The 72,089-nt window shown below is 38.5% G+C and overlaps 1 protein-coding gene across 5 annotated transcripts; it reads right to left on the bottom strand.

Annotated features, from left to right (window-relative positions):
* Window positions 1-32,055: 32,055 nt before the first annotated feature.
* nek12 (NIMA-related kinase 12) lies at window positions 32,056-71,676 on the bottom strand. 5 transcript variants are annotated; one of them, XM_028816069.2, is made up of 5 exons: window positions 71,586-71,666; window positions 56,844-57,001; window positions 52,573-53,768; window positions 40,251-40,448; window positions 32,056-33,159 (listed from the first exon to the last, which is right to left on the bottom strand). In XM_028816069.2, the coding sequence occupies exons 3-5, from the start codon at window positions 53,735-53,737 to the stop codon at window positions 33,005-33,007; spliced, it is 1,518 nt and encodes a 505-aa protein (XP_028671902.1). In that variant the 5' UTR covers window positions 53,738-53,768; window positions 56,844-57,001; window positions 71,586-71,666; the 3' UTR covers window positions 32,056-33,004. The 5 variants fall into 5 exon arrangements, with proteins under 5 accessions (XP_028671902.1, XP_051791052.1, XP_028671901.1 ...); XM_051935092.1 differs by lacking the exon at window positions 71,586-71,666 and adding an exon at window positions 71,406-71,559; XM_028816068.2 differs by lacking the exon at window positions 71,586-71,666 and adding an exon at window positions 70,973-71,391.
* Window positions 71,677-72,089: the final 413 nt, after the last annotated feature.

Below are 72,089 nucleotides of genomic sequence, written 5' to 3'. Positions count from 1 at the left end.
TTCTAGAAGCATCACTTAGTCAGTTGCTGTTATTTAGAAGAGCATAACAAATGTTTGTTTTGTATTAATAAGACTTCCAAAGCACCAACTACATTTTAGAATAAAGAGCCACTTATGCTGCATCTATTAGTGCCTTGCTGCCGCATACTGTAACAGGTATTTGTTTGTATTATGTAGCAATAAATTACTAATGCATGCCCTACAGCAAGTCCTTGATTCTTGCTTTCTAAAATATTCTGAAAATGTTTCTGCCTTTTTAATCAGATAGCATTTCACGGTACCTTAACGTTACCAAAGACACAGATTGTTTCGGGAAAACTAAAGGTTTGCAATGCCTGCTCAGTTCCCTTTTTGCACTTGAACCTATGACCCTATGGTGATTAGCTCAGCTTGGAAGCCATCAACCCAACAATTTCATCTTCTGAATTAAAAAAGCCTTTCTGACACCTGGGAAACTGCAGTGACCATAGTGGACTGCAGAGGTAGAGATGTTATTGCACCACACAATGCAACAGATGAACTTGTCAGCTCACTTGCAATGCATCCCAGTAACCCTTCTGTATGAGTATGGGTCTGTGGTCACCATCAGATTATGAAATCAACAAACTACTTGTGCCATTGGGAACAGATTTTATGACTCTAAAGACAAAGTCAGATACTCAATTTTAAAGCAGATGTTTGGTGTAAGTGGTCAGTAGAGTTCTTTTAAACATTATTTTTAACTTTGTTATGAATTGTTCAGGATTTCTTTAGTAGTTCTGGAGTAGAAGCCCCTTGAAATTGAACCAGAGCCTAATTTCACTGCTAGCTGGCTCCTCGTCTTTTATTTATTATGCATGTCTCTTTCATGGTGAAAGATACCTACCACGAGGATCCTGCTGTTTAAGGTCCACATGCTGCACACAGCCATTTCTACAATGATCAAATGCAACAAATCATGTCAGTCTTTAGTAACAAGTGGCCTGCAGCAAAATGAAACAAAGAATACCCTTATTGTTTCTCAGTTAACTTTATATTGATGCGCAGAAGAGTATTTGATGTGAAAATAAGGATGGTTGGCTGAGCTAAGCTAGGATTTCAAACCCACCTGCCTATGTAAGTCAACAATAGAAAAGTGTATAATTACTTTTAAATATTTAAACTGCTTTAATGGTCTTTCATACTGATATTGCTTCTTCATCTGCCACATGTTGGCATTGAAAATTAAAAGCTACTTTTATTAGATACAAGTCCTTATTTGACTTTTACAAAGAAAATTAAAGTGTGATTAGAAAAATGACCAGTATATATCAGCAGCATGAAATTCAGTAGGTTGTTAAATCAATGAGTGTGACTATAATTTGTATCCATCGCCAGAAGGAGACGCATGTATCACATAAATATAAAATAATATGCATCCGCCATAATAATGGAGTTCCCCTGAAGGAATTGCCTACTTCAGCTGGTTATTCTCCAGCCATCTATCAAACAAACAGTTCAGCCTTCAGCTCTTCTTGTTCCTTTTTCCCCAAAACCGAACTTCAATTTTAGTCCAGGCCAAAAGGGCTTCCAGCATGGGGAGATTGTCACAGGAAATGGTAACATATCACGGTATATAAGCTTTGTGGCCTGTAGGGGGCACAACGGAGCCCCAAATCCTTGACACAATTACAATACACAAGCCTGGATGCAAACAAGTTCTTGTTTTATAGAAAATAGCAATTGCGGAAGCTTTCCCTTCCAACAAATCATCTTTATCACTTCTTTATCTTTACCTTTATCCTTTCCTTTTTCTTCTGTTTTCTTTTTTTTAAATTTTATTGAGTTTATTAAAATCAAATAACATACCATACACATAACTCGAGTTTTACAAAAAAAAAGAAAAAAAAAAAGAAAAAGGTTTGAAACAAATCAACCCCCACCCCTGAGAAAGAGAGCTAGGCCAGCAGTATAAAAATTTATGCTAGTAAAGACAAATGAATAGATAAAATAATAAATGAATAAAGATAAATGGAGTAAAAAAGGGGAGAGAACCTGCTTCCTCAATTTAAATGCTTATTCTAAAATGTTATTGATTAGATCCTGCCAGGTTTTGAAAAAATTTTGTACAGATCCTCTAAGTGCGAATTTGATTTTTTTCCAGTTTCAAATAGTATAAAATATCAGTAACCCACTGACTTAAAAGAGGTGAGTTAGGATTCTTCCAGTTGAGCAAAATAAGTCTGCGTGCCAATAGTGTAGTAAAGGCAATCACAGTTTGTTTGTCCTTCTCCACTTTAAGCCCATCTGGAAGTACAACAAACACAGCTGTTAGTGGATTAGGAGGGATTGTGACACCAAGGCTGTCTGAAAGGCATTTAAAGATTTTTGTCCGGAATGATGTTAATTTGGTGCAGGCCCAAAACATGTGACCCAGTGAGGCCGGAGCTTGATTGCAGCGTTCACAGGTTGGACCTTGCCCTGGAAAAATTTTGGACGATTTTAAATGAGAGAGATGCGCTCGATATATAATTTTGAGTTGAATAATTGTATGCTTTGCGCATATGGAGCTCGAGAGAATTCTATGTATTGCTACTTTCCACTCCTTTTCTGAAATATTGAGTAAGACATCGTTTTCCCACTGTTCTCTTTGATCTTTGAAAGGGAGGGACTGTAAAATAGTTTTATATATTATAGAAATGCTCTCTGAGTCCTCGAGACTGAGCAATATTTTTTCCGGCACAACGGTAGGTGGGAGGTGTGGAAAACTGGACAGGTTCAGTTTAACAAAGTATTGAATTTGAAGGTAGTGAAAGATATGTGTTGCTGGTAAGTTAAATTTGGAATGTAATTGTTCGTAGGATGTAAAAATATTGTCTTTGTACAGATCTTTAAGTGATTTAATCCTGGATATTTTCCAGGCATTAAAAACTGTACATTTGACAGGGTGTGAAAAGGTGGTTCTCATGCAGAGGTACCACAGATAAAAGCTTCTCTATCTTTAAATACTTCCTACATTGGTTCCATATTGTGAATTAGTGAAGCACAATTGGCTTGTTAGTATATTGATGATAACTTATACTTATTGGGGTACAAAGCAAGGAATATAAAGAAGTCAGCCAGTCATTTTCCAACCCGCTATATCCTAACACAGGGTCACAGGGGTCTGCTGGAGCCAATCCCAGCCAGCACAGGGTGCAAGGCAGAAACAAACCCTGGGCAGGGTGCCAGCCCATCGCAGGGCACACACACACACCAAGCACACACTAGGGACAATTTAGGATCGCCAATGCACCCAACCTGCATGTCTTTGGACTGTGGGAGGACCTGGGAAGCGAACCCCAGGTATCCTAACTGTGAGGCAGAAACGCTACCACTGCGCCACCGTGCCGCCCACATATATAGAAGTACTGCAGTATTTTATTTCTATTGCAGACCAAGCCTGTGTATGTTCGTCTATTTCTGTCCATGTCCAGGTTTTTATAGTTTGTATGTTTGCTGCCCAGTAATAAAATTGAAAGTTAGGTAGAGCCATGCCGCCTTCTGCCTTAGGTCTTTGTAGGGTTGTCCTTTGGATGCATGGATATTTTGAATTCTAAATAAATGAGGTTATGGTTGAGTCTAATTTCTTAAAAAAATGATCTATTGATGTATATTGGAATGTTTTGAAAAAAGAGAAAAGCTTAAGAAGGATATTCATTTTAACAATGTTAATTCTTCCAGATAAAATGAGATGAAGAGTTGACCATCTATGTAAGTCTTGCTTAATTTTTCCCATACAGATGGCAACATTTTGTTGATAAAGAGCTTTATATTTACTTGTGATGTTTACTCCTAGGTATTTAAACTGATCTGCAATGATAAAAGGGAAGGTGCCCAGTCTAATATTGTATGCTTGAGGATTCACTGGTTCAATGGCTATGTTCAATGCAAAAAGCAGTGGTGACAAGGGGCATCCTTGTCTGGTTCCACGCTGTAGTTTAAAGTAGTCTGAATTGATGTTGTTAATACAATCTGAAGCTTCTGGAGTGGTATATAGTAATTTGATCCATGCACAAATATTCAGGCCAAACCCAAATTTCTCCAATGTAGTGAAAAGGTAGTTCCATTCAACCATATCAAATGCTTTTTTTGCATCCAATGATAATAATATTTCTGGGTTGTTTGACTTTGTTGGTGAATATATTACATTAAACAGGCGTCGAAGATTGGAAGCTAAGTGTCGGCCTTTAATAAATCCAGTTTGGTCTTGTGATATTACCGAAGGCAGCACTTTCTCCATCCTTCTAGCTAGGACTTTGGAGAGTATCTTAACATCATTATTCGGAAGTGAGATTGGTCTGTACGATGCACATTTTAATAAGTTAATAATTTTAATAATGGCTAAGTCAGGGAATGCTATACAGTACATCTCTTTGTCACCATTGATTATATTGGCCTCTTGTCTAGGTAAGAGAATAGTGTTCATGCTGGTCAGGATGCCTGTCCATCCATGACAGCTTTTATTTCATACTCCACAGAATGTCTTATGCCCATCCAATTTGATAGTAGATCAGTTGTTTCTTTTCTATGAAATATTGGAGTTTAGTTTCCAGTAAAATATTATCTAGTCCTGGCACATAGTTACAACAGCAGTCAATCATGTACGCTGCCTTCTTTTGCTCTTTGGATTTCACGACCCCTTAAATAGTTTATTATTATTAAATGGCTAAAGTCCAATTAGTTGTCTCATTCAGGTCCACAAATTATGCAGATCCTTATTAAAGAAATAGTGAGGATGACTCCTAATCGATATTTATCTCTATGAGCGCACACATTTTTTCCAATTAGTTATTTAAATTCTAATTTTTCTGTTCTAAAAACTCATTAATCTTGTATTCATTTTTATAGAATAATGATTCTTAACTATATAAGGGCTTCCAGGATAAGATGATCTCTACAGGCACAACCACTGTGGTATTCCTGAATTATTTTCACACTACTTGCTTATGATTGCTAATTGTCTGTGGTCCATCTTTAACTTTGCATTGACCGTCTACAATAAAAAACATTTCTAATCCCTTTGGGTGATACACTCAATACTATTGTGTCACTCTCATGCATAAACACCTGATATGCTCATCCTAGAACATTCTTGTCTCCACAATGCAAACAAAGCTGCTAAATCTTTAGTCCTGGCCATACTGGCTCTTCACTTATCTTACCTACATTACGTTAAGCAGCATTGTATGCATATACAGTGTGATGCAGAAGGGATGGACAGACGTGTTTAATGAAGTAGTCTCTTGGTGGAAGCCAAGGTTTGATGCAGTACGCTCAGATGGTATAAGATGTAAAGCTTAGGTGATGCACTGAAAGAATATTTACTGCCTCAAGTAAATTTTTTTTCATGTTTTCTGACATAATTCTCTATCCACATTCATAAATCAATGTATACATAGTAATTTCCTTGAACTTTACTCTTGGTTGCAAAAAAAAAAAAGCTGTAGGAGGAGAACGGGCATCCCTGCCAGGGAGGAGCATGGATTATTCCCTGGACAGGAGGCCTGAGAGAAACGATGAACGGATTGGCCAGCTTGGCAGAAAGATAACTCTGTGCCCATCCAGTATAAAATAATGGATGGACCAACGGAGGCCAGAACTTGGGAGTCTTTTCATCTCCCATGCGCTAGATGGCAGTGGTCCTCATATTAGAACCCAGTCGGGACACCTGCAGGGATGCTAAGGAAATGGAGTCCGGAAGTGCTTCCTAGAGGAGACAAAATGGCACCGGAAACATTCCCAGGTCCAGCATAAAAGGAAGAAAGCTGCCACACATGGATGAGTCAGACTCAGTTGGAGGCAGAGGGGAAAATTGAGCAGAGGTGGAGAAGGAGGAAAAATTGTTGGTTTATTGTGCTTTATTGTATTATTGTGGCTTATTATTGGAGAAATGATTGTGGAACGTGCTTCGGTAGAATAAAAATCCTTTATTTTATTTGTATGGTGTGTGCTGTATTACTGTGTTTGTGGTTTGTTGCTCTCTGGCACCCTCTTGTGGTCACAAAGCCTAAACTCAATCTGTGAAAGAATGGTGACATTAGACATGTTGATTTGTAGTGGGTAAAATAGCTAGGAAATTTGGAAAGAACTGAATTAGGTCTGCATGCTCTGTCGTGTAATTTTGGAATGACCAGGATTCTGGAAAAAAATCCAGAATTATGGAAAATGTGTTTACTTTTGCTATAAATATTTTAAAAATCTGGCGCAGCATGGTGTTTAGACAAAACACTCCACCATGTCAGGCTCTCTGGAGAGCTAAGTGATAAGTCTTTCAATCTGTGCTCAGGTCAGTGTATGGTGAAGAGTGTGATTAATTGAATCTTGGATCATCAGTTACACACAAGGCTGCATGTGTTTTCCTTCAGGAGCTCTGGATTCTGGTCATTTAATTATTTTCCATTATTGTATTCCTGCACCAACCAAATGCTGTAGTTCAATGTTTACCAAGAAGAAAGACACTCACTTGGAAACTGATGCAGAAATATTTAATAAGTGTGCTAACCACTTCAATTCAATTCAATTCAATTCAATTTTATTGTCTCAGGAGAGGAATTTGGTTTGTCAGCTGGTTTTAAAGAGAGACCATAACATTACATTAAAAACACATCACACTGAGCAAAGCCATAAACTTATTACAAATAAATAAAATATAGCAATGAGTATAATACTTAGGTGGAAAAATTGGATCAAACATGATGACTGACGCAAAAGCAACTGCTTATGTTGTGATTTAAGCCTCTAGATTTTTATTAAAATTGAAATTTTATAGAAGATTAATAACATTTGGGAAATAAAATATTTGAACTGGCAGCTTTTTATCCTTGGAATCTTGAAACTGTGACCTCATGGCAACACCTGAAATTCAGAATGTCGAGGGTGAAGCCTGTCTGACAAAATACGCTCAGCTTTCCACAATACTTGCTTCGTTAAACAGCTCTGTGAGATTTCACTGTTGATACTTTGTAATTTTTTGCTCCTTTATACAATTTGATTTATTCTGTTATGTTGCTGACATTAAGATTTCCAAACCAGGCCAGCAGAACATAAATAATGGCAGGCTCAATACAACATTTCTAAAAGAGCCACATAATGGTAGGACCAATGTCACCTCCAAAGAGTGGTAAAAGATGGCCACGGCCACCACACAAAAAAATGCTAGCCATTACTTTGCACCTTTTAAAACTGATGGCGGCAGAACTTCTTTTGAGGCATTGCCCGGGGTATTATTGGTTATATTTGTGTATATTTCTTTTGTTCTACTCATTTCAGGATGCATTTGAGTTCTGCCCAGCCAATGCAGGTACCAGGGTCAAACTGACAAAGGATTCACACTCCAATATCTAATGAATGGGATTTACTCTGATGTTTAATGGGCACTATTAATGGTTAAATCACATCGGACCATCTTAATTTTCAGAGTTTTGTGACAAGACATATTCCTTTGTTAATTTAAATTTGAGTTTTCCCAAGTGTGCCAGTCAATTTGACATGTATGCTCCGTGTTTGGCAGGGCCAAACTCAGCTTTAATTTAATAAAGGAATTTTCCATGATACAAAATCTTGAAAATAAAGGTGGCTCAAAATGATGTAACTGTGAGGTCAGTTGTGCTAAAGTGATTTTGTTTGAATGGTGGTTACTTTAGGCTCTAACTACGTTGAATGCCCAAGACCTCCGAGCTGTGATTTGCCTTGCCACTTCAGGCCTGTGCATTCCTAGGAGAGGTTGCTGCCTGTGTCTTTAGAAGGGGGCGCCACTGAGTTGCTGCCTGTGACCCCAGGAGGAAGTACGGTGTTCCCTGTGTGTACTAAGCTAATTTTAGGAGGACCAGGCCCCTCATAGACCCCGTGATCATCAAAGGTGACTGTGTGCAGATGGTGCAGACCTATAAATATCTGGGAGTGCAGCTGGATGATAAATTAGACTGGACTGCCAATACTGATGTGCTGTGCAAGAAAGGACAGACTATACTTCCTTAGAAGGCTGGCGTCCTTCAACATCTGCAATAAGATGCTGCAGATGTTCTATCAGACAGTTGTGGCGAGCGCCCTCTTCTACGCTGTGGTGTGCTGGGGAGGCAGCATTAAGAGGAAAGACGCCTCACGCCTGGACAAACTGGTGAGGAAGGCAGGCTCTATTGTTGGCATGGAGCTGGACAGTTTAACACCTGTGGCAGAATGAAGGGCGCTCAGCAGGCTCCTATCGATTATGGAGAATCCACTGCATCCACTAAATAGTATCATCTCCAGACAGAAGAGCAGCTTCAGCGACAAACTGCTGTCACTGTCCTGCTCCACTGACAGACTGAGGAGATCGTTCCTCCCCCAAACTATACGACTCTTCAATTCCACCCGGGGGTCTATCTATCTATCTATCTATCTATCTATCTATCTATCTATCTATCTATCTATCTATCTATCTATCTATCTATCTATCTATCTATCTATCTATCTATCTAAGCTGATGCCTGCTCTGTCACCAGAGGGTTGTGAGGCGAGTATTCTCTTCAAAAACTCACCTCTTAAGTTTATGTTTTCCCAACATTTTATCCTCCATACGAAGCGATGATTCTGCTGCTGCTGCAGCAACCACTTTTCTGCAACTGGAAGGTGGACTACTTTCTTGTACCCAGCAGGAGATCATTTAGTCACCTCATTTGCCCTGCCAGGCCAAAGGGGTCAACTATTTTCTATTATGGACTTTTGAGAATGAGTTGAAGCCACCCTTTGAGTAGGGAGCTATTGTGACGATGCGGGTTCAGCTCCATGCTCCCCACTTCTGTTAGGGAGCCCTTGAACCCAACACCGTGGGTAATGTCACCGATGAGCTAGACAGTGAGGCAATAAACATTGAGCAAGGGGATGATGTATAAAAGTGCTAAGTGCTTTTATTCAAACAAGTCAACGAAAACAAAGTGCAACAATGTTCAAGGTAAAGTGCAGTAATGCAATGTTCAATAAATAAATAATCCATTAAATGAAATGTGGAGATTAAAATCAATAAATAGAACTTCCTTTTAAAACGAGGTTAAAACAATGCTGAAGGCAGTCTCTTTAAAACCAATCTAAAGCCTGATGTCTTTTACCTGGCAGCTCTCCTGCTTCTCCCATCTGGGCCACGCAACAGGAGAGTCACTCTTTCTGCAGCTGGCCTTCTCTCCACATGACTGATCTGGATGCTCCCTGATCCCTGGCTTCGGTTCCGCTCTCCCGATCGAGACTTGGCTTTATACCCAAGGGCCAAGATGCTCACATTGGGACTCCTACTTCCAAGCCTTCCGACTCCCGCTGCCTTCTTGGCCTTACGCGGCCAGTCGCCCTTCACTGGTCACCCCCACTACTCGTTCACTCAGCGGGAGCGACTACTGCTACGACTCCTGGGTGTCGGCCTAACACCCAGGCTTCCACACAGCTGCCTGCGAGCGCTCGCGCGCTCATCCTCACCGGCTTTCTAGCCTTCCTGCCGCCTTTCTTCCTGCTTCCTTCTGCCACCCCCGTTTCCTTCTCCTATCTCTTTTTGTTCTTTCTTTTACCTCCTCTTACTTCTTTCTCCCCTTTAACCTGCTCGTGCTTCTCTATATATGCGGAGAGGACATGGCAGCTGCAGCCCATTAGCCACAGGAACGATCACGGATGTGGGCAGTCCCTCACCTGTGCACTTAGGTGAGAAACGGCCACACCGCAGATCGCCCTGCGGCTTGCTACAGCTACCACGCCCCCTCGCTAAGCCGCGAGCGTGGCAATTATTTATTTAAAACAAAACGGCCTTTGCTGGAAGAGCTGTGGACCCATAACACCACAGCTATGTCATGAGTAAGCCACGGGTTTCTCCAGGTTGTGTTTAAATTCCTTTTTTAATTTGATTTTCATTGATTTTTAATTATTATTTCTTTTTATTCTTTAAATAATTATGTATTTTTGTCATGTTTGGTAATTGTTTGGTTTCAATGTGTGGATCAATGTTCTGTCTTGTCCCTTGTATTGGGAGGCACAGTGGCACAGTGGGTAGCGCTGCTCTCTCGTAGTTAGGAGACCTAAGTTAGAGTGTATAATGAATAATTCATCAATGGTGATAATGAGAGCCAAAACTGATTAAGGCAAGGATTGAATAATTCACAATGCTGGCCCTCTACAAACCTCGCAGTTAGGACACCTACGGTTTGCTTCCTGGGTCCTCCCTGCGTGGAGTTTGCATGTTCTCCCCGTGTCTGTGTGGGTTTCCTCCGGGTACTCCAGTTTTATCCCACAGTCTAAAGACATGCAGGTTAGGTGCATTGGTGATTCTAAATTGTTCCTAGTGTGTGGGTGTGTGTGTGTGCGTGCCCCCCGGAGTTTGTTTCCTGCCTTGCACCCTGTGTTGGCTGGGATTGGCTCCAGCATACCCCTGTGACCCTGTAGTTAGGATATAGCGGGTTCGATAATGGATGGATGGATGGATGGATGCCCCTTGTGTTTTGTGGATAGTTTTGTGGGCCACTTGTAAATCCCCACAGAGGGACTGCTCCCAGCCTTATAAGGAATGATGGGAATTGGAGTCCCTTTGTGGTACATTTGTATGTGCTTAGTGGTTGGTGAGTGTCTTCTTTTTGGTCTTGCTCATTCTTTTGATTTTTTTGGGTTTTGATATTTTACTGTTCTGTTTTTGGATTATGATTTCTTCATCTTGTATTGGGACTTTGTTTGCTTTGGATTGTATTAGACTTTTCATGGCATCTCCTTTTGGTTCTTGTTCTCCATGGAGCTTTAATTTGTTACAAAGCAATTTTGTAAAATAAATCTTTTATTTATGATGATTCTTTATTTGCCCTTTTCATCTGTTAACCAAGGATTTGCAGTCATCCTTTCTGTAAATGGGCATTTTTGATATATTGGAACATTCAAGAATATATTTTTTAAACTTTGATTTGAAATCACATTTTTGCACTGGTAGAGGCAGGGCCGGCATCACCATTAAGGTGCATTAGGACGCAGATCAAAAAGTGGGGGGATGGAATACCCAGGCGCACAGGTTAGCTACCAAACAGTTGGTTGGCGCACTAATATGCTTGGCCTAGGGCACAAAATAACCTAGCACTGGCACTTGGTGTAAGCTGAAGCCAAGCAGTCTTGGATGATCTCAAGCTGGCTTTGTGTGCTCTCCCTCTGGGCAGACCAAGGGAGATTCTGGCCTGCGTTCCTGACCATTTTGGAGGTCAACACTTTCTTGCAATTTCTGTGTGGGATACAACAACAATACTTCTCCTTTACTACCCATTGTCAATTCCAATTTTTGCCTAGCTTTTGAACAGTAGAATGGTTGAACAAGTATAGCTTCCTATGTGCCAGGTTGGCAATTTCAATTCAATTTCTTGCATGCTGGCTGTCAGTCGATTTCTTTCAGAAGGCACTTTGACATGTTCCAGTTCGACATGAGTGATGCTCAATGAGCCCTTAAATTTTTATTTGCTGAACATCTGTTTTAACTATTATTCTGAATAACTCTTTTATTACTACACCCTAACCAACCAGGGTCAATGCAATGGTTGTGGAAATGAATTATGAAATAAACTAGGTCTGCCATTAGTGTTACAGTTATCTCCTCTCGGGTGCACAGAGACTTTTATAAAGGCATGTCTGTTTAGTGTCAAGAAATCGGCTGCAAAAGTAATACAATAACAGATGATGAGTCTGACAACCTCTTCTCAAATCCATTAGATTGTTATTGTGGTCTAATCAGTTCTAAAATAAGATTCTCTTCAGGGCTGTAGACAAGATCTGATCTCTCACTAACAGAGACCACCTTGAGATGCCTCACACCAAATTGCTTCATTTTCACCACGAAAGTTCCCTGAGACACCCTGGTTTTCAAACTGCCTAGGATAAATAACAACTTACAAATAAAAAACAAGGTCAGTACTAGACTTCTTCTAGGTCTTGGAAAGCATAATGAAAAAAAAAAAAAGACAGAGGACATGTCAAAGAGATTTGGGGTAATGGAAGTAACCACGTTTTGTGATGGATCGGTATGGGTTTTATCCATGGCTCAAATCTGGTTTGTTTATTTAATCTTTGTGTTATCTTTTTCCCTTTGGTCAAACCCTGAGGGATGGCACCACCTAATGCAGTAGTTGCAGGATTACCTTGACTACTATTTAAGGGGAAGCAGCAGATGAAACGGCTGCTTCGGCTTTGAGGGTGGTTCTTAATGTGGCCTGAGGGGGCACTCCAGCCACCCAAACCTGACACAAACAGACACCAGGCACAAGTTTAGCAACACAGCACATGTTTGTTTAGTGAGGAAGCACTTTTCTTTCACTCCCCACAGCAGCACAGTACAGAGCACCAATACATCACAGCATAATGCACTTTTCTTTGTCTCCTTCTTGGCTGTTCTTCCTCTTTCTCTTTCTCTCACTCTCTCTCGTCTTCCACCACTCCTCCTCTGGCAAGCTTCATACACCTCCTCCTGACTGTGGCTCCCAGAGTAGTGGCTGCTGGCTCCTTTTAAGCCATACCATATTCCAGGAGTCTTGTTAGGGAGATCTGGAATCACTCCCAGGTGTGGTGGAAGACCAAAGTAGGGCTCTGTAGCTCCCCCGGTGGCTGCCACAGAAACCAGTAGGGCTACAGTGAGTTCCAACTCCCAGCATGCTATGCTGGAATCCGTGGTTCCACAGCGACCCAGGGGGGCTTCCCACTAGCATGTCAGGGGAGATGATGCCCTGTTGACGCTCTCTCTCATGGTCCTTCCCCAATATTAGTGTCCCATCAATGTAGGGACTACATGAAGATTCATTACTTTGGTCTAGCATTGGGTGTTGCTATGCATACTGCATTTCTGTTCATCAGTCATTTGTACAAAATATAAGTAAAACAGCATTTATAAAATGTTACTAATCCTCCGCTATTCTGTTTCTCTGTGCCGCCCACATATATAGAAGTACTGTAGGATTTTATTTCTATTGCAGACCAAGCCTGTGTATGTTTGTCTATTTCAAACAGTGCATGATGAACACACAGATGTAATTGGAAACAAGCTAAAGGAAGAACTGCTGGCTGCTTTGTCTTTTACATCTTATTACTAATAAGGAGCCATTAAAAACACTGAATGCACCTGCTTAAGATTGAAATAAGGGTGGAGAACCTTAACAAGTGAGAACTCTAAAATGAAGCATCAAAATGTCACTTGAGCAATAAGTGTTTCACCAAAAATAATTGACTTCTCATTAAGAAACTGGGTTGGAACAAAAACTTGCAGCCCCTGTGGCTCTCCAGGACCAACATCGCCCACCCTTGGTATAGTTAACTGTAGCTAGTGTTAATGTACGGCTATTTTATCTGAAATGTTGACTTTCCTGTTATTACACATTTAATGCAATGCCACTATGCCATCTGAGTACAAGCTTCTGAAGAGTATGGGTACTTACAGTACAGGCTTGGACATGCTGAGCATGGAAAGATTTTTCACTTACTTGCATGAAAGCTTAGATTTTCAGCTATGAGTGCTTGGTGTTTTTATCACTCTTTATATTATCTAACTACTCCATAAAACAGAAATCGATGCCTTTAAGTTTGTTTTTAGTTTTCACATTGTTTAGCTATGTGATAGTATGGTAAACATTCATAGACCATGGAACCTAGGAGGACCTTCCAAGCCTGGGCTGTTTTGATCTGTTATTAATTATGAACTAGTGATTCGAGGGAATTTTAATTAATTTAATTGTTGCTTGGCAAAAAGAACTGCGTAACTATAGCCATTTGGAACCAATGATATTCAGGCCATTGACCCAGAAAGAATGGTATTTAGTATATACAGCATAAAAACATTTTTTCAAGTATATTTATTAAATATGCAAATTTGTGGTAGAGCCATGATGAGGACTAAATTCCCATCAGGCATAAATAATGCATCAAGGCTTCAGGAAGTACGAGTTGATCATCATGCACAAAGTTTAAATAGGATTTCTGGCAAGAAAAGCGCTATATAAATGCAAAGAATTATTATTATTATTATAAAAGTTGGTTTTTGTCAGCAGAAGCTTTATTTCTCAAACACCTTGCATAACAATTTCATTGCCTCATTGGATTACAGTTTTTGTCTAAGAGTACAACTTTTTGTCTTATAGTGGGTTGTGCAGAGCCAAGTTTTGCTTGTGTTTTGCTAGTGTCCTTGTCACTACTGGTAGCATGAGGTGCTCCCTGCAGCTGGTTCAGGTTGCACAGGTAGTCCAGCTCCTCCAGTATGGCACATCCATACATGCCACCTCAAGAAGGTTTGCTGTGTCTCCCAGCACAGTCTCAACAGCATGGAGGAGATACCACTGAGGCAGGCCATTACACAAGGAGAGCTGGACAGGGCTGTAGAAGGGCATCAACCCAGCAGCAGGACTGGTATCTGCTCCTTTATGCAATTAGGAATGGGTGGAGCACTACTAAAGTCCTACAAAATGACCTCTGGCAGGCTCGCGGTGTGCATGTTTCTGACCAAACTGTCAGAAACAGACTCCATGAGGGTGGCATGAGGGCCCGACATCCTCTAGTGGGACCATTTGCCATAGAATACCACAATTGGCAGTCCTGTCATTGGTGCGCGGTTCCCTTCATACATGAGATGCAGATTCACACTAAGCACATGTCACAGACGAGAAAGAGTCTGGAGACACCGTGGTGACCGTTATGCAGCCTGGAACATCATCCAGCTTGACCGGTTTGGTGGTGGGTGAGTGATGGTCTGGGGTGGCATATCCTTGGAGGGTCGCACAGACCTTGACATGCTAGGCAATGATACACTGACTGCTGACTTCACTAAATTTTTTTGAGCAGTGTACATATATATATATATAAAATAATTCACTAAGTCCATGGCAAGCAAGACGCATGCAAGACCGAGCCCCGCCACCAACAATTCACTAAGCAGCCTACCATGGCACACGCACTACAGAGCCAACAATTCGCGTGAGAGCGAAAGCATTTTCCAAGAATGTTTTCATTAATCAAGAACGAAAGTCAGAGGTTCGAAGAAGATCACATACCGTCGTAGTTCTGACCATAAATGATGCCGACTGGCAATCCGGCAGCGTTATTCCCATGACCCACGGGGCAGCCATTACTCCCACTGGCATGCCTCCGCATAAAGTCAAACTTAAAATTGGTTCAGTCATCATGCTTCTCAGAAACCTCATGCCAGCAAGAAGTCTCTGTAAAGGCACTAGACTGACTGTTCTCAGCATTCACCGCAATGTACTGGGGTGTAAAACAATCGCAGCTCCTACCTCACAAACTGTCCTTATTCCCCAGATTTCCCTGACCCCATCAGATTCAAATTTGCCTTTTATGTTTACATGCAGACAATTTCCTGTTAGATTGGCCTTTGCAATGACAATTAATAAGGCAAAGGGACACACTTTCAAAACGATATGCCTATATCTGCCAAAACCAGTTTCCATCACGGACAATTGTATGTTGCTCTCTCCAGAGTTCCATCTTTTCATTCACTTACAGTGGTATCCTCAAACCCACCCCATTTGGACAACTGTGTCTTTCAGGAAGTGTTCACCCATCAATACATAATTATGCAGCGTATGCTACGCCGCGGGTTGGCTAGTATATATATATTTGTATTTGGAGATCCACAAAGGGAGAGAATGAATCACGTATCATAAAGTAGCTTAAAGCTACTTTATGATACGTGATTCATTCTCTCCCTTTGTGGATCTCCAACTACATATATGCAAACCATATCACAGACCTTCGCTTCCATATGTATGTATGTATATATATATATATATATATATATACATTATATTATAGCATTATATATTGCTCTATTCATTTTTACTCATTATAACTTCCTGACATTTTTTCATTCAAAGAACATTTGGAAATAACGGTCATTAGATATATTCAGCACAGACATATAATATAGTATAAATATTTTTGCCATAAACCATGGCAAATTGATTTATGATGCATCATAATTTCCTGTGTATCATATGTGACCTTACAGACAGTAACAGCCTTCAAAAATCCTCATCTAATGAAATGCGTCCTGTCAGCTTTGCACGCCCACACTACCACGAATTGTCTCCAGAGGTGCTGGCAGGAACTCTTTCCCAGATGAAGCAGCTTGTTTATTGGAAAAGCAGAAACCTGCTGGGAGTGAATGAAATAGAAAAACAAAAGAAAGCTTCCACATGCTTTTGTGGTAAAAAATAAGCGGTATTGAAATATAAGTTTCTAACCTTTACAAAGCAAGCAGAAAGTGTTCTGCAGGCAAGAAGATAATGACATACATTAAATCATTCTGAGATTTGAAAAGAGGTAAAATGTTTGAGCCAAGCAATTTGAGTCAGTGAGGCACTTATACAAACCTACAATAGTTGATATTAAAATATCCCAACTAGCAGACAAATTCCCAAGAACTGAGGGGATGCACCATCCTCCACATGATGCTTTTGCTTTGCTCATTTAAATCTATAAACTGCCACATTATATATCATGGGGAACAGATCAGGACCGCCTTAGGTTGCCCTTGTTATGACATGTTTACGTAATAAATGAGCTTTCCAATTATGATGATGATTTATTTCACGCCCGGTAAAATGGCTTATTTTGATTTTTCCATGACAAACTGGTGGCAGATTTGTAGCAGATATTTTACCCTTCTGACAGTTAAGGTGTTGCAAATTGCAGCTCATAAAACCCTAAGACTGGTTATCGAGCAAAGATAAATTAATCCTGAATGAAAATACTTAAGACATTTAACATTCTTTGTTTTAGATGAGGCTTCATGGGCAACCAACTGGATTGTTTCAATTAGCTTTCAATGGAGGTCATGTAGATACAGTAAATACAAATATGTATTTTGTGAACAAACACATATAGATTGGACTATAACAGATGAACACTTCCTTCTGTGGAGAAAAGGACTTCTTTCCTTCTTTACAAATCTCAAAGTTTTACTCGTCTTTTGGCCTTCCTCTCTTTCTCATGGATGAGGGTTGAATTGAATTTAGTTTTGTTAAGTTTGACTTGATTGTAAGCTTTTAATAAATTCAATAAAAGATAAAAAAAAAGGATACTGCCCTTTGTATTTTTCTATATGTCCTGTTTTACCATGAAATAAAACAACATTTTCAAACCCACTTAATCCAATTCAGGGCCACAGGGGGCTGAAGCCTTTTTGGGTAACACTGAGCACAATACACAAACCAGCCTGGATGTTACACCACCCCGTCATGGGGCCCACTTATGCATACACCCACATGGGCCCAATTCCTATAACACATATTTCTAAGGATCTGGAAGGAGAAAGCTAACCAAAGGGAAAACAGGGGGGCCACAGGGAGAACATGCAAACTTCACACAGACTAATAATCAGGAACAGGGTATTAGCCTGGCCACTGGATCCTTCAGGCAGCAGCCCTAAGCACCGTTCCAAATGGTTTCTCTAAATTTTGTGTTTTTTTATATTAACATAATCACAGGGAAGGATTGGGGATCAGATATTAGAAATGGGCTTTGGTCCAGAATGGCCCACCACAATCATCTGGACACAAGTCTATCCTTGTACCCACTTCAGCGCACATACACCTAACCTTCTTCACTGATTTGTGAATAAAGTAATTGTTCAGTATACTGACTAGCATAAAAGCACAGGGCATAAAGATGCTTTACTGTCCCTGTGACTCTCTCTGATACTCCTGTAGATGCTTTGTCCACCTGCCTCTCACCAACTATGTTCTGCTCTTCTGTAGATGTGACATTGCGCTCAGCTTTGACAAAAAAATTCGAAATGTGTGAGGATTTAACACGTGACCAAACTTCCATTTTAGTCCTAACTAAGCTTCTGTTCACTGCTTGCTAGCTAATGTTAGCTGGATCAAACATTTGGTTGAGTGTCGGCATCCTTGTCAAATAAAGAATGAAACAAACATAATTTTTTGATTACATTCAACTAAATGAAATAAACACAAAGAGAAGTCCTCAGTGATGTTGTTGTATTTAACACCAGACGCTAACATTCTGTTCTTAAAATTCCAACTTACCCTTCACTGCACTGTTTATATATAATTCTTCTTCTTCTTCCTCTTCATCTTTTCTACTTCTATATGGGGTTGATGTGCTGGATGAACCTTCTCCAAACAGCTCGGTCCTGAATTTCCTTGCCAGTTAAGCCCTTTCCTTCAGATCTTCTTTTACTTTATTCATCCAGCTCCTCTTTGGCCTCCCTCATTTTCTCTTGCTCTATACTTCCAATCCCAACACTCTTTTCCCCACTTCTTCATTGTCTCTAATCATCACATGTCCATACCATTTCAACTTTCTTTCCTATACTTAGATATCTCTCCAAATTTTGTTGTACCTCTGATTGTCTCATTTCCTATTCTGTACTTTGTTTGAAACTCCACACATTCATCTCAACGTTTTCATTTCTGTCACATCGTACTTCTTCTCCTGCACTTCCTTTACTGCTCATGTCTCAGCTTCATACTTCATTGTTGGTCTAACCACTGTCTTGAAAATCCAACCTTTATCCTTCGACCTTAATTCTTCTATCACAGAATACTCCTGATATGTTCTCACAATTGTACCATCCACACTGTACTCTATGGGTTATCTCTGCCCTTAGTTTTCCATCTTGGGCTATCACTGATCCTAGATATTTAAATGTATCCACTCATTTCAATAGCAGGCTAACATCTGAATCCTGATCATTATTAAACCTCATATATTCTGTCTCCTTCTGATTTATCTCCAATCTTCTCTTTCAAGGCCCTTTTCCATTCTTCCATCTTCCTCTGCCCTTCTCGTTTTTCTGGTGCTACACAACATCATTAGCAAAAGACATGCACTTGGGGGATTGGTCTTTTATCCCATGGATCAACACATCCATAACCGGAATATAGAGGTGAGGACCTAATAAAGATTCCTGGTGCAGACCTACTCTAACTATATATATCTAAAATGAAAATGATATCAAGATAATAAAATGTTTTTTAACTTAAAAAATGTATTTGAGGCATAGTTTATAAATAATAATAATAAAAATAATAATAATAATAATATATAATAATAATAACAATAACATTTCACGGTTTTAAAAAGGTAAATTAGAAGAAGATGTGTGCATATGAACATCTCTACATTAATGTATATATGAAACAATATTTATAATAAAAACTGATTGAAATATAGGACAAATTATTTTGAACATTTCAAAATCAAAATATGATGCATTTTTGTTATTCTGTAAAATATATTCAAATAGAGATGCAGCTTACATTTACAATGTGATGTTCAATACTAAAGTCATCTTTCAACCCACTTCTTACTTTACTTCTTACTTTAGTGCTTATTAACCTTACTTAGTGTTTATTAAACTCCTTAGCATTATCTTTACTCCTGGAAAAATGAGGCAAAAACGTCAAATTTATTTTCAACAAGAAGAAATGTTATTACGTACGTATAACAGAAACATGTAAACACCAAAACATCAACATAAATAGAGGTATGTCAGGTGTCCACTGCTGTACTGATTGTGTAAAATGTTTTGAAACAGTCACCAATGCACAGCTCGATGTGGCAATCGGGACAGTAGAAGCATGTGTCTTTGTGCACTTTTCTTATAATATTTTTTCTGTTACTTGTGAATGAGAGGGTAGACTGTCAGTGCCTGATCCACACAATTGATCACACCAATTTTTTGATTGTAGGCTACCGCAGCACAACGTTTAGTGGTTTCCAAATCTACATGTCCCCAGACAAGAACGCAGATGCGGCATTGAGAGCAGTGCGTAGTGGTTAACGTTTCTCTTGTCCTTCCACCTGATCTCAGTTATTTTGTCTTTTTGCCACACAGCTACTTGCACCACAGTGAAGCTCATGAAACAGAATTGAGCAGGTATATTACAGCCTTTCAGTTGTACAGTACTGTATACTCGAGTTTCCATGTCAACATCTGATCACCATTGTCATCACTATCGCTTGATTCAACTAATGGTTTAGTTTCAGTTTGTTCTAAAACTGGCTTTAAAGATTTTCATTTCCACACCATTGTGATTTTTGATTGAAGGCTTCACCCCACTCATGAATATTTATAAGTTCACATAGAGTGGCAGAACACATAGAAATATTCTGCTTTTCTTTGTAGCATGTTGCCATTTTATCCACTAGATGGCAGCAGAATACTGTCCTGAGTGTTATTCAGGCCTAACTTTGCATATCCAATCATCACAGCTCTCCCTGAATTGCACTCTGGGTTAACTGTTTTACACTGCATTCTGAGCCATAGAAAGACTCAATACCAATGGGATTAAAGGACTGTACAAATTTACATATAGAATTAAAAGAACAATTAAAAGTACATTATTTCTAATTTACCTCTAATAATACATTTAGCATACAGTTATGAACTGTACTTTGTTTATAACAAGTTGTTGTATATTGTAATGTGGTTGTGACTTCATTCAAAGTTATTTGAGCCAAAGTTACAATGTTTGAGGAGGTGATGTCCCACATCATTGTAAGGGTATAACAATGAGACTAAGAAGCTGTCCAGGGACCAGATGATGGTAACATTTAACTTTTTAACCTCAACAACAGTGATAGCTAGTAGTAAGTAAAACCCTAACCCTTAGTTATCATAAAGGACCTTTCAGTTCAATTAAATTTGGAGCTGAGGTGTAAAGGGTGTTGGCATTTCTCATTATTGATGCAAAAGAAAGTAGATAGTAGTATTCTAAAACCAGAAACAAATGGCAAAACTTTTAGAATTATACAGGAAGAAAGGTCTTTACAGAGAGGATTGGACAGCAGCACTTCACAGGATAGACAGTGTAAGATGAGTGTGTGGCAGCAGTAAACCAGCATGGACTGAGAGTGCATCCTTTAAATCAGAAAGTTTTGAGAAAAAGGACACAGGTGTTTTGTTTTTTTTAGGAAATTAGTTAATTGGAACCCCACAAAGGATTTAGTCTTTGACTTTATTGGATATCATCTAAGAAGTTGATAATACTGAGATGTCAACAGTGTTCAGGTTTGGAATTGGATAAGCCAGACCTTTCGTGTTCCCAGATCTTATCAGGCTAGGAGGTGTTTTCCTGTGACTCATAAAATTGGTAAAATGAAATCATTGGAGTTGATAGGCTCTTACAGTGCAGTGTTCCTATTGTCGTGGATTTCTTCAATAAATTACTCTTACTCTGCTTGAGTCACTCTGAATAGACATTCTGACATTTCAAAACTTATACAGACATAGATAAGAAATGACAGCTAGAAAGCAGTTAATCATCCCATAGACTGTGAAATGTATCTACAGATACAAGGAAGACTTGTTATGATCGTGTTACGTAAGAGTAAATGAGTAGAACCATTTTTGAGAGACCTTCAAATGATAGCTTCTTGTTAACCCACCTGACTGGGTTGTGATCAGAAATTAAATTATTAATTATGAACCTGCTAGTCTTCCAGTAGATCTATAAATAAACTGCTCAAAAAAATTAAGGGAACACTTAAATCACATATCGGATTTCGATGAATGACATATTCAAGTGGATATTCTTTACAGTGGAACCTCGGGTCACAAACGTCTCAGACCACGTACAAATTGGGTTACAACTAAAAAGTTCACCAAACTTTTGCATCTGTTCACGACCACACACTCGGGTGACGAACAAGCCAGTTTCACTACCGGTTTGTACGCGCCGATGATTTCCGCATGTGTTCAGTCTCTCCCTGTGCATTCCCTGTGCAGCGAGCGAGAGAGAGAGAGAGAGAGCGCAAGCGAGTGATATAGAGAGAGAGCACAAGAGAGCGAGCGAGATAGAGAGAGAGCACGAAAGAGCGAGAGAGAGAGAGAGAGAGAGCACGAGAGAGTGGGCGAACGAGTGCGAGAGAGTGAGCAAGATAGAGAGAGAGCACGAAAGAGCAAGCGATCGAGCGAGAGAGAGAGAGAGAGCATGAGAAAGTGAGTGAACGAGTGAGAGAGAGAGAGAGAGAGCACGAGAGAGTGAGCGAACGAGCGAGAGAGAGAGAGAGAGGGCTGGCTGCGTAAGGCCGTGAAAGCAGTTAAAGAACGCACCGGGCTTGTTTTTAAAGAGACTGATTCCAGCATTGTTTTAACCTCGTTGTATTTAATGAAGACTTTTTTCTATTGGATTTTAACCTACACTTCACTTCTGTTTACAGCGATCGGTTCATAGCATGCATTGTTGCAATGTTACTTTTCTTGGTTGTTTATTAAATTATGGATTTTTCAAATGTTCATGTTTTCCCTGTGCTTAAAACTCATTAAAAAAAAGTGTTTACAGCGAGCGGTTCGTAAAGCTATAGCCTGAATTCTTACAATGTTACTTTTCTCTGTTCAAAGTTTTCTCAGTGTTATTCAATGTTTTTACATTTAGTTTACTATTACGCTGTGCATTGTATGGAGTAATTAACTATTTTTGTGCTTAAAAATCTTTAAAAAAATATATTTACATACAGTTTATATGGTCTGGAATGGATTAATTGATTTACATACAATCCTATGGGGGAAATTACTTCGAGTCATGACCAAATCGAGTTACGACCAGAGTTTTGGAATGAATTACGGTCGTGACCCGAGGTTCCACTGGACTAAGTAATACTGTGTAATTTGTTGAGAACAAAACGATGTAACAACGGTCAATGGAAACCAAAAACACACAACCAATTGAGGGCTGGATTCAAAATCACACAGATAATCAATGTCAAAAACTGAAATCACAGGATGATCTAACTTGTGTGAAATTCATCACAGCAACTCATAATGTGACTCAGCAGTGAGTATGGCCCCCACATGCCTGTATGCACTCCAAACAAAGTTTGGGCATGCTGCTGATGAGACGAATGATGGTGACTTGGGGGCTCTCCTCCAAGATCTGGATCAGGGCATCAGTAAGCTCCTAGATAGTCTGTGCTGCTACTTAGTTGCATGCACCGATATATAACATCTCAGGGGTTCCCAGTTGGATTCAGGTCTGGGGAACATGCAGGCCAGTCAGTGACATCAATGCCTTCATCATCTAGGAACTGCCTACACACTCTGGTCGCAGGAGGTCAGGCATTGTCCTACACCAGGAGAAACCTAGGACCCAATCCACCAGATTAAGGTCTAACAGTGGCTGTGAGGATTTCATCCCAGTACCTAGCAGCAGTCAGTATACCGTTGCCTAGCATGTGGAGGTCTGTGAAACCCTTCAAGGATATGCCTCCCCAGACAATCACTGACCCACTGCCAAATCGGTCATGCTGGATGATGTTGCAGGCTGCATAACATTCACCACAACATCTCCAGACTCTTAAATTCTGTCAAATGTGCTCAGTGTGAACCAATGGCAGAGCTGCCAATTGTGATATTCTGTAGCGAATGCCAATCGAGCTGCATGATGATGGGCTGTGAGCACAGGTCCCACTAGAGGACATTGTGCCCTCATGACACACTCATGGAGTTTCTGACAGTTTGGTTAAAAACATGCACACCAGTAGCCAGCTAGAGGTAATTTTGTAGGACTCTGACAGTGCTCCGTCTGTTCCTCCTCACACAAAGAAGCAGACACTGGCTCTGCTAGTGGGTTGATTCCCATTCTATGGCTCTGACTAGCTGCTCCTTGTGTAACGGCCCGTCTCCTGTAATCTCCTACATGATCTTGAGATTATGTTGGGAGACACAGCAGACCTTCTTGCGATGATATGTATGGATGTGCCATCCTGGAGGAATTGGACTACCTGTGCAACCTGCAGGTACCGCCTCATGCTACCAGTAGTGACAACGTGGACACTAGCAAAATGCAAAACTATAGAAGAATCAATGAGGAAGGATAAGGAGAGAGCAATTGTCTGTGGCCATCACCTGTAAATCCATTCCCTTTTGGCGGGGTTGTCTTGCTGTTGCCCCTCCAGTGTGCCTGTCATCACTTTCATTTGCACCAAAGCAGATGAAGTTGATTCACAATCGCTTATGCTTCCTAACTGAACAGACTGATATCCCTGAAGCTTAATTGACTTGGTGTTAGACGGTGATGATTAAGTGTTGACTTAATTTTTTGAGCAGTGCATATCCTGATAACAAACAAAGGGGCTTAAATAAATCATTTTGAAAAGAAAGTCTGAGGAGAGCAAAGTGAGAGCAGTAGGGAATACGTTAAAGCCTGTGCTGTAATTTTCCAAGACATTTTTCTTTGAGATGGCTGTCTTTGCATTATGGGCATGATGTAGAACACATTTGAATTGAAAAATCATTTTGTTATTCCCAAAATGTTATTATCATTAACTTTATTATCTTGAGAACACAGGAAAAAGGTGGATTTTACTGAAATCGTTTTGTCCATGTTGGTACATATTAAAAATTGATTAATTGAGTAGTACGCCCCTGAAAGTCATAAACTCTCCTTGAAAGTTTTATTTCTTAAATCTTCCATGTTTTTTGGCTGTAATGAAAAATATTGAAATGGAAAAGATTTTCTTCATGTAGTAAAAGGAGAAGATTTCCCTCAAACATTGGCTTAATGCATAAAAAATTAAAGAGGCCTCAAGGACATGGGATTACAGGGCAATGAAATTACAGTTACCATCCATGGCTCATAAGATGAAGCCATTTGCTTTCAAAGTCACTTTATTCCCTTTCAATGAAATATTTATTGGCATTAAAAAGGAGCAAAAAGAAAGCATGCTCGCTGAATCTCTTGCTTCAACTGTTGCACAGCAATCTGGAGGGGTGCTTTGAAATAAAAAATGGAAGTAGTAGAAAAAAGTGTCTGGGGAGTGGAGGATCAAAGCCTTTAAAGAGAGCACAGTTTCCAAATGACATAGCAGTATCCCTGGCATGCTCCCCGAGGAAAAGGGACCAGATAGACAAGTAGAAAATGCATTTTGCAGAAATCATATTAAAAGTTGTATGAAATGTGAAGTTATCCTCTATGGGGGTGACCTCTTTCATTCTGAGTTCAATTGGAGTGTAAAACCCAGCATTTCTCAGAGGGACTGTGTTTTTGAATTCTGAATCTGTGTATTTTTGTTTTTATTGCCTGTTACATGCAATAAAATTCAAGTGACATAACCACAATGATTAAGGAAGGGCATGGCACATGTAAGTGAATTATATAGTTTGCAAAGTGTTTTTTTAAGCTATATGATACCATAGTGGTTAAAATCGGTGCCTCATAGCTCCTGGAGTCTGTATGTAAATCCTAGCCTGGTTACCATCTGGATCAAATTTGCACATTTGCTTTATATCCAGGTGGGTTATTTATTGCTCCAGTTTCTCCAGTTTCCTCTCTCATCCCAAAGACACACAAGTTTATTAATGCTAATTGTTGTGCCCTTTCATCATTTGACATTCTGTCTAGTGTCAGTTCCTACACTGTGTCTGAAGCTGTAGCCATATACTTAAGAGTTGTGAAAATTAATTTTCATGGAGGCTCAATATGCATTCTAATAACATGAGGTGATTGAACATATTACTATACAAGTGAGGTCAATCAAAAGGTGTCGTGGAAAAAACATTTCCTCCATCTTCAAAGAAGGCAGTCACAAAGCGCCCAGATGAGAATGCAGAATATTTCTTTATTTGCACTGATTTATGCACAAATGTCTCAGTCCAAAGAATGAGCAATCAGTTAAACAATTTATCTACTTTTATACTTTTTCTAATTACCATTACTTCATCTAATACATCACGTCATCTGACTCTTAATATGACGAACTGTAATATGACAGTACTATCTGACTAATGTCAATTCTCACATTATTCAGAGCACGGCTACGTCAAGAGGGATGTTTTGTGGATTGTCCTATTGATCTTAACATAATTTCATAGGAAAAGTGTATGGGCTTTCCCATCAGTTTATCTCCGCTTTCTAGAGGGGTGTTTGTTACTCGTTTACCACATTCTAACTTTGGAAAATTACATTGGTAGCTTCTCTAAGATGAGGCAGATACTTTGTGTGCTTAAACTTTAAGTTAAATTTAATTAACCCTTGAGCTAACTATTGTCATGCATGAGCGCATGGGGAGCGGTTTAAGGATCTGATGGGCGCCACGATAAGTTGTGCCAGGGGACAATGGTGAGGTACTAACCTCTCTTTTCTTGTTTCTTCAGAAAAAAACGAAGCACCACCGCCATAAACATTCCTGGAAGACTTTTGATTCCACCCACTTCCGGGTTCCTTTCTCACCTCTGGTCCCTCAATGATGACATCACGTACCCATCAACCATCACGGCTTTCCCCATCGTTTCATCACTTCCTGTCCTTCATTATAAATTGTCCGACCTGCCTTTGTTTTTCTGTCTGTTGTATTATTTTCTTATTTGCATTACAGTATACGGGGCCTAAAACCCCCAAACCTTTATGCTTGTGTCTGCTTTTTATTACACTAATATATATATATATATATATATATATATATATATATATATATATATATATATATATATGGTTTAAATAGTTTTACTGTCAAATAATGCAAAGAGTACGCGACACGTGTTTCGCCCTAATTCTGGGCTCATCGGGCGTACATACTCATTGCACCTATTCTCGGGAATCGAACCTCGGATGTCAGCGTCAGAGGCACCATGGTGCAGTATTATTTGCATTATTTGACAGTAAAACTATTTCAACCATTCTATGATCTGCTTCTCGCAACTGAAAGAGGGCACCGTGATGGATGTTAGCTGACTTGCTGACCAACCACAAGTGTTACCTGGTAGGTAAACACTGTGACAGATTCAGATCTCCGTGACCCCTTGAACCCTCAGACTACACGTCAGACACCAGGTAAAAGTCCAAAGCTGATTATTTATTATAATAATGAAGTGCACAAAGCACCACCTCTCCGCAAATCTCATAAATCAAAAATCCAATAATCACAATCCTCCACTCCCAGACGCTTAGCCACCCTGCCTCCCAACTCAGCGCAACGTCTGGGATTTCCCATCGTCCTTTTATATTCCCTGACCCGGAAGTGGTTCCAACCCTACAGTCCATGTGATTCCTTATCACTTCCGGGTCAGATAAAAAAGTCCTTTTCTTCATCCCGGAAGCACGTCATTTCCTTTGTGGCCTTGCTTACGACGTACTTCCGGGTTATAGGGCACAAACAACTCTCTGGGCCTCCCTGCAGCATCATCTGTTGGCCCCTGTGGTATCCAGCAGGGCTGTAAAGGAAAACTCCATCGTCCATGATTCCCTGCTAGTATTCGGGGCACTTCCATGCCGCAGGGACAGCTCCATCTGGCAGCCTGGGGGTATTGGCGGGGTGACAGGCCGGCCATCCCTCACACCACCCATACAATCAGATTGTGATTCAGACTACGAATGCCATGAATGTAATTACCCCGATCTACATACTGTCAAATAAACGAACCACATGCCGTGGCACAATATATGAGAGCAGGAGATGTCCACTTGCTGGGAGAATGGGACATAAAATCATCTGGAGGAACAGAAGAATGTTATAATGTTATCACTGAGGGAAAGAACAGAATGTCACTAAGTTGTAGAAATTTCATTCATTATAATCTTCCTCTTCTTCTTTCGGTTGTTCCCGTTAGGGGTTGCCACAGCAGATCATCTTTTTCCATATCTTCTTGTCCTCTGCATCTTGTTCTGTTACACTCATCACCTGCACCCCTCTAACCACATTCATAAACCTTCTCTTAAGCCATCCTCTTTTCCACTTGCCTGGAAGCTGTATCCTTAGCATCCTTTTCCCAATATATCTAGCATCTCTTCTCTGCAAACGTGGAATAAAAAACTTGCAGGTGTGTTACAGTGTGTCAGGAATTCATGAAGGATCAAAGAGGGGCAAGAGTTTTTACTTTAAACAGTGTAGATCAGATTCTGTGGGTGTAGGTTTACGCAGGAGAGATATGCAGCTACAGAATGCTTAATGGGGGATCTAGCTGATTTACCATTCATATAGGCAAGTGTGTTTGGCACAGCCATCCGTCATTAGTGCTCCATTGATCGGTAAGGAAGCACATACTCTCACGGGGATATAAAAGGTCTGACTGGGTCAAGAACAACAGAAAAAAGGAGGAAGAGTAAAACAAGAAAGTAAACAGAAAGTACAGAATCCGATGGTTGTGCCAATATGGGGGAAGTAGGGGAAGCGTTTGGAGATGACCCATGGTGGAGTGAAGGCAATGATGTTCCAGGGGTGGACTGACCCTTCTGAACTGTTAAGAGCATGGGTGATTGTGGCTCGCAAGGTGCTGGAATGACCGACAATGGTGGCAGTAGGAGGAAGCTGGACTCAATGTGTCTCGGAGGGCACCAATGGAGGTGGCTAGTACAATAGTTGGATTGATATGTCTCAGCCATGAGGGTGAGTGGGAGAAGCACTGGGGATGAGACAGGAAGGGCTGATTCTGACTTTGATTTTATAATGGATTATATCTGTTTATTGATGTGAATTTATTTATTGGTTTTATCTTTCTCACATCCCTTTTTTATGGACAATTTTTTATTGAAGATTTATTGCACTGCACTTTCTGACACTGTTTTGATTGTGAATAAACACACTTTGCACCTTTAAACTTGTTGGCGCGTCCTTGCTTGCCCTAGCCCTAGTCCATTGTCGGTTACAAACTACTGATGCTCTGGTAAATGGGTGATGCACATGGCTTCAGGCATAGAATATCATAGCCAGCTGAGATCCTAAACTAATTCAAAAGTCAGCTAGTAACATTGCATGTTGTATGTATGTGATACAGACAATTGTTGTTTGTGGAAAAATGGAAACTACAGATACTGAAGCATTGATCCTATGGGAAAAGCGGGGTTATGTTCCAGTGGTCCCTATTCACTATACACTTTTGCTATAGTTACACAAGTTGTTCGTGCTTAGGAACACTTCACAAGATACACTGCCATTGTTGAAATTTAATAAATGTATATTTAAAATAGAGTAAAATACTGAGAATACATGGAATATTATCAGAACATGAGAATGAAGTCATTAAACTATGGAAATGTTGCCAAAGCTGACAGGTAGATTCCTGGATATCTGCGGCTGAAAGTGAAGGCGTGGAAGGAATTGTTTCAGCTTATATGGGATTCGTGTGCTCAGGCAAGTGTAGCGTTGAACAGGACACCAGCAACAACTTGTATTTTATCTATAGTCAAAGTCTTCTTGGTACTCTGCTAGAGGCTGTAAGCATCTGTGGCAGGGTTGATCCAAGGATCTCACTAAACCATCCAATCAGTAGTAGTGACTGGAGATGTTTACAAAGAGCAGGGACTTAATCAGTCCATGCTTATGACCCACACCTTACTGGCAATTCCTGATTCATGTGGAACAGTTGCAAGCCCCCGGTCCCCATCACAAATGATGATGTGAACAAGAGCTGTAAAATATAAATGGTTATAATGGTTAGCTGTGGATTATTTCCATTACAAGGCAATATAAAAATATAGGTATATACTACATTAGTGAGCAATATTCTTCATGTTTTACTTGAAAAACCCTCTTAATAACATGTTTCATGACTGTGAATTCCCAGGCAAAATGAATGTGAACATCAATTTCACAAAGCTGTATGCAAAGTTAAGATTTGTCTGCTTCTCTCTTCGCTACCTATGCATACTGGGATTGTTAAAACAGTGATGACAGCTTAGTAGACCGAGAAGGAACACACTTAAGAATTTGAGGTAAGAAGAGCAGCAAGTAAGAATGATTCAAATTTGACTCCCAAGATCAAATAAAGATAGACACAAGAGCATCTCCTGCACCTGGCTTAATAGCTCTTGTTCCTAATGCTAGGCCAGGGTGCGAGTATCACCAGGTGACTGAGACAGCCTGGTTAAGTTCAGCATGGAACGGCTATGTGGAGCCACCCTGAAGACCTGAAGTGTGGTGCAGTGTCACCTGGGCTTGAGGCATGTGTGCTTAATTTTAGAGGAGAGGAACATTTCACTAGCAGGAAAAGAAGACAGAACTTTTGTGGAAATTAAAAAAAATATATATTTTCATGCATAGTATCAGCAAGAGCGAAAGGGAAGGTCTACAGGATGGTAGTGAGACCAGCTATGTTATATGGGTTTGGAGACGGTGGCCGACCAGAAAGCAGGAGACAGAGCTGGAGGTGGCATGACGAGGATGGACAGGATTAGAAATGAGTACCTTAGAGGGTCAGCTCAAGTTGGACGGTTGGGAGACAAAGTCAGAGATGCGAGATTGCGTTGGTTTGGACATGTGCAGAGGAGAGATGCTGAGTATATTGGGAGAAGGATGCTAAGGTTAGAGCTGCCAGGGAAGAGGAAAAGAGGAAGGCCTAAGCGAAGGTTTATGGATGTGGTGAGAGAGGACATGCAGGTGATGGGTGTAACAGAACAAGATGCAGAGGACAGAAAGATATGGAAGAAACCCTAATGGGAGCAGCCAAAAGAAGATATCCTCATGCACGGCACACCAAAGCAGAAAGAGTGTGCTTGTGTGCAATCCATAAAGTTATCAGTTTAGTTTTAATTCAGCTATTTGCTATAGATACTATTTTGAAATGGTGTGATGTGGCAGCGCAACGGCTATTGTTCATACCTGAAATCTTCAGGGGGGTGGATGGTAAAGCAGATGGATGTTATGTACTTCCAGGCACATGAAGTACTAAACATTTTTGGAAATTATGAAGTATTAGTGACACATTCCTATTAATTTAGTGTTAAAATTGGTAATCATCTGAAGTTAACCACACATGCTGATACCAATCAACCCACGAATGCATGGAGAGAATTTGCAAACTCTTTGCAGACTGGTATTGTGGTGCAGGTACGCTAGCTCTATGCTACTGCTTTGCCTACATGCTAAAAATCTGTACTAAATTTTAAAACTAGACGTATACCTATAACTTTTGTTCAGTTCTTGTCACTTGATTGCACACTATGCATGTGCTTCATCTCTCTCCCTCATTATCAATCACTAGACAATCGAAGCATGGGTGTGCATGATGATACCAAAGATAGCAATAGTTTTGTGAAATAAGCCAAATGTTTTTTTTTTTGAGCGACAGGAATAAGCTTCCATATTATGTGTCCCATAAAAGTTTAGCCTGTTTTGAAAACATTTCTATTCATATATATATGGTATAAAGACTGGTGCAGTGCTACTGGATGGATCCAGTACCCTGGGTTTAAATCCCCACGCAAGATAGTTTTCCTTGTTGGGTTTGCATTTTCTTCCCTTGTCTCCTAGGGTTTGTCTGCTGACACTCCAGCTTCCTTCTCACATACCCAATTATGTGTTAGGTGAATTGGAGATTCTGTATTTGCCCCAGTGTGTGTGTCAATATAGGAGTGTGCCCAAGTAAGTCCTGTGATGGACTGACGACTGGTCCATGGCCATTCTTGACTTGCACCAAAGGCTCTGGGCCCTGTGACCTTCAGTTAGATTAAGAAAGTCTGAGAATGTTATGTTATGGTAAGCACCAATCCACATTCACTCATACTGGGCCACTTTAGTTTTCTGCCACATTTGAATGTCAGTATTTAGAGAAACCGAGATGACTAAATGTTGACAGTGATCCGTTCAGGTCAGATTTGACAGCTGTGAAGTAACAGGGCTAAACGCTAAAATTCCAATTATTACATAATAGGCTCACAAAACAAAACTGTAAAAAATGTCCCACTTTCATAGTGTTGATTTACACTTTTTCAAAACAAGACAAACTTCAGTATCCACTGTTAGCAATATAAAATGAACCATTCACATTGTTATGACATATTACTATTTATTATACGAGTAATTGCTACATCTTTCTCCCAGTCATAATCTAGTTTTACAAAAGCAACAGTCAATGTTATACTGAGCTGAAGGCATCAGTTCATTTGTGAAACCAGTGTCTTAGAGCATTGCGATTGTTTTCCATTTCTCTTTTTGCAATACATAACAATTCCTATCAAGTTAATAAAAAAAAAACTTCATAGAAACATTGCTACAATGGCAATCATATACATTTCTCTCAAAAATGTAAGAACTTTAAGAAATACTAAATAATAATAACTGCATTTCTAAACCCATAACATATTAGTAAACATTTATTTAAATCTATTTTAAAGACCTAAATATAAAAACACAAGTACAAAGATTTGTTGTTCAGAGACTCTGAATAGCATGTCTCCCTTACAGACAATAAAATACACTATGAAAAGATTTCAAATTTTAAAAAACGCAAAATGTATTCTGGTATACTTTCTTTGCATCGCAAACTATTACACAAATTTCAGTGCTACAACGAAAGACTTTTTCCAAGGACAATTCAGTGTATGACCCTTGGAAAATATGTAACAGTCCTTTTAAATCATGTTTTTTTCATGATTATAAACAGTATTTAAGCATAATGTATATTCTGGCAAAAATGTAATTTTCAGCATGGTATTTATTGATGTACATTTAAGGACAAAAAGGAAAACTGGAACCACTGCATTCTTATCCACTCTAACCCAATGCAGGGTCTATTCTGACACCAACTGATGCCCACAATACAAGGCCAGCCGGTCACACGGCACACTAAAATGGCCGTGCGTGCACACAATCACATTGGGGCAATTTAATGTCATCAGTAATCCTGGCAGCATGTCCGTCAACTGTGGTGAACGACCAAAGACCCCAGAAGGAACACACATCAACATAAGGACAGCCTGTGAACCCACCAAAGAAGGTAGATAAGCCCAACATTAAATTGCAGCCCAAGTGCACCTCTACCAGCTGCACCACAGGGTCACTTACTTGTATGAATCAATCATTGTTTCATTTTCCAAACGTAATTATTACAATACAGGGTCATAGCAGTATGCTTGTGTAAATATGACACAAAAAAGAACTGAAGACATTAATAAGTTTTGTATATCAGAAATGATTTTAGAAATTCTAATTTATGAACACTTTTCTCAAAAACTCATTTAATGCTCTATAACCCAAAGACTGATATTCCAGAATTATCGGAGCCTGTTCCCACGATTATTTAATGTCCATCCTGTTGATCAGTGTGTTTAGATTTATGAAATGTCTCATTCTATGCTTGTTCTTTTTCAATGCTGAATATAAGATAACAAGTCTCCAGGTGATCCAAACCCATCTTATGTTCAAACTGAGGCTGCAAGTCTTGTGGAGTCAATCCCATCAGGAAATGCAAATTAATTTCTTCATAAAGTGTTTCCCCAACATCATCTGCAAAAAAAAGAAAAGAAAAAGAAAATCATGTTCGTTAACTTTTAATGCCACTTTACAGGCCAATATACAATCATGTAACATACTTTAGCGATCTAAATTAATCTAACTACACTAATAAGCTAAAACAAGTACTTTATCTGAGTGGACAGACTGTTCCACTGTTAATAGTAATGTATACTAAACCTGAAATAATGTGGTTTGTTATTTATTAGACTGAGAAACTGGATTGGGAAGTGCAAAGAACAATCCCAAATATTCAAATCAAAAGCAAAGTCTAATAAAAATAATCCATTTACGGTTAAACACTAGCTCATGTTTAGGTGAAGGAGTAGAAAAAGAAAAGATACCTTATCAATATTAACTTGAATTAATTTGAACAGCCAATTAAAACACAATAGCCATTTTTACACAAAGAAATCAATAAATTCATTGGTTAATCATTTCAGCAACATGCTGGGATTTGCTCCTTCATCCATGTCAAGTTAACCCGGTAGTTATTAGCATTCACATGTTACAGCAAGAGGCTGGGAATTCTGAAAACTTCACAATAGGCCACAATGACCAACATCAAAGGTTCCGTTTGCATATAAGGAAATAGGTTGGCGAGCACTAACAAAGTGCCACATTTGTTCTGTTTCAGTTCACACTGCACAGGTGCCACATGCCCTCCATTTTCATGCTGTTTCACTGACATTCAAGTAAGCCACTGGGTGTGAGTATCATGGGAGAACACCTGGCCAGGAGACCGAGACAGCCTGGTTAAGTTCAGCATGGAACGGTTATGTGGAGTCACCCTGAAGACCTGAAGAGTAGTGCAGTGTCACCTGGGCTCGAGGCATGTGTGCTTAATTATAGAGGAGAGGGACATTTCACTGTCAGGAAAAGTGGCTGTGAAGTTTGTCTCATTGGAATGTTGTGTGACAGATGGTGTGTGCACTGAACAATGTTAACATGTTAATATTTTTGTTCATTGTGATGTGTGCCTTCATAACAAACCGCTCATAAGAAACATGACTTACAGACCCAAAACGACTTCCATAAACAATGAAATGTAAATACTGAAAGCACCCTGTGTTGTAAAGTGCAGTACTGTATCCAGATGCAATTAGATTTGTTCATTACGTCTCTTTAAAATTCCCAAAAAAACTAAGACGTCTTTATACAGGTCAGATAACTGAATCTTCACCTTGATTGTTGGTGATTGTTAAGAGATTACAAACTGTACATGCTTTCTGCAGCCTTGTCATATCTTTTTGATGGTTGCACATAATTACTGTATACTATGTTCCCACCACACAAACACACATTGCATTATTTCACAAAAGTATTACAATAATTATTGTAAAATAATGAGTTATTTTGCAAAAGAATTGTGTTATTTCCTAACAACTATTACATTAATTGGCAAAGATATTGCCTGCTGCTATTGGTGTCTTCCTATACGCGCATAGTGCGTAATCAACTGACAGGAACTGAAGAGACAATATAGGCAGATATTGTACATTAATCCTAATGTGCTAAATGATTAATGTAATCCTCCCAGTTTCGTGTCACACAGGGACAGTGATTATCCCAGCAGCACTAGGTGTAAGGCAAAAATTAACCGGGCTGGTTGGTATCATGGTTTACTGCAGGTCTCCATGGCACACCCAAGCAGAAAAGAGTGAATTTGGAAATAAGTGGGCGAGCACTAATGAGGGGTCGCATTTGTTCTGTTTCAGTTCACACTGCACAAGTGCCACAGGCTCCCCATTTCCATGCTGTTTTGACTGACATTCAAGTACATCACCTCCACAAACAAGTGAAGCTAACTGTAACGTTGTGAACATTTTGCTGAGGTCTCCTACGTTTAGTTCACTCACAACAACATCAGTGTGTCTTACATGTTTGTGCTGTGATATTTTGCTTGTTTAATCCACTAGTCGCTATTCTTACATATACAGACCAGCAAATTCCCAGGGATTACACTAGGCCTTGTCCTGGGAAACTGCCATCCTCAATTACTTGACTTTGTTCATACATGCGGTGGAAAAGGTTATTTTTAAAAGTAGCTTAGTGATATTACTCAATACATATAATAAAAATGTTATATAGTTACTTATTATAACATGTAATATGTCACAGTGTGTTACTTTTACTTCTTTTGTATGAAAAACCACTTATTTCACTGGGCCAGCATTTGTTATTAAATCCTAAACTCATATGTGAACCTTCCTGAAACAGACTAGAATTGTATAAGTATCTTTAATTTTATAAATACATAGATCTTCATGTGCTGTTAAGTAAATAGCGTGAACTCCTGAAGATTTGCAATCTGAACACCGATCAGTGTGCCACCTTGATCACACTCTTTCAGCATGTCTATAGCAAACAGCTGGATGAAAACTAAAGGAGCACTTTATTTATTGGTTTCCATTATTGGATTGTATGCAGCACACACTGTTTTCTGCTTGGCAGTATGACTGAGCCCTGCAAAGAATTGGTGTACTATTCATCATGATTACTTCTTGCCTTACATGACATGCTGTTGTGATCCTAAACTGGGCAGATTAAGTTTACCCCAACAGGATTACCTATAACTTTTGTTCAGTTCTTTTCACATGATTGCTTAACTTCATCCTCACTAGCTGTTACAGGATGGCCAGATCAAGCACGTGCATGATGTTACTTACCAACCTCAGCAGCCAATACATCTGACAAAAAAAAGTGTCTTGTCTTGACTAGGATTGTTGGGAATACGTTTTTTTTTGGTTTTGCTTTTAAAGTAACGCAGGTATTTTTGCTTCTATAAAATAAGTATTGCATTAGGTTACATATAAATTTTAAAAATTACCTGACTACATAAGGCATATTAAACACAACACTGCCTTGACCCAAGAATTTGATAAATTCCTGCCATATCCTGCATTTGTTTAAATGGTTTAAATGAAGAATGCTTTCTCTTGGTTCCTAAGGAAAATAGTGGGAACTGAAGAACTTTGAAAACAAATTCAAATTAACATTTCAATAGTTTCAATAGTTTAAAGAAGCCTTGTATTTAGCACCTAAAGAGCTATTCTTAATTTTGCAACAATTTTATTTTTACCAAGCTGCATAATGTCTTTGCTTTACACCGCTAAAAAAACAATTTGAGTAAGCACATTTATGCTATGCTATGTCATTTTAAAAGTAAATATGGCAAGAACGTGAAAATCAACTTTTTGAAATGATGCAATAATTACCTTGCATAGAGTTTATTTTATTTTCCTTCAGGCAAAATTGTTGACAAATATTGTGCTTAACTTATGTCAAGTTACACTGCTTTTTTTGATAAAATTGCTACATCACAATTCAAAGGAAAAGAGCTAAGAAAAAACAACACTATTGTCAAAGAAAAATGGATGCTCTGGTGTATAGTATAGCTTTACTATATACACTGCATATATATACAGTGCATCCGGAAAGTATTCACAGCGCATCACTTTTTCCACATTTTGTTATGTTACAGCCTTATTCCAAAATGGATAAAATTAAGTTTTTTCCTCAGAATTCTACACGCAACACCCCATAATGACAACGTGAAAAAAGTTTACTTGAGATTTTTGCAAATTTATTAAAAATAAAAAAATTGAGAAAGCACATGTACATAAGTATTCACAGCCTTTGCCATGAAGCTCAAAATTGAGCTCAGGTGCATCCTGTTTCCCCTGATCATCCTTGAGATGTTTCTGCAGCTTCATTGGAGTCCACCTGTGGTAAATTCAGTTGATTGGACATGATTTGGAAAGGCACACACCTGTCTATATAAGGTCCCACAGTTGACAGTTCATGTCAGAGCATAAACCAAGCATGAAGTCAAAGGAATTGTCTGTAGACCTCCGAGACAGGATTGTCTCGAGGCACAAATCTAGGGAAGGTTACAGAAAAATATCTGCTGCTTTGAAGGTCCCAATAAGCACAGTGGCCTCCATCATCCGTAAGTGGAAGAAGTTCGAAACCACCAGGACTCTTCCTAGAACTGGCCGGCCATCTAAACTGAGCGATCGGGGGAGAAGGGCCTTAGTCAGGGAGGTGACCAAGAACCCGATGGTCATTCTGTCAGAGCTCCAGAGGTCCTCTGTGGAGAGAGGAGAACCTTCCAGAAGGACAACCATCTCTGCAGCAATCCACCAATCAGGCCTGTATGGTAGAGTGGCCAGACGGAAGCCACTCCTTAGTAAAAGGCACATGGCAGCCCGCCTGGAGTTTGCCAAAACGCACCTGAAGAAAATTCTCAGGTCTGATGAGACAAAGATTGAACTCTTTAGTGTGAATGCCAGGCGTCACGTTTGGAGGAAACCAGGCACTGCTCATCACCAGGACAATACCATCCCTACAGTGAAACATGGTGGTGGCAGCATCATGCTGTGGGGATGTTTTTCAGCGGCAGGGACTGGGAGACTAGTCAGGATAAAGGGAAAAATGACTGCAGCAATTTACAGAGACATCCTGGATGAAAACCTGCTCCAGAGTGCTCTTGTCCTCAGACTGGGGCGACGGTTCATCTTTCAGCAGGACAATGAGCCTAAGCACACAGCCAAGATATCAAAGGAGTGGCTTCAAGACAACTCTGTGAATGTCCTTGAGTGGCCCAGCCAGAGCCCAGACTTGAATCCGATTGAACATCTCTGGAGAGATCTTAAAATGGCTGTGCACCGACGCTTCCCATCCAACCTGATGGAGCTTGAGAGGTGCTGCAAAGAGGAATGGGCGAAACTGGCCAAGGATAGGTGTGCCAAGCTTGTGGCATCATATTCAAAAAGATTTGAGGCTGTAATTGCTGCCAAAGGTGCATCGACAAAGTATTGAACAAAGGCTGTGAATACTTATGTACATGTCTCAGTTTTTTTATTTTTAATAAATTTGCAAAAACCTCAAGTAAATTTTTTTCACGTTGTCATTATGGGGTGTTGTGTGTAGAATTCTGAGGAAAAAAAAAAATTTAATCCATTTTGGAAAAAGGCTGTAACATAAAAAAATGTGGAAAAAGTGATGCGCTGTGAATACTTTCCGGATGCACTGTATATATATATATATCTTTATTATAAAAGAAAATCCTGTGGGATGGAATGACTAGGAGATGATACGTGAACATCATGGAAAAAAAATAAAAGACCCGCGAGACGAAAGATAATGGCCACGGAGTGTCCTGCGGGGGATATAGAACATGAGATTCTTGCAAGACACGACACGACAGCAGCTGCCCCTCCCCTTCACAACGGGAGCAGCGTTATACGTACTGCAAGAAAGAGATTTAACCACGCCCGAGGCCGGAAATAAACGACAAGTATTGTTTTTACAAAAGTTTTTAACATAAAAGTGAAAATAATGCATATGCATCAATTCCCATGAAAATAGCAATCTCTTTAAATTGTAAATCCGTAGCACGCACAGATCATGTGCTCTCAGCACATATAAAGCGTATAAGGACAATACATTCTAGATGAAACAAGACAAAGAAGAAACAGCAGCGCGGAGAAAAGAGAACCAAAAGCGTTGGGAGAGAAAAAAGGCAGATAAGAGATTATGAAAGCAGTGGAATTCGAAAGGCTCAAACAAACAATGGTGCAATACACATGCAGACAAAGGTACAGAATATGAAAGCAGTACAATTCGAAAGTTTTGTAGCATCCCAACCAGGTTGAAGCCTTTTTTGTGTGAAGTGACTGACTGGTCAGGTTGAGGGGGGTGGAGTACAGCATGGAAGACTGATAGCGGTAGCGGGGTACTGATTGATGCGGTAAGGGGAAGGCGAGACCCGGAGGAGGAGGAGTTGGAGAGGGTGCTAGACAGTTGTGTTTGGGGTTACGAAGTCGGCAATACATACACACACTATACTATACTATACTATACTATACTATACTATACTATACTATACTATACTATACTATACATACACACACACATATATATATATGGGCACATTATTAAAGTCAAGTGCATTTTAATAATACCTACATATCCATAGCACTGTCCTGGTGTACTCAGACAACAATTGGCCACAGTGATCTGGAAACTGTTAGATATTAGCCACACACTTGCTAATGGTAAACAGATCATTTGGTAACAGCACGTAAAATTATATACAGTAACAAATACATACAATATCACCACAGAGATATTCATCAGATTATGAAGTGCTTTTACAGCAAACAAATTTAAAAAGTATGCTCATTTGAATGGCCAATACCACATTAGCCTACTAATATGATTTAAGTTGTTTCTAATACAGTATGTGTTATTAAATCTACTTGCTGCACAGTGTGAGCTCCATGCCACCGAGTGGAAAACCACTAATTAATCAGCTTTTAACCATATGCTATTGTACACAACAAAGCATTAAAAACAGACTTGCAAAGGGGGTCTAAAAAGTCTCAATAATCTAGCATATTTAATTTAGGGGTCCAGCAATAGACTGCTCTGTCGGAACTGATCCTTTCCTTATGTTAAAAGCTGCTGGAGCAGACTTGAGCCACGCAGAAATATAAATTGGCGGAGGTTGGTGGCAGGATTGGCACTCCAGCCACTGTAAAAAACCTCCTGCTGTTCCATTCCATTCTGACTAGTGTGGTGCTGAGGTGTCACCATTGCACGGCTACGCTAACGTGCTGATCTGGAATCCTAAGGTGGTTTATTGTGTGCCGAGTGCGGCAATGCACTGTATCAGTGTACGCTCTAAGAAGGTTGGAGAATGTTATGTTATGTTATGCTAGTAATCTCTTGAACTTTTTGATGTACATGTATGATTGATGTAACATACTTGCTTTTTTGCATAAAACATTTTCCTCATTGTTTTTGACATTACAAATATTGAAAGACTGTGCTTTTATGGAATATGTAATCCCACCTTTCACTTCAATCCTGAAATAAAATTGTAGTTTATTGAAATATTGTTATGCTAAATATAACACATCTGGATTAGTGTTTTCTTTTAAATATATTTAAAAGCTACTTTTATTTTATATAGAGAATACCACTGACTTGAGGATTCTTTAAGTGACATGCTCCTCATCCAAGCTTCCTTCAAGGTTTCCAGTTTAACAAGAAAATACCAGATAAGTTTTCCTTACCTATACATTTATTCCGTATAGTTTTTAAAGTAGCAGACAATGCACCCTCTTGTCCTCTCTCCCTCTCTTCATGGAAGGTATCATTCTCAGCCGCAACCTCCATTGCATTCCGGGCATTGACGACAACCTCTGTAAGGCTGTTTTCCTCAGGCTCTTCAAAATCATCAGGATAATTAAAATCCACTTCATCATTTGCAACTGAAAAATAAATATGATGGCAATACAATATTGGTTTAGATAGAGTAGAAGGTGACCTTTTTCTTACAATTTTGAAATAAAAACATATAACAACTAAATAGAGGAAATCCTTCTTAAAGTTTTAATGATCAGCATATATGTTAAATAATGCAATAACTGTTCCATAATACATTCAGCATTGCTGTAGTGCTTGAAGTAGGCCAGTTCTTCCACGCTTTGCCATTAGAGACGTATCAGCAGTTAATGTTTGCCTACTAGCATTTCTCACAATGTGAGAAGTATTTAGATTTAAAAAAAAGGTTGTTTCAAAGAGCTTTTGAACTTCTAAGAGGGTCCTTCCCCTCCATTCTCCAAACTACTTTCTGTACATCTACATGCTTTGCAATTTCAGACCTCCAAAGGAGAACAGCACCTGCCCCACTATGATCTGAACTTATTTCTGTGTATCGGCACGTTCTCTGACCTCCAAGGGGGGACCCCCTTCCCTCTGAAAGAAACTGTAACATCAACATTGCACCTAAAACATTATCTAGGAGGGTGAAGATGCAGAAGCAAAATAGATTACTAACAGTTCTTTTTTCAACTTAAATCACTGGATATGACTATTAGTGCACTAGGAGAATAAAATGAATGCTCATAATCTAGCAGCTTTCCAGTTCATTAATATTGACGAAGATTATTATCATCATGCCAGAAAGCAGATCTAGTATCCCAAGACACAGAATGGGGTGTGGAGTCACCACCCTGGACAGAGTAGCATATGAGATGTGCCACTTAGTTGCTCCACTGCCTCGTCAGGCACATTAGCACCATATTTCTTTCAGAAGATATGAAAGTTTAAATTGAACAGGAAAATTCAGTTTAGAAAAGACTGTAGGGCTATTATGAATAGATGTCTTGTGTTAAGTTCTGTCAAGGCACATAGTATCATTTTTGTGTTGGTCGTTGTAGTACAATTTTTAAAATGTGCTGGTATACAATTGGTTTAAATGCGGGCTTATGGTGCACAACAATTAATAATGAGGAAAACCCGATGACGAAAAACAGAGTTAACTGAACCTTACCTGAAACACAAAACATCTAGACAGTGCAAGTTGCAGAACCAGTTTTTCAACATGTCTTTGGCTGATTATTGGCCTCTTTACACAAACAAGCTCATTTCTAGCCCACTTGCCTCTCTGAAAATTTAATTTACCACCTCTTCATTCAGCAGCCAAGAAAGGACACTCAAATATGCAGACGAGACTTCCATAAGTACAGTTCTGTGCAGGCAGTTTTGGCATTAACCCCAGAGAAGGAAATAACAAGACTGTAGCGAGCCAAGGATGTGAGAGCTAAGACTTGCACAATACACAACAGGGGCTAAAATAGTGCTGAGAGTCCGGCAGCGTTTATATTGCTGGCAAGAGCGTCTTTCAAAAAATAACCCAATTTAAACACATTACTTAACCTCTACTTTCAAAAAAGATCCAAATTTGCTTATTCAGTTCTGATAAAGGTAGAGTTTCATGCTGTTATGCAAAATCTCTGAAACTTTTCTATAAACCATCAAGTCTTTCTTTATTCAGTAATAGCCAAAAGAGTTAGGAAACAATTAAAAATATGAATATGTGTTAACTATAATGAATAAATATTTTGGAATGGTGTTTTTACCAATAAAATACCATTTCACAGTGCTTGTAATTGAACAACCTTTCAAGGACTTGCATTTACATTCACATAAAACAAGACTCATCATCAGTTTACAGATCCTTAATTACATGCACAACATTAATCAAAATTTTCAAAAGCAATACTGCAAAAACAAATATCTGTTTCAAATTATGGTTCTAAATTTTTAATAAAAATATAGCTTGATAATACAGTGGTTATTACGAGAAACGGTAAATAAATACCAAAAGTACCGTAACTAAAAGATGAGGATATTAAAATTTGTAATTGAGAAAATGAAACAAAATCTCAAACTGGAAAGTGGTTTTTATTACTAAAATTGATTTTTTGAAGATACCAAATTAATCTCTGTGCAAGCATGAACTGAATAGATGAATCAATTGAATTAATTCAGTCAGCCAATCCTTATTGCAAACATACTATACTGTATATTGCTGATGAGTTGCACACTAAATTTTTAAATTAAATATAAATCTTAATTAGCACTGTTTTGTCATTTAGATAAATCGGTTATACTTGTTGACTATTGTCCAGTAATCTATTTATAGCTTTTGTATGTTACTTAGTAAATGATTATTGCTTTCTACTTGAGATTTATTTCAGTGTGGCAAATGCTCATAGGTATTAAAAAAACATTACCATATATACTCGTGTTTAAGTTCTCCCACGGATAAGTTGGGACTTGATTTTACCGTATAATTTCTGGTATTTTATAATGTTAGTCGTATAAGTCAAATGCAGAAAACTCACGCTATTGGTCCAAGTGATTATGATATGCTAATGCCCACCTGAGAGAGTAACCACGGAGCACACTGCCTTTTTTTTTCTGTGTATAGTGCCTACATGACCACACGGTAATACCCAAACTATTCCAAAGCTACGTTTGCACTGTTTTGTGTTTTTTATATCTCACACCCTCATATACCTTTATCGTAACAGCATCCCTTATCTACGATGGAGTGTTTGATCAGAAGAAAATATGAAGCTGGTTTAAATTAAACGTCATTGAAGTAGCGAAAGAAATTGGTAACTGCGCTGCTGCAACAAAATTTGATGCGTCTGAGAAACTAGTGCGAGAGTGGAGTAAGCAAGAAGATGTTAAAAAAAAAAAATTGAGTATTGCATTTTTGAAAGGGCGTATAAGTCAGGGTCTGATTTTATCAGCGATTTTCGGGTTTCAAGACCCCACTTATGCGTGAGTATATACGGTAATTAAAAAAAAAAAAATACTATGACATATAAGATATGGCATGATCAAGAAATCAGTGCAGGTCTGTAGAACCATGAGTTAGGCCTTTTCCTTTGATTGGATGTGTGAGGATTTGTAGATGCCTGCTCACATGACAGCATGGCCGGTTTAAGGGACTGCTGCATGCTAATAAGTGTGTAGGCAACACATACTCTGCATTAAGATTAACTTGGGGATTAACTGCCAAGTGCACATTATGTCTTTACATCATCACATTTTTGAGGTCAGGATATGAAGGCATAAGAAATACCAACAAGTCTTTTAAACCGGCAGCCTAATGATGGCATTTCTGTGGTTTGGAAATTGAATGCAGTAAAATTTGAAACTACTGGAATAGAATTAAAATTCAAGGCCTTGTTATTGAGTTAGAGTAGCACAGGTTGCACAAGTTATTAAAAAAGACTATTCTACCATTGGCACTTCTCAAGTAGATTGCCGGAAAAAAGCAACAGGAATACTATGTATGTTTTAAGTGCGCTTGGGAGGCAGTCAAAGGGCTTAACTGGGCGTGAGTCAGGGGTTGACACTGTGCATTAATGCCTCTTTTCCTTCCTCTGCAGATCACCAGATGACAAGAAGACCTAAGCCTTAACCAGCTTCCTCATTCCCCTCTAGACCACACCCTGCTCCTCATCTCACTTCCGCCGCTTCCTCTCCACCACCTATAAAAACCTGACCTCTATCCTACACACATATATCAGCCCCATTCTCAGCAGCTATTCTTTGTGTCCTAATGGCCAACTTCCCTAGCATATCCATAACTTGTCATTTTACATGCCAGATGATTATTAGAAGCAGGCTGGATAATGGATGGATGGGTGATTATTAGAGAAATGCAGCAATTTCATCAGAACCACTGAAACCTGTTATTCTGTTTACTTCTGCTGATAAAGTTTAAAAATTGCCAAAATGAAAAACCTTTCTCAAAAAACATGTCAGTCTATTATTATTTTTTTTTTTTTTGCAGAAAGAAGTTTATTTGATGTGAAATACTGCCAAGAAACTGCAGATTTCATACAAAGGCATCTCATACTGTCTTGAAAGAAGGACAAACTGGACCTAACCAGAATAAAAAAGAAAGGGAAGACACAGATAGATTGCTGCATTTGGGCATAACTACATCAGAGTCTAAAGTTTGAAAAACAAACATTTTAGAGGTCCTCAGTTGGCTTCTTCCTTAAATACATGCCAAACATATATTGTCATCTTCAACAGAGAAAGGAAGATTCTAGGTAGCTCACCATAATATGCTTTACCAGTCATCTTTTATCCAATACCTGTGTTATTTTGCCCATTAAAATCTTTTCTATTTATTTACTAGTTTCAGACCAGCATTTCGGGGCCATTTTTTCAATGACCTTGTTCATTGAATTTTCCTGAAAATTCGCTGTTCCTGGCTTACAAAAATCTTTTTTTTTCCCAGGCACGCCATGATGCTTTGCAAGGCCAGAGTGACATTAGAGCTGTAGCAGCTAGCATCTCAGGGAGGAGCTGCTGACTTACAGCTCAGGCAATATTTTTGACCACAATAATTGGTCTAGGATAGTTTCAGAAGTTTCACTAGACCTCAGACACACTTAAAAGACAATTCATGTTTATTATATACTCAAAACTAGTTAATTGAATTCAGTTCATTTCACCAAGTTTGGCAAAGCGATTTCAGCAGGAAACGCTCATCAGTGCTGCTCAATTTCTCAGCCATCAGTAGAAACCACATGGGGTGAGCAACATAAAAAAATTATGGGTGGAGTACTCCTTTAATATCCTTGGTCTGTGGGATGCACATTCAAATACTTCATTATTCGTCTTTGATATGGCAGTAATTGATGTCTATACTAAAATAATGGTTCTAAAATGGCTCTTAACTTTCCCAAGGGGAAATTCACATACTCCAGCAGCAGCATACTGATAAAAAACATTATTACATTAAAGAGTGATAAAAATGCAGGTATAACAGATAATAACTTTGTATAATGTTAACGTTTACCCCCTGGGTGGAACTGAAGAGTCGCATAGTGTGGGGGAGGAACGATCTCCTCAGTCTGTCAATGGAGCAGGACATTGACAGCAGTCTGTCGCTGAAGGTGCTCCTCTGTCTGGAGAGGATACTGTTTAGTGGATGCAGTGGATTCTCCATGATTGACAGGAGCCTGCTCAGTGCCCGTCGCTCTGCCACAGATGTCAAACTGTCCAGCTCTGTGCCTACAATAGAGCCTGCCTTCCTCACCAGTTTGTCCAGGCGTGAGGCACACTCTTCTTTATGTTGCCTCCCCAGCCCATCACCGCGTAGAAGAGGGCGCTCGCTACAACCGTCTGATAGAACATCTGCAGCATCTTATTGCAGTTGAAGGACGCCAGCCTTGTAAGGAAGTATAGTCAGCTCTGTCCTCTCTTGCACAGAGCATCAGTATTGGCAGTCCAGTCCAATTTATCATCCAACTGCACTCCCAGGTATTTATAGGTCTGTACCCTCTGTACACAGTCACCTCTGATGATCACGGGGTCCATGAAGGGCCTGGTCCTCCTCAAATCCACCACCAGCTCCTTGGCTTTGCTGATGTTCAGTTGTAGGTGGTTTGAGTCGCACCATTTAACAAAGTCCTTGATTAGGTTTCTATACTCCTCCTCCTGCCCACTCCAGATGCAGCCCACAATAGCAGTGTTGTCAGCGAACTTTTGCACGTGGCAGGACTCCGAGTTGTATTGGAAGTCTGATGTATATTGACTGAACAGGACCAGAGAAAGCACAGTCCCCTGCGACGCTCCTGTGTTGCTGACCACAATGTCAGACCTGCACTTCCTGAGACGCACATACTGAGGTCTGTCTGTAAGATAGTCCATGATCCATGCCACCAGGTATGAATCTACTCTCATCTCTGTCAGCTTGTCCCTAAGGAGCAGAGGTTGGATGGTGTTGAAGGCACTAGAGAAGTCCAGAAACATAATTCTTACTGCACCACTGCCTCTGTCCAAGTGGGAGAGGGATCAGTGTGTATCATGTAGATGATGGCATCCTCCGCTCCCACCTTCTCCTGGTATGCAAATTGCAGAGGGTCGAGGGCGTGGCGGACCTGTGGCCTCAGGTGGTGAAGCAGCAGCCGCACCATGGTCTTCATAACATGCGACGTCAGAGCGACAGGCCTGAAGTCATTCAGCTCACTAGGACGTGATACCTTTGGGATTGGGGTAATGCAAGATGTTTTCCAAAGCCTCGGGACTTTCCCCTGTTCCAGGCTCAGGTTGAAGATACGCTGTAGAGGACTCCCCAGCTCCAATGCACAGGCGTTCAGCAGTCGTGGCAATACTCCACCTGAACCCACTGCTTTGCTGGCACGAAGTCTCCTCAGCTCTCTGCTTACCTGGGCTGCTGTAATTGTGGGTGGGGGGAAACTCTCTCCTATGCTGGTATCAATTAAACGTCACCATTGGATGGGTGGAGGGTTTAGTACTCCGAGGTGAGAGTGGGTTAGGGTGGTCAAACCTGTTAAAGAAGTTGTTCATCAGGTTTGCTCTCTCCACGTCTCTCTCGATGGTGACACCCCAATTTGAGCTGCAGCCAGTGATGATCTTCATCCCATCCCACACTTTCTTCATGCTGTTATTCTGCAACTTCTGCTCCAGCTTTCTCCTGTACTGCTCCTTCGCCGCCCTGAGCTGGACTCAGAGTTCCTTCTGAACACGCTTGAGCTCATGCTGATCACCACCTTTAAAAGCCCTTTTCTTCTGGTTCAAAAGGCCCTTGATGTCACTTGTAATCCATGGCTTGTTGTTAGCATAGCAGCATACTGTTCTTACTGGAACTACAATGTCCATACAGAAGTTGATGTAGTCAGTAGTGCAGTCAACAACCTCCTCAATGTTCTCACTACAGTAATCCCTCCTCCATCGCGGGGGTTGCGTTCCAGAGCCACCCGCGAAATAGGAAACTCCGCGAAGTAGAAACCATATGTTTATATGGTTATTTTTAGAATGTCATGCTTGGGTCACAGATTTGCGTAGAAACACAGGAGGTTGTAGAGAGACAGGAACGTTATTCAAACACTGCAAACAAACATTTGTCTCTTTTTCAAAAGTTTAAACTGTGCTCCATGACAAGACAGAGATGACAGTTCAGTCTCACAATTAAAAGAATGCAAACATATCTTCCTTTTCAAAGGAGTGCAAAGCAAGCAGTCAAAAAAAAAAAATCAATAGGGCTTTTTGGCTTTTAAGTATGCGAAGCACCGCCGGTACAAAGCTGTTGAAGGCGGCAGCTCACACCCCCTCTGTCAGGAGCAGGAAGAGAGAGAGAGAGAGCCACAGAAAAACAAAGTCAAAAATCAATACGTGCCCTTTGAGCTTTTAAGTATGCGAAGCACCGTGCAGCATGTCCTTCAGGAAGCAGCTGCACACAGCCCCCCTGCTCACACCCCCCTACGTCAGCGCAAGAGAGAGAGAGAGAGACAAAGTAAGTTGGGTAGCTTCTCAGCCATCTGCCAATAGCGTCCCTTGTATGAAATCAACTGGGCAAACCAACTGAGGAAGCATGTACCAGAAATTAAAAGACCCATTGTCCGCAGAAACCCGCGAAGCAGCGAAAAATCCGCGATATATATTTAAATATGCTTACATATAAAATCCGCGATGGAGTGAAGCCGCGAAAGGCGAAGCGCGATATAGCGAGGGATCACTGTATATTATCCCTGCAGGATATCCCAGTCCGTCGTTTCAAAGCAGTCTCTTAGAGCCTGCACTGCCTCAGGGGACCACTTCCTGAATGAGCGTGTGGTTGTAGGTAGCTCCCTCACTCTTGGTTTGTAGTGAGGCTGAAGCAGAACCAGGTTATGATCTGCTTTCCCAAGCGCAGGTAGCGGGGTTGTATGCGTCTTTAACGTTTGTATACAGTAGGTCAATAGTCCTATTTCCCCGGGTGTTACAATCCACATACTGGGAGAAGGCAGGTAATGTTTTGTCCAGAGTCACATGGTTAAAGTTTCCAGAGATTAGCACAAGTGCCTCGGGGTGCTTTGTTTGTAGTTTAGCAACAGCGGCGTGGATGATGTCACCCGCTATCTCCACATCCGCGTGAGGAGGGATGTAAACAATAACAACAATGACGTGTCCAACCTCTCTGGGCAAGTAATAGGGACGCAGACTTACAGCCAACTGTTCGATGTCCCTGCAGCAAGTGGAGATTTTGACATTTACATGTCCAGAGTTGCACCACCTTGTATTCACATAGAAAGCGAGTCCTCCTCCTTTCCGCTTCCAGCAGGTATTTGTGTCTCTGTCTGCTCTAACTGTGCTAAACCCAGGTAGCTCCACGTTAGCATCTGGGATGTTAGTTGTTAGCTATGTTTCACAAAAACACAACAAACTGTGTTCTCTGTAGGTCCTGATATTTTTCATCAGCGCAGCCAGTTTGTCAATCTTATTTGGTAGTTAATTAATTTTAATATTTGGTAGTCATTAATGTTAGCATGCATTCATGGTTGTTTATCCTTCATATGGATGGTTCTTTTCAGACCCAAAAATGCTTTCCCTATGGCATCACTTTGAAGAACTACTTTGACAACTTTATTTTTAAAAGTGTGGCACAGCACTTTTTATAGCTTCACCATCCAGATTGGTGGCTCTCCTGTTTTGTAAAGAATGTATAGGATTCTGTACATCAGAACCCCTCAACGGCTTACTGTTCCTTCATGAATAGTGTATGCAGCTGTGGCATTTCTATTTTATCAAGGAATTAATTAGCACTCACCCTTGTTACACTCCAGTGTGTGTAAAGACTTATAAAATTCATTACACATGATAGGGATTTTTTTGTGTTCTTCATCTTATTTCCAACATCAGGTCAGGTCAGGTCAGGTTGGGGAGCATGCACTGGTACAGCGCGTTGTCGCACCCACTACATGATGAAACAGCTCAGGATCTTGGTTGTCAACTCCTAGTCCTTTTGCATAGATATCGGCAGCGCCACACACCCATTTCCAGCAACCTCATGACCCCCCATCCTCTCCCAATCTATCTACTGACTTCACTGGAAGATTCACCAGAGACATGAATGTCGCTGCCAAGGTAAGTAAACCTCTCGATGAACTAAGGTATACTAGAGGAAGATAAAGGAATATTATCTTCCGCAGTAATAGTGAAGAAGCCTCCATTGGCCTGAAAGATTATGATTCTGAAACCCTGTGTCAAGTTTTAGGTTTTGTTTTGTGTTCATTTTTTTCTATACCACTCCATACGATGTGTGCTGCACTGTGCAGTGCATATACAATGGCAATGTAAAGTCACATAACTGTTTTTAGCATCCAAGGAAAAAGAAAATCAGAAAAAGTCTACAAAATAAAATTACTAAGTAATAAACTTCATCGGAGTCAGGAAAACCTTATGAAGTTTGACTTTCACCTTACCCTAAGTATTTAATTTTGTAACTGAATGACACAGTTAAGAGAAATCAGTAAATAAGCTTAATGTCTTTTATATTATTTCATGTTAAGCCTTCATCAAAACCACGGCAAAGAACCTTACATGTTAGTAGTATGAGCTTGGAAAGCAAAACTCATATTTTAGAAAAGGCATGAAACTAATGACACAAGATAATTCAACTTGATTATATGAGAGCTCTAACATAATCTTTTTTTAAAATTGCTAAATTGAATTTAAGATTGTTAATTCTGATACCGGTGGACTAGATGGGAGTGATCAATTAACCCAATAAATATGCACCAGTTAAGTAAATGTTTGCCTAAGAGTCATGCAGAAATCACTAACTCAAGATATCATCATTTCATGCTTTCATTCCGAGACTGTATAAATCAACAGAATGATTTTAACATCACCTTTCCTTTTCCGGAGAGTCTGCAATGTTTAGGATACAAGACAACTGCAGCCACATTTTGGAGCTGATCAACTTTCATATTAATCAAAAAGGTCTAATTATTTTAGTTACACTGTAAACACTCACTGATAAAAAAGGGAATAATAAACTTTTCTTATAGACAAGTTTATTATATTCAGCTTTACATCAAATAAAATGAATATCTTTATGTACAGTATTTTTACGTAGGGGTCTCCTCTCTATATTAAATACTTTAGCAGTAATATTGTTGTTAATTCTCACAGTTGTACTCTTCACCAATACATCTGTCTACTGGTCACTCACCCCCACCCCATCTAATTCTAACAAAAGATGTTATTAAATTAATTTCTACACAAATTGAGGTTAGAAGTTAATGTAGCTACAGAAATATTGGTAGCAACACTCTTTGAAACATTTAAAACATATTTAAAGAGAAATCATTTAATGTGATTCACATATAAATAAATTGAAACTGGAAGAGCATCGAAACTATGGCTATGTAGTATCACCCAGTAATATGCTCTACAAAAAAGGACTAGTCAAAAGAGAAACTGGTAACTCCTTTTTAAATACAAAACATTCTTATTATGGGCATAGAGAAAAGGCAAATTAATAGTTAATGAAAATTAAATATTAAGCAACACTTAAAAAAAAGACTGCTCACACATTTGAAATTTGCACCATGCCATACAGGGTTTGGACAGTGACATAGTTTGTATAATTTTGGCTCTGTATGCCACCACAATGGATCTGAAATGAAGAAATTATTACACGATTGAAGTGTACGCTTCCAGCATTAATCCAAAGAGTTTAACAAAAATATTGTATGAAACATTTAGGAATGATGGCCATTTTTATACATGGTCCACCATCTCCAGGGGCTCAAAAGTATTTGGACAATTGACTGATGAGCTGTTCCATAGCCAGATGGGTCCCTCATTCTTTCATTAACTATTAAGCAGGTAGAAGGTATGGAGTTGATTCCAAGTGTGGAATTTTCATTTGGAAGCTGTCACTGTGAACTCTCAATATGAGGTTCAAAGAGTTGTCCATGCAAGTAAAAACAGGCCATCATTAAGCTGAGGAAACAAAACAAACCCATCCAAGAGATAGCAGAAACACAGTGAGTTGTCAAATCAACCATCTGGTACATTCTTAAAGAGGAAGAACAAGCTGGTGTGCTAAGCAACACCAGAAGGCCTTAACAACCATGGAAGACAACTGTGCTGGATGATTGCAGAATTCTGTCTTGGGTGAAGAAAAACCGCTTCACAAAATTTAGCCCAACCAAAAACACTCTCCAGGAGGTAGGCCTTTCATTGCCAAAGTCTACAATAAAGAGAAGACTTCACGAAAGTAAAGAGAGCGGGTTTACCACAAGGTGCAAACCACTGGTAAGCCTCAAACATAGAAAGGATAGATTAGACTTTACCAGGAAATATTTTTAAAAACCAGTCCAGTTTTGGAACAGTTTTTCTGGTACTAATGAAACTAAGATCAATATATACCAGAATGATGGATAGAGAAGAGTATGGAGAAGAGAAGGAATGGCTCATGATCTGTAGCATTAGTGACTGCCAATGAAACACAGTCACTAGTGTTTTATTAAAAATATAACTGCTGAAAGAAGTAGTGGGATGAAATGTATAGGGCTATACTGTCTACTCAGATTCAGACTATAACTGTAAAACTGATAGAATGACGCTTCACAGAACAGATAGACAATGACCGAAAACATACTGTGACAGCAAACCAAGTGCTTATCAAGGCAAAGAAATGGAATATTCTTCAAAGGCCACGTCAATCAACTGACCTGAGCCAAATTGAACATGCATTTCACTTGAAGACCAAAGTGAAGGCAGAAAGTCCAACAAAGAAGTAGCACATGACAGCTGCAGTAAAGGACTGGCACAGCAACAATATTTGGAAACCCAGCATTTGGAGAGGGCCATGGGTTCCAGACTTCAGGCAGTCATTGACTTGATAGGACCTTCAACCAAGTATTGAAAAAGATTGTTAAATTCGTTATTATGTTAGTTTGTTCAAACATTTTTCAGCCCCTGAAAATGCGAGGACCATGTATAGAAATTGCTGTCCTGTCATTTCTAAATAGCTCATACAATGTTTTATTATTAAACCCCTTGAATTCAAACTGTAAATCTACACTTTCGAACACATCTTGATGGCTTCTTTTGAAATCCATTGTGGTGGTGCACAGAGCCAAAATTATAAAAAGTGTATCACTTTCAAAATACTTATGGACCTAACTGTATATTACAATGTGTCAAATAGGCTGTACCAATTAAATGCATGCAATAATGATGAAATTAAAAGTAGTCTATAATTCATATTTTCCATACCTTCCAGTTCCTCAGGAATTTCTTCATTCTGAACTGTCACTGGTAATTCATCATCTAGTTGTTCCTCTATTGAAGATAAGCTATCCTGATCATCAAAGTCTTCAGAATACTCCGCATTGTCTCCCAGACTGGCAGCATACTCTCTGTCATCAATATCGGCAGAGAGATCAATGTCCTTTGATTCATCATGACAGAATGGAGGAGCTGAGACAGCACGAAAATCTTTACCTTCTTTATCGGTATTGCAAAAAGCAGTTTTGCTCCGAAGAAATGCAGCCTCATCATTTCCCACACTAACTTTTCCAGATCGCCTGGATGCAAGATGATGTATTGTCAGTTGAGATTCCTGCTCCTTGATAAACATTGCAAGATGTTCCTGAACATATGGTACATTGAGAATACAGCTGGCACTAGGTCTTTCCTCAGGGACAACATTCAGCATCATTTGAATTAAACTGTGTAAATTTTCAGAGAAAACATCAGGAACCTTACTATATTCACCCTTAACAATTTTATAAAACAAACTGATTAAATTTTTAGCATCAAATGGAGGCTTCAATGAGCAAATTTCAAACAATAAGCACCCAAGAGCCCAAATGTCAGACTTTGAGCTGTAGGGTACATCTTGACAAAGTTCTGGACTCAGGTAGCTTGGGGTTCCAACACAGGTGCTTGCCATGTCTAACGTACTGCTCATGATTTTAGATATACCAAAATCTCCCAACTTTACCACACCTTTCTTAGTGAGGAAGACATTGGACGTCTTGATATCTCGGTGAAGAATCTTTATAGAGTGAATGTACTGGACAGCCATGGCCAATTGGACAAACCATCTCATTGTTTCATTCTCTGAAAAATAATTCTGACCATCTCGACTTTTAACACGGTCATCTAAAGTCCCTCCATCACAGTAATCCATCACAATGTAAATGTATTCATTCTCAGGATCAAAAAAATGGTCCTGGCAGGTAACAATATGGGGGTGCTTGAGTTTCCGCAAAATTTCAGCTTCTTGTAGAACTGCATCTCTTGTTCTAGTCTTTTTAGATGAATCTATTTGTATTCTTTTGACAGCAAAGAGTTTCTTTACTTCACCATGTTTCATTAGGAAGACCTCAGCACTTGCTCCACGGCCTATCGTCAATACCTTCTCATATATGTCCATGGCATTTCTTTGGGTTACTAAACTTAATAATCTGCAAAAAGACAAATATTGCATATTTTTAACTTGAGGAAAGCATTTTAAACATACAGTTTACACCACATTAAAAAATACATTTCAGCTAGAAACCTGCAAAGTACTGTTTTATTCTCGTACTCTTTTTCACATATATACGTTTGATATAAATTCAGTCATTTTCTAACCTGTTTAATCTCAACAATGTATACCAAAACAACAGTTTGATTTTTCTGCACTGCAATATTCAATGAATATTTAATAGCGTAATTTGCTCTTTAATCACATGTCCTTATTACAATAATATTATAAGGGTTCGGACTGTGTTCTGCCTGCACTTCAGTTTGCTAACCCAATCAATCCAATTTTAGTGCTGGCTGCGGACTATTATGGCAGCATCAGGTGCAGAGTAATGGCCTATGGGTCATCCATGTCAAATCAACCGATTTTCCATAAGTCCCACGCATTTCAGTCTGAAAAGATTCTGAAAAAAAAAATACCAAGTGTAACCATGTTATCCAGGAGACAACCTGAAAAATTATTTTGAAGTAAGAAGGGAGAGGGAGCAGGGTGTCAAATTTGACACGGCTTTATTTTGTCATCATTTTGCATACTGGTACCTTTACAGGTATAAAGTATGTAACAAAATAACAATGTTTGGCCCAGATGGCACCACTTGGTAAGAGCAGATCATCAAAAATGGAAAAAAATATTTTGCATCTTTGGATTTGCCAAGTTTAGGCTTTCAGAAAGCATACTTCTAACTGATACAGCCTGTTGAAATTGTTTCCATGTATAGATACCTAGACAGGGCTTTTCAAAATGTTATAAACAAGCAAAAAAATGGCATCAGGGTTTGACCAGAAGACTTCTCCAATGTGAAAAAATAATTCTGGGTCTAATTTGCAGATCACCTTGATACCTTAATGCACTGTGGGAAATTCCAGATCCTACATGGTCCCTTCTTTTTCAAAAAAAAAAAAAAAAAAAAAAAAAAAAAAAAACTTTTCTTATGTGAATCGTTAATTTTGATTTTCCATTTTAAACATGGGTTACATTCACCCTTTGTCAGTAATGATAATCATCAAGTTCTTCATCACTAACTTTAGTATAAGTTTAATGTAAATAAAAAAGAAATCACCAAAGGCACATTAAGCACAACACATGGACAACAGCTGCTTGATGTATCATTAAATACAACACTAGTTATAATGAAAGGTTAACATGTAGGTTTTGCAGCAGCAGGAATGTGACCCATTTCATTCCTGTTTCAATCAAAGTGCAGAGTGTACAGTATCTTTTGTCTTTGAGATCAAGATGGTACTGTCTCCCATTGATCATTGCAGGTGCACTAAGTAGTGCAATGTCACACTGTAATGGCACCCAACAAATATCATCTCCAGGTGGCCAATGGAAAGACTGTGCAGGATAGTCTGGATGCATAAAAACAAATCAGGATGTCTGATTACGCTTTACTCTTGTCAAAAATCAGTCACGACCAGTCCAACATTTTTTCATCATACATGCACTCCAATAGGCCACTGGTCTAATGTGAGGGACACATCTGATCCATCAGGAGTGTGATCATGAGAGGGCAGGATCTCAGCTGCTGCTTCAGTGGTGAATATTCGGACAGTGAATTGACCGTCTTCACCAGACGCCCGGCTGACTTTGAGTTTGCCATCTCCTGTAGGGATGTAACAGTGGTATTCTTGAGTACCAGGTAATCTTTTGGCCATTGAGAATCACATTGTCTGTTCAGCAACATGAAATAGGACGTTGTCATTTGATATGAAAAAAAGTTTAACTTTTTTGATAACTTACTGATTGAAAACTCAATGATTACCATTATTGACACATGGCACATTCTGCCTATGTTTAGGATGGAAAATAAACATGAAAGATTTGCATAATAAAAGTAAGGTTTGTGTTTTGAGAACAAGGGTACAATGTAGAATAAATGAAAAATATTAAAAAATGATCTGTACATTCCCACATGCCATTAGGGTGCTCTGAAAATTAAATCCAAAATGATTTTTTGGATTTGAGAGGTCTGCTGTACAAACCCTGATAGAGTTTTTTTCTGTTTATTGCTTTTCCAGAAAGCCTATACAGTTATCTGAATAAGGAAGAAAAAACAAAAGTCTGTGTTGGTTACAAATATGTGTTTCTGAGCCCTAAATATAGCTAAGCCAAATACTCAAATTAAAATTTGGTAAATTTCAAGGGACTGTTTAGACTATGTAGGGTCATTTGGGCCAAATGTTTTAATTTCATCACATACTGTACCAATTAATGTACCGGCATGCAAAGTCTGAGCCTGCTTGGTGGTTTAGTTCTTGTGCTATGGACTTGTGAAATTTGATGAAAAAATGAGGGCGGATAAAATCAACACCCCTTCTCCCCTCGATAAACTCGCTCTATCTTGGAAAGTATTGATCCTACAGCAAAAAAAATACAGGGTGTCTCCTGACTAACATGGGTACATCTGGTCATTTTTCCAGACGTTTTTGAATCCGAAGTGCAGGGGTCATTGATTAATGGACATGGAATGACCCCACTCCTAGTCAGGGAACCTATCAGAGGACACTCATCATGTAGAGACTGTATCTACACTCACATGCAACATGTCTGTTAGGAGTGAGCGATTAGCCTAACCTCCACATCTACGAAAGGAAACTAGAGGGCAATGTGGACACTGGGAGAATATCCAAACTCAACTGCCAGTAAACATCTTGAGATCTGAACCCAAACTATTAGGCTAAAAACTGTACCAGCCCCCTTTTTATGATCACAGCTCTGAACAATATAAATGATATCATCTGGACGTCTTACCACAGTACACAGTATAGTGGTATTTCTCTTATTAAAACAGTGGATTGTGAGTTACATGTAACTGTCAATTATTGCGTTGGCTTTTAAGTTTAAGTACATATAAGACAAAAAAGGTAAAAAAAAATACTCAGTGTTCCAAAGAGAGTTAGTTAGCAAAATTAGATGCTCTAAAGATTATCCCCTTTCACATTGTGTCGTGCATTCGTTAACTCAGAAAACAGCTACTGTGTATACTACTAAAATTGATTATCTCGGTTACCTGGATGCATTTGCGAATTCCCTAGGAATGTGTGGAGAAAGTTGAAGGGGATGGGCAGGCCTGGTCAGCCCAGCTCAGGGTAGTACTACCATGACCCTCACCAGGAAAAACAGAAGGGAAATATTGGCAAGGATGGTTTCAGTACAACTTCTATTTGCCTAAAAGAACAAACAATAATAACATTTCATTCAATGGCTTGTTTTAAAAGGCTTGATCGACTGATGCAATTTGATGAATAGGTACTACTGTGCACCAACTGCTGCTAGGAAAATCTTTGGCTTCTCACATTCATGCAGAGCAAAGCAGGTATATAAAACACAGGTGGCTTTAAAGAGGTTTGATATAATGTTCTGTTTTACAAGCTTGATCATTTTTTAATTAAACATCAGAGCAAATCTCAGTACTCCCTTCTGATGACATGATACCCTTCTTCCTGTGTGAAATAAGACATGGTTCTTCACATGATTTACATTTTTTCTCTTTGTACAGTATGTAGCTTTGAGTTGACTGGTTGGATAAGGAGTTACCAGGGAGGAAATGAAGGCACAAGACTGGGAGTAGGTCCTATGTTCCCTTCCCTTCAAAGTGAGAAAAATCGTATAGGTTAGTGTGAGATGTAAGGCGCCACAAAAGTGATGTAAACTGTGGTGTGTGAACTTGTGGCCCTGCTAAAGCAACAGGCCCTGGCATCAGAAAGAGAGAAAGGAGGGGAACAGGAAGCACGCTTTTCTTGCTTCGGACACTGGGGGGTGCAGTTCATACAGCGACTGCTAAATATACCTTAACCTTTACATAAAAAAATGGAGAGATGCCACAGAGTATAAATAGAAGTGAAGAATACATTTTGTGACAGGATGGAAAACTGAGACCATGTTGCTCTCATAAACATGGGACCTGGCAGATCTGCCAAGAGGCCTGTTATAACCCTCCAGCTCATTATTTGGCACTAGGACTGTTTGATCCATGTTGCCCGTTTAAAGGAGGCAACACAAAGCTTCTTGAGAGATTTGACAATTTAAAGGATACTGAAAAGCACATTTTTGCAGGTATACAAGGGGCAGTCAAAAAGTTCCCAGAATTGTGATATAATGGGAGAGTGAAATATTAGATTACGCACACATTGTTGTGGAGGGGAGTGCAGCACGTCTGTAGACCAGTTACAACCGATCTGGATTGGTTTCGCCATGTAGTATTGTTTTAATTACCATTTGACTTAGACGTGTGCATACCCATTCGGCACAATGTCACAGTTCGAACAACGTGCTAACATCAAGTTCATGTGTAAATTGGGGAAATCAGCTTCAGCAAATGTGACACTGTTCCAAATGACTATGAACACGTTTAACTTAAACAGTAATTTAAACAATACTACACGCCGAAACCAATCCATCTAACACTCAATAAATAGCAATGCTTGTTAAGTGATCCATAATAACTCCTTATTCTGTCAGCACAGTGCGCTAAAAATAAGAACAGTGCATTTTTATTTCAAAGAAATCCTGTGTCATTCTAGGTGGACATGGACAGCTGGGTTTTGGGAAAATGTTATTTGAGTGGCATGTTATATTAATATTGAATCGGTAATACCAAATACAGCACATTTTTTGCAAGAGATTTGTTGTGAATTGAAAACGTGTAGCTCTCCTAAAATAAACTTTTGTTTCTTGAATAAATCAACTGTGGTAAACTGGTTTTATTATTTTAGTTAAACGGCAAACTTCTTGTATAGACCTAAAGACCACAGGCTGCTGTTGTTAGTCACCTGCCATAACGTCTTTTTGTGAAGCCATCTAAAGTCAAGGCTTTACAGAAACAAACGTCAAACAGCTGGTGAAAGAGCTAATGACAAAGGATGGTAACAAAAGTGACCTCACTTCTAGGCTGTGCTTCATGCAGAATTTAAGAAAACACAAGAACACTGGGAAAAATAGGGGACAAATAAGTAATTTTATTTTTAACACTAACACAAAAGCCTACAGGGACAAATAAGTAATTTTATTTTTAACACTAACACAAAAGCCTACATACGTGACTGTAGAAACTGCTCATTTAAAACAATTTAATAAAGTGTGTTTTCAAAATTTGTCAGTTTCCCAATGCCCTATCCTATACTCTTAGAATGTAACTTAAAGAAAAAAATTATATAAACATATAATTAACTATATACTAATACTATACGCTAAAGGTTTATTCTCTTATTGTTGTGAAGCTATAGTGTAATGGTGAAGCAAATTAGGATGCCAGAGAGCTGCCAAATTGTGTGGCTCTCCGATGGTGTAGGAGAAAGCTTTCATGATCCAAGATGGTTAATGTGATTTACAACAGTATGTTGTACTCCATAGCTTTGTTTCCCATTTGACGATTTTCAATGAAAGTTCTTAATGTTTGAAAATATGGATGTATAATGTGTGAACAGATCACATTACTGCCTCCCCTGATGCAGTTTGGATTCCTAAAATTTGATGAAGGTTCCACACTGGGGAAAAAACGGCAAAGTTCCTACAAACAGAGCAGTGAACCAATCTTAACTATTACAATGTTCCAGTACACACATACTGTCATTCTAAATCTAGGGAGAAATTTGATTTTACAGATGGACAGTTATGAAATTGTTAAAAAGGAATACAGCTGACGATTTCTACAGTGACAACAATAACCTAATAAACCTGTAAAAAGTTAGCATCTTAAATCTGTCTTGCGTTGTAAGATTAACTACACTTTTTCAAAAGACACTGGTGATACCTACATTGTAGAATTGCTGCTGAAGTTATAAAAATGAAAGAAGGTTACTTCACAGTTCAATGTTAACTATTACATGTTGTTCAATTAACCTACATTATATTAAGCATGTAAACTCAACAGTCCTGACGATTACATGATTATTGTAAATTTGCATTGGGAAATGTAATTACTTTGCTGCACTGCAACACATTATACAGACCTTCTTTGAGACATTTTTTTGATTTAAATAGGCATGTGAGACATCATTTTACATCCAGAAGCTGAACAAACACTTCAGCAATAACAAAGCATGCTAAATGCAGCTTGGAATGGGACCATTTCAGACGAAAGTGTGTCACTTGCAAGGTGTCACTGCAATACCCAACAAATTAGTAATACACACAAGGAAAAACTCTGCTAACGAGTATAGCTGACAGCAAATGTTATTGACAGATAATCAATTATCCTGAGACCAAGAAGCACATTCCTTTACCAGCCATTTTCCTAATAATCACTAAAAGTTCTCACATATTTAACCATGGGCATTAAGAATGCACTCACAACTGACTTTGAAACAGAGAACACTGAATAAATAGCAATGCTTGCTACGTTATCCATACTAATTCCTTGTTCTGTCAGCAGAGTGTGCTAAAAACAAGACCAGTGCATTTTTATTTCAAAGAAATCCTGTATCATTCTAGGTAGATCATGTGTAAACATGGAGAGCTGGGTTTTGGAAAAACGTTATTTGAGTGGCATGTTATATTAATATTGATTCGGTAATACCAAATACATAACATTTTTTGCAAGAGATTTGTTGTGAATTGCAAACATATAGCTCTCCCAAAATATACTGTTGTTTCTTGAATAAAGGTTTTTGACAGATAATCAATTATCCTGAGACCAGGAAGCACATTCCTTTACCATCCATTTTCCTGATAATCACTAAGAGTTTGCACATTGTTAACCATGGGCATTAAGAATGCAATCACAACTGACTTTGAAACAGAGAACGCTAAATAAATAGTTATGCTTAAGTTATCCATAATAACTCCTTGTTCTGTCAGCAGAGTGTGCTAAAAACAAGACCAGTGCATTTCTATTTCAAAGAAATCCTGTGTTATTGTACTGTGTCTCAGAACTATCTAAGAATAACATGGTACTACATAGATGAAGACTGACGATGACGTTAGAGGTACAACAGACACAGAATGTTACCAGAATGTTGCAGGTAAAGTAAGAAAGCTTAGCCAAAAAGCTGCCAAGCAGACATCTTGCAGTCATTTGAGCTTTAATACTGTATAGTCAAAGTAACTTGCATGTTGTTATTTTTTCATGATCAGTGAATAACAAATGTCACCTTTTTTCCCCCTTCTGCTTAATCTAATTCAGATTTGTGGGGTCAGAGACTATCCTAGCAGCATCAACCACATGGCAGCAAGATGGGACACCAATCTATATTTGGTATCTAGGTTATTTTTTATTGCTGTATATTATTTATCATTGTGAAATGTGATTAGAAGACACAATTTATATTTTCATTTCTAATCTTAGAATATTAATCTCTACTTTTCAATAAATACAATGTTAATAATTGTCTGATTGGTGTTAATGAAGGAAATTCTTGGATAGCAATTATATTTATCTGAATAAATCCTGAAAAAAAAATGTGGTAACTTCTTATAAGAACCTTGGCAGCAAGTCAAGAGCTAAGGGGAAGTTTGGCTCCTCTTGATTCCTTAAGTGTACATAAAATTATAAATCGAAGTATGATATATTTTTTATGAGGAAATTGCTTCCCCCATAAATGCTATTTTAACTGTTTAATCATTCAATAAATACACTCAAAGGGAGCCTTTTTCATAGTATCTGTAACATGCACTTTTTCTATATAAACTGACTAGTTTACTGTAATTAAACTGTATTTTTACCATTTACACTGATAGACACTCCACACCTTACTCAGAATTTAGTTGCCCAGATATTAATAAAATGAAATGAAGGAGAGCCCATGACACTTAGCATGGCACAGTGAATTACAGATTAGTGATGCTGCCCCACAGCTTCAGGAGACTACGTTCAAATTAAAAACACAACTATTTTGTTGTACACGTTCGAAGCTTGTTTCCACTATTTCTTGCCACAACCTCACCATACATTCGTTACATTCAGAACATGAATGTAAAGACCATGGGTTTATCAGGAATAGTATTATTGCATACTGTTTTTTCATTAGTTAGTAATCCATATTTTCTGATTACTTAAATTTATTCAAACTGTTCTGCCTTGCATTATAATAGCTTTGTTACTTTGAATGGTCAGCACTGGCTCTTGAATGGTAAATAGTTGGAAGAAAGGGAAAGAGAGAGGTTGGGAGTATGTGCTGATTACACGACGGACCACCTGGATTGAAATCCACAGTGGCTAAGGTGCCAATCCTGCCACCAACCCCCAGGTTTTTCCAGCAAGTTGGAGGACCTGCTTGCAAGGCTGGATGCAGATTAACGTTATACCCAGGATGGAGCAATTGCAGGTTAAGCAGAAGCAGAATTACATGAAGTTAATTAGGTACAGCACGTTTCATAAATAAGAGTGTGTTTACTAGTCCTATTCAAGCAAAGAATGTATTACTTAAATTAACTGGAAAAATATAAGTATATAACAAATGTAGGTTATTTATGGCAAATAGGTGTTTTATGAATGTTGCTTCCTTGCAGCTTCATTCTGACTTAATGAGTTATGGTGAATTAAAATCAGAGCAAGGTGCTATCTTCTGACTCTGTGAGCCTTAGTGAAGTGGAGTGTGGCTACTATTTAGTCTCTGATCCTAACACCAATGTTGAAAACAATACAAAAACATGAGTTTTGATAATGACTTGGCAGCAAAAGTTGAATTGGTTGGTTCTTAGAACAGTATGACGCGTCACAATGTTCTCAAAGCATGACCAAACAACATTTATTTTTTATCTCTGAGGTCATATTATATTCAATTAAACTTCACTGTCATGGTAATCCTTTCTTCAAATATTTGCTTTGAAAGGACATTGGGATTTTCAAATTTTATTTATAGTTTTAACATGTGTGGTATTTTTATATAGATGTTTCACTTGCTATCCTACTCTGAAATGAGTTTTGGGTGAGGAAACCAAAACTTCCAGCCACCCTTGGACAGAATAAGCTTCTGGAGTCCAGCTATAACAGGCAATTCACAGCTCCAATGACCTTAGCTAACTAGCTGCATTTCCCCAACCTAGACACCTTGAAATTTCAATACCACACATGGAAACCCATAACTCCAAACATTCAAATATAATAAAAAGAAAATTTTATTGAATCCCAGGGCTTCCAATACCATTGATGTCACCATCCATGGGTCATGTCTGGAAAGGCTTCCAGTCCACTTCAGGGCAAAGGAGAGCAAACGCTATTACAATTTACTATCAAGCTGCAGTATGACCAGGAAGCAGGTATCTACAAGTATCTAATAAATGAAACAACTGGCTGCAATTAAGAAATTGGTTAAAATGTTAATCTACAGCCAACATGGCCTGTTACACAAGGCAAAAGAATAGGAATTGTAAGAAAAAAAGTCCATTGGCTCAAATTCAATTACATTATGTGACCACAGTCGATTAACGTGTATATCTACCTGTGCAGAAACTCTTTAAAATATTTCTGTCTTAGAATTGATTTTCACCATAAGTACAAAATACAAAATACATAAAAATGAAATGTTTTATATAATAGAATTACTTAGCACCACAACTCAGAATTTCAGAATATCTTTATTGTCATTGTAACAAATACAACGAAATTAGGTGCAGTCCCTGCAATGTCAAAATATAAATAAATATAATTACAAAAGGATAAGAAGAAATAAGGTAGAACACAAACATTCAACATAAGACCTTAATTGCACATGAACACTATTGCACAAGATGTCATCTATTGCACTGCTGCTTTGGAGGTGATTAGGTGGCATTCTAATAGCAACAGGGTAGAAACTATTATTCAGTCTATTAGTCTTTGTTTTAATGCTCCTATATCTTTTGCCTGATGGCAACAGTTGGAATATGTCATTGTATCTTTAAAGATATTTTCTGCTTTCCTGAGGCAGTGAGAGCTGTGCAGTTCATCCAGAGAGGGTAAAGAGCAACCGATGATCTCTTGGGTAGTCTTTACGATCCGCTGAACTGAATTACTTAGCACCACAACTCAAATAGTTAAATCTAGTATTTTTCCCTTTATTGGGGATGCAGATTAGAATACATATCAAAAATGTTTGAAACTAAAAAGGAGTAAGTGTGAGTAATTCCTTAGAACTTATTAACTAGTGATGTCAGCAATAAACAGATTCTTTAAATGTAAATATGAATGTGATTTTAGTTTTATGAGAATAAACTGAATCATTCTGCACTTTGTATACTTAAACCTATACTGTGTGATAAGAGCAGTAATTATTGAGTAAAAAGCTAAGGATAAGACAATAAAGCTCTCAAGGACAAGGAGCTAATTTATCTATAAAGGTAAAATAAAAAGTGTAATAAAAATAAAATAAAAGCAATATCATTGCATCTAGTGACAAGACTGGACTTCTGAGGCTCAGACACTCTTGCACTAAACTCAGAGTCCCAGTGTTTGAACTGAAATATAAAGGTTTATATCAACTGTATGAGCAGATGCCATTAACGAGACAAACAAGTATCATAACATTTTTCTTTGCTTCTAAACTGTTTCTGCTCTATACTACACGGTATCAACTGTATAATTTTATCTGCATATTTTGGACCATCGTCTGTTTCTTTTCTTACTTGGTAATTAGTGTTTGATATTTCGGCCTTATAACACCAAAATGTTGTTCAGTTAACTAGACTAACCAGCGTTTGCATATCACCAATATTTATTTCTCAGTTGCTTGCATTTGCTGCTTTTGCTTTTTGATTTCATGTTTTTGACACCAGGCCAAGTACTCATAATTATATAAGATGGGCACATGATGATTTAGCAAGGAGGGTAGAAGTCAAACTGATAGTGAGAAGTTTACAACTGTACTGACCTAGCAGTTTACAGGCAAAAGCTATAAACTGTGTTGTGTTATTCCAAACATACTCAATTTTATATAACCATCTAATCTCCTGCAAATTTTGCATTATTATCACTTAGTATAATCTTGAATGGCACTAAAACTTGCGGAAACATGGAAAATCAGAAAAATCCATGCAAAAGTATAGATGGATTGGTAAAATATATATATAAGAGGTGCTATGGATACATTTTCATTGTGGGTAACTCTGCTTCCAATCCAGCTGGAATGTCTACTCTTTCTTGTGGTGTTCCTGTACTCAGTGATGTGGTTGGTCTGTGTTTAAAGGAAACACACCTTCAAAAATTGTACATGCATGCAATAGGGGGTTACTTTATAACAGGATGTTTACTGTGTACATTTAAAGATAAGATCGTAAGTGAGTTAGTGACTCTAGTCTGTCCCCACTGTGAGAATATTTCCTTTTGTGCTCTGAGACAAATGCAGTCTCTACACTTACATCCTTAAACCAATAAGACCTGATAAAAGTGGTTAGTACCCACATGGCTGCATCTTTGAAAAACTCTGCTGTGCTCCGAGTATGTTGAGGAATGTAGTTCTTTCTCCTGTTTATGAAAACAATGCAGTGAGAGGAAGTGAAAACGTTCAGTGTACTGTTTGTCCTTTGAATGATTCTGGCCAGAGGTTCACTACTGCCGCTGTTTTAGGAGAGATGAAGATCCTCCAGCATTCGTGGTAGTGATGCTAGCTGTAATACAGTTTTGTTTTGGTATGAATAACACCACTGAACATTAATTATGTTAGTTTGGAAGTTTTCTCAATTTTTATTTGCCACAACTGTAGATCTTATTACATTTGTAGGACTAATGCAAAGAACTTATAGGGAGTATATATAATTGTTAGATTTGTTTTTAATTTCTAAGCTATTCACCTTTTCTAATTACTCATTTAAAAAAACATACAAGCTTTGCTAACCATATGGCAGTAAAAATTAAAATACTTGGTACTCAGGGCTGAATGATTCATTATGTCATCACACACTTAAAGCAAGCAGCAAACATTTATTTTTATGCATAAAATCACATCATAAGCAATTAAAATTAGCAGTAATGGCTGCCTTTGATTTCAATTTTTGTCCTTATTAGTTTAAACTGTTGTAGGATTTTTAAATAAATGTGTGATTCTCACAAGAGTTAGTGCCAGAAGTCAACAGGGAAATTAATAAAAAATCCATCTGACATACACGCCTGGAGAGAAATAAGACTTTGTAATGGCCTACAGTTGGTAGCAGTGTTACCCGAATAAGAAAAAGAGCTGGGTTTATGGATAACTTTAGTATTTAAATACTTGTAATAGCCACACTATGCCAATTACTCGTCTGTTATAATGAAAAGCACAGTGGCAGTAAACCAGGCAGCATTACTGTGTTACAGGACTTTGGGCCTTACGATTCTGAACTTTGCATGTTCTTAATGTGCTTTGTATTTTGCCTCCAAGATGAAGTTCCTCCGACAGTTTAAAAATGCACAGTCAAGTCAACAAGTTAAACTGGTGATCACAGTCACAAGCTCCCCACTACACTAACCAAGAAGATGCATATTGTAATACAAAAATACAATTACTGAACTGTCCTAACGCTTTAGCATATTATTTTATCATATTCTTAAAGAGCAAACTTTCGGTTCTTCAAAATTACTCCTACCACAATACTCCTTGAAAACAATCATCATGATTAAGTTACACTTCATTCCTTCAAAATACAGAGGCTTTCTGTTAATTTTAAATAATCTGCTTCTATTTTACAATGCCCTGAAATCCAACACTCCCAAAAAGCCTTTGAGAAACCTGAGAACATCAGACACCACGTTTCTCACAATTTCTAAGCTTTGTTCAACGACTCTTAGCAAAGCTCTCTGGGCTTTGTAGCACCACTCCCAGGATCTTTGTCTTTGTGTCTGTTCCAACATTCAAATCCTGGCTAAAGCACCATCTCTTATCAACTGCAAATCTGAAAGCAACATTTTTATACTCAATATGTAATGCTTCATTTTGTTTTTGTTAAAATTTTTTGCATCTTAAAATTACTTTGAGGTTGCTACTACTTTATTCCCACAATGTTGTATGATTAATATAGTTTTGAATAAGGATTTACAATTATTGTACAATTTAACTTTTTAAACCACTTTCCTCTTACAATGTTCATTAAAAATGAAAGGTATAGTGACCAATACATTGTTAGAAATACAATTATTACAAGTATTCATGATCATTTCATTCAGTTTTAACTATATTTACATAACATTTGGTCATACACCAAATTTACATTACATTACATACCATTTGGTCCTGTCAAGCCCTTGGTCACAGCTAGGTTATCCTCTGAAAATAAAACACTATATATTAAGTTACTATTGACTTCTCCCTTACACCTGAGGCTTCTCTGACAGCTGAAAGGTTTGGATAGCCATTAATAAATAGATGCCCGTTTATACAATGATTTACTGTGAGAAAAACAGGTAAAATAGGCACAAAATTAAAACTAACCCATTACTTCTACCTCACGCTCACATCTGGACTGACATGATCTTGTAGCTACTCAAGATGTTTCTAGTGTTCCAAAGCCAGGTCCACAATAAATATGGTGTATGGGGAGAGCATATATTTTTCCCCTATCTTAATAAACAAATGAATATATGCTTGATGCTTTCAGAATCCATTTCATTTAATTATGTGTTACTGAGTATTAATGATATGTTATTTTATCTATTTTGGCTAGTTTGGCTTAGTTTATTTTCCAGTCTGTCTAAGTACAAGTGCTGTTGACCCCTTGTAATGGTATAAACCATATAGAAAACAAGGGCACACAACAGTCTTCAAGTCAGAATGCAATACAATATCAAGCAGCAGTAAGTTCAGAAGCTCGTTTGAAATCATATTTTTTGAACATGGCTCCTCAGAACAGTTTCAATGATGTGACAGTAAGAGAGGACAATGGGATTGGAATACTTGTTTAAAATTATTTGAAAAAAATCAACCATTTCCTTTTGTCATTTTAATAGAAGAAAATAATAAATAGATACAATCTAACTTTTAGAAAAAAATAAAAAATAAGACATGGCAGATTTCATTCCTGAGTGAAGTTATCTCGCACAACATTTTGATAAATGAGGTCTTCTGGTAAGAATGCACAAATCTTTCCATGGATACCTTTTATAATATGTGTTACATATTGATTAGCATATGCAAGTAAGAACTGAACTGTACTCCGTACACATGGCAGTAATGACTATATAAACTTATACAAGTTTCTGTATATCCCGAGCAAACTTAGAAAAGGTTGCTGCAATTGATTGAACTTTTTAAGACACCATCCTTCCATCTATTAATCCTTCCTTTTAATTAATTGTTCCTGTGTCATAACTAAATGGCAAACTGTAATGTTTCATAACTGCCATTTATTTCATTTTAGAAATTTAATAAAATTAAAAAACAAAACAATCAGCTTACTGCCTTGTGTCCTCTCCATCTCTACCAACCTCCTGTTTATGAATGAAAATCTAACGTCGCTGTTGACAGACTGGGGTACTATAATAAAAGTACATTGTTCTTAAGGAATGTCATTGAGTTTTTCTATTTAGAGTAATGGGAGTTTGGGACAAACCACTTATGACTCTGGGGGGATTTTGTGGCTCATTATTTAATTTCCATTCATAATGGACTTAGTGTGTATTGTTTTGGTTTTTGTGAGTTTCATTAATTTATTATTAACTCTGGACACCATTTTGTGTTTCCTAGTCACCACCATTTTGCCATGTTGTTCTGGTCTTTGTGGCCAGCTTGTGGATAGCAATACATTCATGTTAATGTCACATGACACTTTTGTCTATGATTCTGGATTCCTTCTTAAAAACAAACATCTCATGGTGTTAGGTGGAAAGAGTAAAGAAATTAATCAGAGCTAGACACTTTAGAGTGTTATTTCAAATATTTCAGGATTGTTCCTTTCAGTTTCATTTTAATCTCTATTTTTTTCCCCTTTAACATTTTTTGCCTATCTCTTCTGCTGGTTCTTTATGAAACATTTTTGTCTGTTTTCTATCAAGACCATAATCACAAACTGTTTTACATCATTATATAAAAACACATTGAAAAAAATAGAGAATTCAACTGAAATGAACCAGCCAACATTAGAGAATCAACTTTCTATACAGTATATACAGTATGTTACTGAATACTATCCTGCACAGATGATGACTAGTGCCATAGTTTATGGAGTGTAGAAAAATAAATCCTGAAAGAGGACATATTTAAATATTCTAATATAATTAACCTATTTTTTCATGGAACAAGTGAAAAGTTATTTCGATATTTTAATACAACTGGCACACTGGCAACTCAAATTGCTTACTTGCAGTTCCACAGTGAGTGGCATGGATTGAACCAGCAACCTTTTACATTAAAGTTCAGTGCATTAGCCACTAGGCCACATGGCAGAATTGAGAAACTAATGTTCACTTCACTATAAATGTACTTCCATATTCTACACTGAAGCTTGAGTGTCCATTATACAACTACAATAGCATTTTTAGAATCCTACACCAAAATAGCCACCCTTTCATTTTATATACCATTTTTTTTCCTTGTCAGCTTTTTCTGGAAAGAATGGACACTAGGCAGAAGAAATCCGTGCCAAACAGGAATACTAATCTGCTGAGCACACTTCCATGTGATTTTGATTTTCGATTTGCCAAAAAAAAAAAAAAAGAAAGTATTTTGACTAGTAAACACAGAGTCGGCAATGGGGCCTTCTCAGAAGCAATGTGAGTAATACCCCTATTTTCTGTACTTCTATATATGAATTGAAAAGCAGCATCACACCAATAGATAATTTTAAATATCAATCACTTTATTGTGTTCATAATAATTACTTATAAATGCTTTGAAATCATCCTTTTTTTTTTTTTGTCTGGCACCATATGGCGCCACATACGATATACTGTTTGATGTGTCCTAACATCTAGTTATGTAAGACATCAAGCTTGCTTTTTGGGATTTACCCTATTTCTGGCCCTCTAGACCTGAAAACCCCTCATTTTTCAGCCCATTATTAGATCATATTTTGGGTAGGGAATTGCAATTTTGTAATAAAAAGTACACCAATAGGTGTCCTTAACGAAACTGAACAGAGGGACTTGAAGTTGTGCATGTCACGTCAATTGACTCCAGGGGTTCACAGCTTAACGGGATACAAGAGCTCATACCTACTCCTTTTAACAAAAGATGGAAAAAATAGGATAGGCAATATAGGCGCGTGAAGTTTCGGTGTCGTTTCAGGCTATTTTGAGCCTGCTGACAGTGAATATAATTTTTTGATATTTGATTCTTTTCTAGCCCTCTAAGAGCCACGCCAAGAAGATTCAGAATAACAAATTTCAAACATAAGCATGTGAGGTATTGTTTAAAACTATGTCAAAGTCAGTGATTATGAATATGACATTATTTTTGATTCTTTACTAGGAATCTACCCTCTATGGACCTCTATCAGTGGATGAAAATGACAAATTTCTATTACAATTGAGAATATTTACATTTTAAACATTTAAATTTAAGCACATACTTTAATATTTCAAATATTCGATGCGACTATTCTTCTTTGTTATGTACTTCCACATAAAGCAAATTATTGCATTTGTTAAGAACACCCGAATTAGTGTGGAAACTCCAACTTTTTTTATATTTAGAAATTTTACAGTTAACAGGAAAAAATTACATCTTCTGACTAGGGTGTTGAAAGCATGAAGCTGTCAGGCAAGTCAATACCGAGATTGATCCTCCCTGGAAGGCAACAAATTATATAAATAATCAAATAATACCATTTCTCTACCTTTTTGTTGAACTAAAAATGAGTAACAATTCCAAAACACTGATTAGAGAGACATTGCCATGTTGATCTTAAATTGGGCAGGTAAATAATCAAAGAGTACAAAATGAACATTTGTAGCTTAGATATCCGAATTTAGCATTGGTAAATAAACTACTTTCATTGATTTACACATCATCAATACAGTGCCTAAGTCCCTATGAGGGAATCGTTTATCTGCCCAGTAGGCCTAAATAAGGATCTGAGAGTCATTTTAAAATGCATAAACATGCTAGCAGTGACACATAATAAACGTTCGGTTCTCAAAACGTAAACAGCTACTTTTTACACTCATTTAAAAACGTTTGGAAATATCGCCTTCGGTTACATAAACTGCCGTTATATTCCATGCATCTCGTTTAATATCGAGATAACAACTTTCGGAGGAATAGCAAGAGGAAGTCAGCACCGCACACACACTCCAATGCATGTGATTTAACTTACTTGTTAAAATGATAAGAGTGAAAAAGTGACGTCCTGGTCTCCGCACTGAATTCCTAGTATCCACCCATCGACTTTAATTCTCCCTCTGTTCTGTATGTACCGTTTGACTTTCCAGGTCGCGTCACTCATTGCCCTTTACTTTTTTCTGCTGCGACAGTCCATTTTTTGTTCATCGCTATGGTTACTGGTTTAACAAGCGCCGCCACCATGGCAACCAGGCCGACGCTACTTGCTTCCGCAGAACAGAAGCGCATCTAAACCTCAATGGGCCGCTTCGGACATAAACAAGCAAAACGAGTATGGATATGTGCTAAGAGGTGATCAAATCGCTACAAATGAAGTGTTTACAAGTTATACAAGTTGATAGTATTTTAGTTGCTGTGACTCAATGGTGAGACCTGCAACGACAATTTAAAAAGAAGAAACTTCCTACTTGTATTTTAACGTTCCTTTCACATACAACGATACATCTCAAGTTTTTCCATTCATTTTTCCTTTTGTATTGTCCGTAACATCCAAATTGCTGGACATGAATGCAGAGGCTTACTAAAACGAGTCATCGAGGTTTGTGACATAAGCTATGAATTATTCAAAAGTAAGAAGAGACTCCTACTTTTCTCGGCGAGACTTTCCTTCGGCTCGTTGTGCACCTGTTGATGAACAGCTCTCGTAGGGCGGCGCCCGTGGTGTCTGAGGCACACAGTCACAAGACTGGAAAGGCGTACGTCACAAAGAATCTGCTGCTCGAAGGCGGAAAAAAAACATCGAATGACTTTTTAGGAAAGCACCTATAAAAACTTATATTCAAAGCTATAAGTAACACTAATCGAGATTGACGGTAGATTGTCATCTCATGCAGTTAAATCCCATATACAATACCCACTCTATACTCGTTTTCATGAATGATAATATTAAAGTAGCTTGTATTCTTCTTGCATTTTTAAAATGTATTCCTGTTTGCTTTGTAAACGTTTGTGATGGGTTGCGCAATGTACGGTGCTCCATCAAATAAAGGTTGATTGCCTGATGAATCTCGAGCCTTAAGATCTGCACTTTACATCTCACAATTGCTAGTATAAATTATTTTACTGTTTTGGATAGTTTGGTAGCAAAGACG

This window comes from Erpetoichthys calabaricus, chromosome 12 (assembly GCF_900747795.2).
Source record: "Erpetoichthys calabaricus chromosome 12, fErpCal1.3, whole genome shotgun sequence".
Classification (NCBI taxonomy): Eukaryota; Metazoa; Chordata; class Cladistia; order Polypteriformes; family Polypteridae; genus Erpetoichthys; species Erpetoichthys calabaricus.
This window is presented reverse-complemented; position numbering and strand designations above follow the sequence as displayed.

Bases quoted from the DNA above. Each gene is read 5' to 3' on its own strand.
- nek12 (XM_028816071.2), bottom strand. From the start codon at position 53,737: ATGGACATATATGAGAAGGTATTGACGATAGGCCGTGGAGCAAGTGCT. The intron at 40,449-52,572 runs GTATGGAAAATA...TTTATTTTTCAG, and splicing joins AATTCCTGAGGAACTGGAAG to TTGCAAATGATGAAGTGGAT. The intron at 33,160-40,250 runs GTAAGGAAAACT...TTTTTTTTGCAG, and splicing joins TATACGGAATAAATGTATAG to ATGATGTTGGGGAAACACTT.